We start from the raw sequence: 72,089 nt of genomic DNA on the forward strand, positions 1-72,089 counted from the left end.
GTTTGTCTGCTATGAGTCCCGTTCTAGAGGTCAGGCCCTATCAAAGCAACGTCTAGCGCACTGGGTGACAGATGTGATACGCTTGCCGTATGAACAGACGGACTCCCCATTACCGGGGGACATTATGGCCCATAATAGTATATATTGTAACTAAAGCACCAACTTCAATAAACGAGTCAGAAGAAATCTAGATAAAGTTGGTGGGAGGGCATGAAGACACCATCCGCATCATATCAGCATTAATAAACCCATAATCCATCTTTGTATAAACAATCCCCTTAAAATGATTGCGTATGTACAAGTTGCTTCAATTTTTTTTAATTTTAAAAATTATTTAACCACGTGAGGCCCATTTGACTTAAATATGGAGTCTTGCAAGTTGCTTCTTGATTCAATTATTACCAGCGGCAGAGCATGTGGAAGGAGTCAAGGTCCTGTGGATGTGCCGCTCACACATTTCTCCTCCTCCTCCATATTTTCATCAAAAACTACCACTAATAGTACGACATTACCTCCTTAACTTTGGAAGATACACGCAGATTTAACCTGTCGAGAGTAAACAAACCATGGTACAGAACGATGCAGTGACAACCCAGGATAAAGACGGAGGCGTTGTGGTAAAGTATTTGTATTTAATTAACCAAAACAATTATGCAAGCTTTCATGATGCCCTTATTTTATTTTAGCTATGGAAAAGCATCAGTGAGAAAGCAGACAGGGGTTATAGTTAAGAAACACAAAGCCTCTTTAAACACAATAATACTGCTGGACAACTCGTCTCGTTTTGGGGTAGCTTAAACATCAGATATCTTGCTCTGAGTTGAAAGAAAGTATAAATCTTGTAACAGAGCCCCGACTGTCTGCAACTAACTAGTTACACATGGTTTTATTGATACCAGCTGACTTCTAGAAATAAGACCACACTTCATTTCCAACTACTGGTGCTTGCAGATAAAATGATAGTAACATTTGGTTTTTACAAACTAAGTGTAAAGCCATGCCTTATCATATCTCAGGTTGTAAACACATGCTCTGATCGAGTTGTTTATAACCACGTGACCCACCCCCACAGTGGGACCCCCCCCCCCCCCATATTATAGAGCAGGGCTATTGTATTTACAATTAGAAACACACAAAATATGACTGCAGACTTATACCTTTTATGAACGCTACTCACCCTTTATCACTGAATTGAGTTTATTATGTTTTGTTTTGTTTGACAAAACAATTATAGGCAGCAGTGCTATATCCAGTTTAATACTGTTATATAGAAAATACATTTAAAGAAAATAACGATCCATTCTGCCTTGAAATATTCATTTAAGAAAGGTAGAACGAAGACAAATACAATATCTGTGCTCTGTAGCAATCGTGTGAGTTATGGAAGACCTTGTAAAACTGATACCTCAACTTTACAGGGAAATAAAAAATGAACAAGTTGCACAGGGCACCTTTAATGTTGTACTGAACTAACTGTTTCTGTTTAGAAATTGCATTAGCCATTAAATAAATAAATAAATAAATAATAATAATAATAATTGTACTCGATGTACTCGCACAGCACACATGATATTAGATTTGTTTCTTGATTAAAGACTCGTGGCTGGGCTACAGTTTGGATCTGTTCACATATTCAGCACATTATTATGAAGACTTGAAATCTGTATACATACACCATGGAGTCATCATGTTTAGGTAATGACTTTTATTTATTGAGTTGTTGTTTTATTTGTTGTTTTAAAATGATTTTCTTTTCCACAGAGTCATGCAACCGTTCTCAGCCTAAAATGCTTTTGAATTGTGTGGTTTTCAAGGGTTAATCACGAGGAAGCACATACAACAAGGCAGAACAGGGCCTCCATTCAGTCAAGGACCTCAGAGGATGTCGTGTTCCTGAGCCTGAAGGTTGAGTGGTTTGCGGGCTTGCTCTGCACCCTGACACTCAATAACTGCCGTGTTTAGCCATCCCAGTTATGTAATGCAACTTTTTAGTTTTCTTTTTACTGCAATTGGCTGCGATTGGAGAATACCAGTGATTGGATAATGTTTTGCTGGGTGGGTTTTTATTGTGCACAGTCTCCTAGGGACTCGTCGTTAATATCTCCAAGTCACGGAGCACGAATGTTCGAGTCGTGAAAAATGCGACTCGAGTCCGAGGAGTCTGCCAATTAGGTAATCACACAATGGCAGGGTTGCAAAGGAAAACATTTTTTTTTTCAAAGAAGAAACTGATACAATTATAGAAATGGTTGGCCAACAGAAATCAGTTCTATTCGGCAAGTTGTCTCGATGTTTAACTAACGAAGACATGAAGAAAAAAAAGTGGCACATAATCGTGGTCCAGTAAATGCTTTAAGGGTGGAGCAGAGCACGATACCTGAAATATGAAAAAAAATTGATAGATCAGTAAGTAAAACAAAATTAGAAGAAGGGAAAAGAAGTGAGATGAAAAAGGTCTGAAAGGAGGAGGAAATAATTGTCTAAATGTAATTGGTTAAGTATTGCATGTGTAAGTAAACACATCTTTTGTTATCCTCTCCTTTCACACAGACAGGTTATGAGGGCTCAGAACTGGCACTGATACGGCATTTTGGTCTGTGCGAATTGTTACAGAGCTGTCAGATTTTATGATCGTGAGGTGGTTCAGAGAGAGCACTGAAGCGTCTTAACTCCTGTGTGAACGGCTATGCCGGCACTGAAGCACTATAGTGGGCGTGGATTGAAAGTCAATATCCCACGTGACTGCATGTGTACTGGACGCGTTGGGTATTTTTGTCGTCGGTCTTACACCCTTTCATTTTATAAAAAATATAAAACCGGCTGTCGCAAGTTTCTGGTGAAAATCGTCGATGTTGCAGCCCTGCAAAACTTTTATGAAACTTTTATGAAACCCAATTTTTTTATTTGCGAGATGCTTACGATTGCGAATTGTCGCAGATTTCTTTTGTGGAACGGGCCCCAGTACAAGCACCCTGTAACGGGGAAATGTTAGGTGTGTGGGTCGTCACTGAATAAACACAGAACATTGGGTGCTGACACGCCGCACAGGCGGGCAGATTTAATTAACACACAAGTGCTGACTCTAGGGTACCAGCAATGGTAGCCCTAGTGCCACATTTAAAAAAAAAAAAATTGAATAGACAAGGCGGGCGTTAGCCTCATTAAAAGCTCCAGCAACCTACTACACTATGAAACCCTCTCTGTACTGTTTGGGATCAACAATCAACATCTCCAAAACTAACCTACTGCTGTTGTTCCTGAAGTCCCGGCCTCCCGGTCATTGTGACGCTCCTGGCTGTGCAGAGCCATCACAGGCACCATCTTGCAGTTGAAGGGTTCCGTAGTAGTTAATCTTGCAAGCGAATGCTCTCCTCGATGTCAACAAAGCACCCCTCTATGTAGCATAGTGGTGCAGTCCTAGGGACGCCCCCCCAGCCAATCCAGACCTTCTGATCAGCTCAGCGCCGGGCAAGCCTAAGTGCTCAATTGGTTGCCTAGCAATGCATCTCCTGTTCTGCATCCCAGCTGCACACATCCGCGCAAAAGTGAATCAGCAATGTATTGTATATATGTTGATTATGCATATCCCAGCCTCAAATCCACTTGACCAAAGGGACAGCCAGGCCATTGAGATATTTTGTTTTGGAAGGCTGCAGGTTGTGAACTTTGCTGGCTATTTGAGTGTTGGAGTCTGTGAGCGTTGGGGGCTGTCATCCCCCTGAACCTAAATTTCCAAGTTTGATTCATAACAATTGATAATAGATATAACATTTATTTAACTTATCAAAAATCATCCGTTTATCCATGTCATGGAAGCAGATTTTTTCCTAACATCCCTAATGCCAGCGACAGGCGTTTTTTAAAGCCTTCTCCACCACAGTGAAAGTATTCAGGTAATAAAGTCATATTTTCAGGGTGATGTAAAACCTTGTGTGCGTAATGTGTTTGTGACTCTGACCTTACATGGCTGTTGTATTGAGCTGCACAGAGACATTGCACTCTAGGCCATATAAAATATAAAGATGTAGTCATTTTTTTTTTTACTTAAGTTCAGTTACCAGTTGTCCATTAATAAATAACCATTTTACTGCTGTATTGCTGTGTTGCATTCTACGATTCTCTCAATACATTTCCATTATAAGTGGTGTTCATTAGAAATGAACCTTTTCACCTGCAACATTATTTTTAACTTACCAGTGACACACATCTTTTTCAATTTCAGTTTATTTTATTTGTATACCACAGACTCAAAGTGCTTTACATGTCGGTTCAAACAGAAAAAAGAATGCAATAGCAAGGAGTAGTAAAAATGATATACAGTACTACCCCATTATTGGGGTCCGTAATTAGGAGACTGCATTATTTGTGTTTCGCCTTATAAACAATATTGCCATTTTTGTTCCCGAAATGATTTACAATGGACAAATTAACATTGTAGCGTACCGTGGAAAATGAAGGAAGGAAACATTATTCCTGGCCCCTGTCGACCTGGGCTACACCAAAAACAACAAACAGTCTTGCACATTCACGCAGCAGCTTGTCGGACTCAGCTGTTAGCTCTGTCCGCGTTGATGTGAGCTTTCATTGTTCCCGTCCACCTGGACATCAATCAATCCCGGCTGTGCAAGGTTACCATTTCCCTACACACACACACACACACGCGCACACACACGCACACATTACATAAATAAAATAGATAAAAACATTTCTGTATTACTTCTCGATTGCAAACTGTTTGATCTGATATGACACACCCCTTAGATTATGCTACCAGGGATGCTTTGCTTTTGTGCAGAAACTCCCGTTTCTAGTTCAAAATATTTTCAGTTGAAACTGTTGGCTTTGGGTACAGTGAACTGTAGTGAAGTGTTATACTGTTCTGGTTTTCTTTTTCAAAGGAACATGAATGACATTGGGATCACCATATCGTGGTCCTGTGTGTGCTGAAGGGAGGGTACACGTTCTGCGTGGACCTCGTGGAATACATTAAAGTCCTCAGCCGGAACTCCAACAGATCCATTCCCATGAGAGTGGATTTCATAAGAATATAAGAACATAACACCCTTGAAGGATCCCAGGGTGTCAGCTTCAACCACATTACTGGGGAGTTGATTCCAGACCCTCACAATTCTCTGTATAAAAAAGTGCCTCCTATTTTCTGTTCTGAATGCCCCTTTGTCTAATCTCCATTTGTGACCCCTGGTCCTTGTTTCTTTTTTCAGGCTGAAAAAGTCCCTTGGGTCGACACTGACAATACCTTTTAGAATTCTGAATGCTTGAATTAGGTCGCCACATAGTCTTCTTTGTTCAAGACTGAACAGATTCAATTCTTTTAGCCTGTCTGCATATGACATGCCTTTTAAGCCCGGAATAATTCTGGTCGCTCTTCTTTGCACTCTTTCTAGAGCAGCAATATCTTTTTTATAGCGAGGTGACCAGAACTGAACACAATATTCAAGATGAGGTCTTACTAGTGCATTGTACAGTTTTAACATTACTTCCCTTGATTTAAATTCAACACTTTTCACAATGTATCCGAGCATCTTGTTAGCCTTTTTTATAGCTTCCCCACATTGTCTAGATGAAGACATTTCTGAGTCAACAAAAACTCCTAGGTCTTTTTCATAGATTCCTTCTCCAATTTCAATATCTCCCATATGATATTTATAATGTACATTTTTATTTCCTGCGTGCAGTACCTTACACTTTTCTCTATTAAATGTCATTTGCCATGTGTCTGCCCAGTTCTGAATCTTGTCTAGATCATTTTGAATGACCTTTGCTGCTGCAACAGTGTTTGCCACTCCTCCTACTTTTGTGTCGTCTGCAAATTTAACAAGTTTGCTTACTATACCATAAATACTATAATTATTATAATCTAAATCATTAATGTAGATTAGGAATAGCAGAGGACCTAATACTGATCCCTGTGGTACACCACTGGTTACCACACTCCATTCTGAGGTTTTTCCTCTAATCAGTACTTTCTGTTTTCTACATGTTAACCACTCCCTAATCCATGTACACGTGTTTCCTTGAATCCCAACTGCGTTCAGTTTGAGAATTAATCTTTTGTACGGGACTTTGTCAAAAGCTTTCTGGAAATCTAAATAAACCATGTCATATGCTTTGCAATTATCCATTATCGATGTTGCATCCTCAAAAAAATCAAGCAAGTTAGTTAGACACGATCTCCCTTTCCTAAAACCATGTTGACTGTCTCCCAGGATCCTGTTACCATATAGGTAATTTTTCTATTATAGTTTCCATAAGTTTGCATATAATAGAAGTCAGGCTTATTGGTCTGTAGTTTCCTGGTTCAGTTTTGTTTCCCTTTTTGTGGATCAATATTACGTTTGCAGTTTTCCAGTCTGTCGGTACCACCCCTGTGTCAAGAGACTGCTGCATGATCTTGGTTAGCGGTTTGTAAATTACTTCTTTCATTTCTTTGAGTACTACTGGGAGGATCTCATCTGGCCCAGGGGATTTGTTTATTTTAAGAGCTCCTATTCCCTTTAACACTTCTGCCTCAGTTATGCTAAAGTTATTTAAAACTGGATAGGAACTGGATGACATGTGGGGCACGTTGTCAGTATCTTCCTTTGTAAAAACTTGTGAAAAGTCATCAGACTAAAGAGCTATTGTGTTAGTACAAATATCGCATCCCCATGACCACCAATCGGCTCTCTCTATTCCAGCTTTCATTTGCTGTTTCTTGAAGAGTGCTGTTACAGAGGTTGTGGTTGCAGTTGTGTTTTTTATGTTTACTCATGCACTGTATCAGAGACTCTGGCTTGTGACATCTCTCGCCCCCGTGAGATGGAGTTTGACATTAGTGTATGGATCTGCTTGTGATGCAACTGATCACACATAGTGTGTGTGTTAGATACAGTTTGCATGCTATACACAGTACAAGGTGAGCAGTTTATGAAGGAAACATGTTTCAGTGTAGTATAATGGTATTTTCTTTTAGGTAGTCAACAGATGCATCTTATTCAAGACGTATGCATTGTACAAAAGATTGTACCCAAGGCAGTTCATACATTATACAGTACAAACGGTGTGTGTATACACAGTGTTATAATCTTTGTCCAATATATCTGACTTTGAGAAAATAGCCATTAGATAGTTATGGGGACACGCCCAAGGCAGTAAAGGGTTAAATCAGAAAATTATGGAAAACTTACTACAGTAGCCGAGTGGCAGATAAAAATAAAAGTTGCACACAATAAGCGATCATCTCTAAAATCACCCCACTTCAGAAACTCACACACAAAGTTAGTAAATAAATTTAATATTCCATATGTGCATGGGAAGATGTGCATGGGGAGATGTGCATGGTGTATATTATCCCTTGAAATAAACATTTTATCGCTGATTACACTACTGGTGCTTTCAACCTTTTATTACTTTTGCTTGCAGAACTACGATGCTGGCTATTAGAAATAGCAAACAAACTAGAAACTAAATATATGCTTTCACTGTGGTGTTACTGATTTTTAAACAGGAAAGATCACATGCATCATTTACTTTTTATTATTTCACAAATTTTTCCAACTGATGAGACTTCAGGAAATTCTCATGCTGTGATGAATCTGAGTGCTACAGCTTGCTTTATAGCCTTGGCTGACAGCTCTTGTCTTTGGTCATCCAGTCCAGCTGCAACACATTTTTATTCAGCCTGTTTTATACAGAGAAGGGCGGAGGTGTAGCTTTGGGATCGGAAGATAACTTTCCATCAGTGCTTTGACACATTTCACTGTGAATTGTGTTTAGAAAGTGACTTTTAAACAAAGTTTATGGCTTAATATCTTATAATGTAAGTTTTCTCCCCTTTGCAACCAGTTTCAGAAACTCACGTTTTAAGATTTTAAAAACGGATTTAGATTTTTACTTTAACCTTTCCATTGCCTTTGACAAATGGTCTCTCCGTTTTGATCTCATTGCAAGCGGTAGTTTTGTAAGAGGTCGCAACACGTCAGGTTAAACTGAGCAGGTTCAAGATACAAATGCGCAAGAGCAAGGGCTAATCTCATTTTTCCTGGGACTGACTTTAAAAAAAAAAAAACATTGACAGTAAGTATAACCTTTTATAAATGTAAAAAACATTGTAAAATTAAAGTTTTATTACACAAACTTCAAGTCTTTAAAATAGGAACATACTTCCTCCTGTACCAGTCATTGTTACTTTTTCATGTACGTCTTTCGATATATTCAGTATCTTGACTACAGACATCTTCCAGGGAATACAGCAATTGCCCCTATTGCTCACAAATGACACAAGTAAATAATTCTGACTTAAAAATATGTCTGTGTACATGTGTGTGTGTGTGTGTGTGTGTGTGTGTGTGTGTGTGTGTGTGTGTGTGTGTGTGTGTGTGTGTGTGTGTGTGTGTGTGTGTGTATGTATATAATGATAGATACAGTAGATAGATAGATACTTTGCCTTTGCAAAGCCCCACCTCTGTAGCTATGTCACTGGTGTTGATGATGTCAACTTGTTATTGCAGCTCACTCTCTGGACTCCTGGGATCCAATCTCATCTGGACATTCCGTCATTCTTCCTTAATTTATAAAGTCTTGTTAAGAAGTTATATATTTTAATTACAATATTATTACCATATTATTTTTTTGCAAAGCTACAGTTTAAAACAAATATACTTGCAGTTCCTGATTTTTCACGCTGCCTCCTTCAGAATACAGGACCGCTTTTCAAGCCAGTAGCAGGTTTCAACTGTTTGAATTGAAACTTTCTGCTTCAATTCAAACAGCTGAATACAATTCAAATATTGACCACACAAAAGCATTACAGTGTCACTGCTGCTATGAAATTGAAGTGTGCGTTTTGTCTAGTACAAGTTTCTAAAGCTGATTGACACTTTTGGAGTCAGCTGGTCAACTCAAAAAAGATTTCAAACGATTTGAAGTTGGTTACTGACTAACCCCTCCCTTCCCATTGCCTTTTTTTGTATTTCTAGGCATTTAGCTCAAGGGTTTTTTAAACATTAGGCAAATAATGTGTTTCCTATACACTGCAGTGTACTTGTCCTTTCAGGAAGGAAACAGTACAAGCTACACATTTTGCTTTTCATACAGACCCATGCAGCTGTCATTTCTGTTTATTTAATGTTTTATTAATGTAATTTTTTTATTTATTCTAAAACTTTTGCAGTTGTTTCTCATTTTCAGGTTTGAGGTTTCCTGTTAGAAAGCAGCATTAGTTGTGACAATATACAGTTTAATTCATTAGGAAACACAAAACAGGTTAAAACAAACTATAAATATACCGTACATGTCTGGCTAGTCACATTAAGAACATAAGAACATAAGAAAGTTTACAAACGAGAGGAGGCCATTCGGCCCATCTTGCTCGTTTGGTTGTTAGTAGCTTATTGATCCCAGAATCTCATCAAGCAACTTCTTGAAGGATCCCAGGGTGTCAGCTTCAACAACATTACTGGGGAGTTGATTCCAGACCCTCACAATTCTCTGTGTAAAAAAGTGCCTCCTATTTTCTGTTCTGAATGCCCCTTTGTCTAATCTCCATTTGTGACCCCTGGTCCTTGTTTCTTTTTTCAGGCTGAAAAAGTCCCTTGGGTCGACACTGTCAATACCTTTTAGAATTTTGAATGCTTGAATTAGGTTGCCACGTAGTCTTCTTTGTTCAAGACCGAACAGATTCAATTCTTTTAGCCTGTCTGCATATGACATGCCTTTTAAGCCCGGAATAATTCTGGTCGCTCTTCTTTGCACTCTTTCTAGAGCAGCAATATCTTTTTTATAGCGAGGCGACCAGAACTGCACACAATATTCAAGATGAGGTCTTACTAGTGCATTGTACAGTTTTAACATTACTTCCCTTGATTTAAATTCAACACTTTTCACAATGTATCCGAGCATCTTGTTAACCTTTTTTATAGCTTCCCCACATTGTCTAGATGAAGACATTTCTGAGTCAACATTGCACACTTTGGGCTGTTACACATGAAAGGGCTATTACACATGAAAGGGATTCTTGTCTCTGACATATTTATTCATAGAATTTAAAAGCAGAGCTTTAGCTAATACTTTCGTTTGATTTATATGCTTGAGAATAAAATTACATTTATTGAAACAAATATGTACAGTATATTAGAATGAAAACAGATTGTAGTGTGAGATTTTAGAGGATAGATTTCCATTACATGAGAGTAGATGTTAAAACGTCATGCTGATTTGAACTCAGCTCTCATCAAGATAAGCACCAACTAAGACGAAGCTTTACAGTAAACTAATGTGATCCATATGCATCTCCATCCATTTGCATTTCTTTCCATCTTTTGATGTAGATATCCTTCTGCCTGGTGTTGATGGCTGAAGTGTAATGCTGGCTCCAGGGATCAGCATATTTTGCCTCCCCAGCGCATCAGAACACACAACGTCTCTGATGCTGGCTCCAGGGACCAACCACAATGCAGTCTCCCCAGCGCATCAGAATAACAACCATCTGGATTGAGCTAAGTAGGGTACATCTCTGGGGTCGTCAAGTGGGCACCTTCCATCCTCGGTGTTTCGTTGACTAGCCCACGACACCTCAAGAGGGCTCAACAGTGATTCTGGCGTCCCAGCATCACCCCCCTCCGTCCCCCACTCAACTCAGCCCATACATCAGTGTTGCTTTCTTTCTATTGTGCTTGAGATCCCCAGGCAGAATCTTTCCGTCTCAACCACAGCCAGTTGCTGCTCCTTTCTGCTGCTTCAGATAAGTTATTCACTGTGCGACGCAACTCTTGGCCACTGAACCCGACATCTCTGAGAAACCGGGTTGTAGAGTGTGCCACAAATCCTCGACAACCCACCTCCACTGGATAAACCCAGACTCTCCATCCTCGCTGTTCCGCTTCAGCAGCTAGTTGAGCATACCGAAGTTTCTTCCTCTCATACGCCTCATCCACAGCATCCTCCCATGGCACTGTTAACTCAAACTGATCTAGACCACAAGACCGTCTGGTCGAAGGTAACTGGTGGCAATCTTCTCAGGAGGAAAAACGGAAGTAAACCGTCCTTGGCTAAGACCCACCTTACATCCTGTCAAAACATACCTTAATGTTGCACGTGATGAACACAAAGGACATGAGGGTTTAGGTTCTGTGGTGATGGGAGAACATTATGTATTGATCTGATGAGGAAACTGATGCTGTTCTGTTCCATTGACAGTAGGTTTTGCCAGTCAATCTTGCATTGTTCCACACTCTCCCATGTCATCCATTCTCCCTGCTTGGCCTGGGAAACTGCCTTTACACACCTGATCCTCTCCTCCTGCTTTTGCACCTCATTGACTACCAGCTTCCTCTGTTGAGCTGGGGTTGCGTTGTGTCGTATAGGAGCTGAACTGAGACCAAGACCCCCTCTTCCATGCCCCATAATATTACCAATTCGAAGGGCAGCCTTTACATCTTCCTTGGCTTTTTTTGCCGACCATTTTCTTCCAGTTAACAACACAGGTGCTGCCTCCTTTATGCATTTGTCACGTGAATCTACTAATGTAATTTCCAGTCAGACCTTGGTGCACTTAAACTCCTCGGTTAGAGCAGAGACTGGTAGCTGCAGTATTCCTTTACCATAAAGTCCCACTTTGTTGAGGCAGCGTGGAACTCCCAACTATTTCCTGACATATGAACTGATTAAAGACTCCAGCTTTTCAGCTATTGTCAAGGGAATCTCGTACACAGTCACAGCTGCCTTGGCAGTAGACCAAACTGAAAGTTTCAGTTTGCCTGGTAACGCGCTGCTGTCTATGCTCTTCAACCCATAATTTCAATAATTCCAATAAGTACGGACCATCTGTTCACAGTGAGGTGCTAGCCAGTTACTATTAAGATGAACTTGTGTGAATGGGGAAATATAGTAGCTTGTGCCACAGACAGTACACACCTGCTGCAGTTTTTATTGGATAAAGCCAGCCTTTGTTTTCAGTACCCATCGTCTATCTTGCATGTCAAATTCCAGTCTCTGTCACATTGGTCCTGTCTAATTTGAAAAGTCTCTATGAGGATGCATGTTTTGTGTCATGGAACATCGCAGCACTTCCTTGTTTTGAATATCACACTCTCATGTTATGTGCTTCACATTGTACAGAATGCTCAACTCATTTTCATCAGCTGGACTTCTAACAAAGGATTGCAGAACAACTTGAAAGAATATGTTTTCCCAAGCCAATGAAAAATCCCTCCCTTAGAAATGTGGAGACACATTGTTGCTAAGCACAGATGAAACTTGGCTTCCCCTCACAGCTCTGCTTGGGCACTGCAGTCCTGACCTGAACACCCCTTGCCATTCAGTGCTGTCTCTCTTTGAATTTGAGTGGTATTCCTGAACTCTGTAGAGGTTTTATGAAGTGGACTGAAGACTAAAGCTGGTGACTTGTTCTGGATTCAAACCCTGGCCATTGCCCATCTTTCAAATTTATCTCCATACATTTCTTACACAAGGGGCAGCTTTAGTCTGTACTTGAAAGGTAGACTTCTAGAAATCGAGGAGGACATTGCACTTTTGAAAGTCTTTTTACATAAGATGTTAAACTATGGAATGCTTTGCTCATCTCCACTATAGATCAGCATACTGGACTGCTGGACCTGTCAAATCTAATTTATAGGATTCTTTGCTTCCCTGGCCCAATGAATGAGGGTGGAGCATATTAGGTAAAAAGATTATGCATTCTAGCAGATCAATCCTGTGCAAACATCTTTAAATAAATACAGGGATTTGACAAGAAATGCCCAATAAAAAATAAAGCAATGCTGGAGTATTCTTTCCCAGCTCCTATGAAGAAGTAAGCTAACCCTGGAGTATTTCAATTCTGTTGTATAGCTATGTATATTATTTTTATAACTTTTGTTTTATGAACACTGAAGCATGTTTATTGTTAGTGGCTTCACATTGTTGAGTAGCCATGAAAAAATGATTGAGCACATACTGCATGCCACTGCTGTTGTATTGATTGGTCCCGCTTGATTGCTGTGCTGGGGGTTTTATATATATAGGAGCAGTTAGAAATTGACTGGCTATAAATAGATAAGTTATTCATTGTGATTGCTCCCTGTAAATGCCATGTTGAAATGCGCTGTGTTGCGTAAGAATGGACCCAGTCAGCCACTCTGTGTCAAAGCTCATCACTGTCTGCTTCAGTGTTCCTGGATTGTTATACTGTCGCTCTGGCCTATTTTGAGGACCCTGTTTACTTATTTCACTAATGCGTCATTTGTTTTTTAAGTTTGGCATGCATGCAAGTTTTCTTGATATTTGTTAAAGAAACTAGAACTAGATTTAATTTAGAGGGCCCAATTATTTTACCCCTTGGTTTTTTCCCCAGTTTAGAATGGCCTGTTATGTTCCCTCACTGGAGCAATTCCCCACACAGCTCAGAGGACCTGGAGGTCAGTTTGAATCCTCTGACCACTGCAAATCCAGGCGAATGTCTGAAGGCTACCGGCACCTGGAGGTCAAAGGACAGCCCTGCAATCCACTTGTGCTCACTGGGTGGCTGGTCAGTAAGGCCACTGTAGCGCAATGGAGTCACCTGGTTCCTCATGATGAAGCCTCTCTAACCCACAGGAACAGAGCAGAGCCAGTGTGATGCTCCCTGTGAAATCCCCAGCGGACAACAGCAAACTTAGACAGCCAAGATGTGAAACTGTGCTCCCCTGACTGTATGACTCGCGTCGCACACCATGCGGTCCTGCCTTTACCTGGTGAGCCACAAGGGAGCCCAATTTCCTGAATATTTTAAAAGAGCACCAGGAAAATAATATAGAACAGAATCGTTATATGCTTTGGTGGAGTTCATGTTTAGAGCTCTTTATTTTTTACTTTAATGATCTCAAGAGTGACAGATTTTTAAAATGGCCTCAACTTAGACCTCTTTATTTACCTGAGACTGCAGTAATACCCGATTATTATCAGCAGAGGGCTGCAGGGTGGCAGCTCAGTAGCTTTGTTAGGCTGAAGCCTCTTCTAAGAAGTTAAGGCTATTTCTTATTTATTGTTTGGTACAGATAAGAGTTGGTAATTGTTTTAGGCTTGTAGATGTTTACTTATAAACTTATGTTTGTTTGTTTTAAAATTGGTCAAGTGTATTTTTTGGGAAACACCAAACAGGTTAAAACAAATTATAAATATACCATACATATCCAGCTAGTCACATTGCACATCTGGGGCTGTTATACATAAAAGGGCCAAAGGAAAAATAAAATAATCTCTTCTGTCTGGTTTCACTACAATAATGTAAATTATAACCCGGCACTACCATTGGATGACTATATCCTCCATCCACCAAAGGTGCGTCTGGAATCTAGACGCCCAGTGTGGCTGTCACTTCCTGACCCTGATTGGTCATCAACAACCCAGTGGCAAGAGGAGTGGTTCCAGAGCGGACACTCGCAACCAATTCCTCATTGCTGACCCAACAGACCGCCCGCCCAGCTTTGACCTGCCACGCCAAGATTGGACTTTACTGAATCGCTATCGTACTGGTCACGGTCGGTGTGCAGCGTGTCTTTATGACTGGGGCCTCGTAGAAAGCCCACTCTGCTCATGTGGGCAGAAACAGACAATGCTTCACGTTGTGGAGGACTGCCCGCTGACATTTTTCCCGAGGTGGACTCCATGCTCTACACACAGCTGTTGATTCAGCAGTTGCTTGGCTGCGCAAGAACAGCACACACCAAGAAGAAGAATGTAAATTGTGCCAGACTATTAAAATAGCCCTTCTGCCAGTTTTCCTTGTTAATATAGGGGTAACGGTTAGCATTATTTACATCTGTATTTAACCGTGTAGATCATTAGAAAAAAACCCCTAATTTTCATTTATCAAATGCAAATAAATGCATATTAACTTGAAATTCAAATAGAAAGCTTAAATAAGAACAAGGCATTAAAGGGTTTTTTTTTTTTTTTTTTTATTGTTATTCACAGCGTAAATGGTAAATGCACCTGCAAGTAGATTTTATTATTATTATTATTATTATTATTATTATTATTATTATTATTATTATTATTATTATTATTTTTGCCTATAATTGAAAATGGACCAAGCATGTGGTCTAACACATGGCAGTATCACTTTATTCATTTAAAGTACTGAAATGTCCTTCCACTAGCTAAAATTTAAAAATAAAAAAAAAAATAGTTAGTGGAAGTTTAATTGCGTCACCAAGAAAATCCATGTTGAAATGTGTCCTGTTAGTTTTAGCCATTGATTCAAGATGTTGTGAAATTTAAGAATAGAAGGGCTCCCGAGGGGCGCATCCAGCAAAGGCGCTCAGTGTGGAGTGCCCAATGTGCCCTATAGCCTGGGGATCGCAGGTTCGAGTCCATGCTGTGTCACAGCCAACCGTGACCAGGGGTTCCTAGGGCGCTGCGCACAATTGGCCAAGCGCTGCCCGGGTAGGGAGGGCTTAGGTCGGCAGGGGAATCCACGGCTCACCGCGCATCAGCAACCCCCGTGGCTGACAGGGCGCCTGTGGTTCTGCAGTGGAGCCACCAGATCTGTGTTGGCCTCAGGCACTATAGGTCTGGTGGCATCGCTGTGGATCCGCAGTGTGAAAAATGACAGATTGGCAGGAGCATGTTTCAGAGAACGTCTGTTCCAGCCGCCATTTCCCGAGTGGGCAGGGGTGTGGCAAGCAGTGAGCCGAGGATACAGATAATTGTGCATACAAAAAACTGGGGTAAAAAATTGGCGATTACCTAAATTTATTTAAAAAAATTAAGAATTGCATTTTTGTTCTTTTGTCAAAGACTTGTTCAGGTTATTATAAGTCACGTTCCATTGAAAACTACGGCCGTTCAGAACGCTGCTTATTTCACAAAGAGATTCATCTTGCAAAGTCATTATGTTCTACAACATCCCAGATCAACGAAACATTTGTGTTTTAAAATGATAAGAAAACATGTAATGTTGAGAATTTGTTTTGTTTAGAAGTTTAATGTGGTTATGCATGTATTAGGATGACCCCTCTGTGATCAAACCCACTCGCCTGCGCTTTGCACTGCCTCTCACAGGTTGTGTTACAAGCAGAATGAGCGAGGTGACCCTGTATAACCACAAGAGGATATCCTACCGCATGTAAACATATGATAAAGCAACGAATAGTACATTCTATATTCCTAGTTGGAATAAAATAGAACATTTTAATAGATACAGTTTTTGTTTTTAATAGGTGTACTGTATCAGTTACCAAATGAAGCAATAGTGTATAGCTGGGTGTACAAAATGTAACTTTATGGTCTATCACAATCACAAACAGTAGCTGTATCATCTTTAATAGTGTATTTATTGCTTTAGAGGTGTAATAGCCCTGTACCCATTACCTTAATAAGATGGAATGTGCCCTAGAGCAGCGGTTTTGGCTTTTTTTTTTTTTTTTTTTTTTTGTTGACCCACTTTTGTATTTTTCTATTGAAGCTGTGACCCACCCAGTAAAAACAAAGCCATAAAGAAAAAAAAAAAAAGGAATACAGCGCGCAGTTCGGGACTTCATTTATTTTTTTGATGCTAAGGCCTCTTTGCGTAGAAAAAATTTGTGCTAAGTAGAATGTTTTACTGCTTGCAAAATCCACTGAACAACCCCTCACAGCGGCAGCACCATCGGGGGGGGGGGGGGGGGGGGGGGGGCGTAACGTTTGTTGATGCCTCTTGTTTGACAGTTTTCTGCTTTTTATTGGCTTTTATCTTGTGCTTCACAGCAAGTGACACACTACGGTTTGGGTTGAGTTTCGGAACCGATGAATCCCAACTGAAGATTTGTCGTATTTACGTTTAGGCCCACCACTTTTTATTTTTGTTTTCGCTATACCTTCGGTTTCTGCTGGCCCTGTCACTGAATTTGAGTCCTTTTTTGCTTAAACGCCGATGCTGAAGATAAGCTGACACGCAATAATGTTTTGATTTGATTTGGCCATTGCATCAAGTGAAAAGACTTATTTCAGGTGTGCTATTTTAAAATATGTCAGTGGTGTTTGGCAGCTAACATGAACTGTTTAAAACCATCACCATGGAGATGACCCTGTGGTAGAGTAATACTTTCCTACCTTATTGACTTGATTGAAGATACCTTGTGACTTATTAACACTGATCTGATTGACTGTAGGTTGGTGCACGTGACAGTTCTTTACACTGGAAGCGTGCTTGCTGTTATTTTAAGGTCCAGTTTTTCCCATTCTGGGTTTGTAGCAAATTTGAATTGGGAATCCTGGGAGACAGAGACTCACGTGCCATAGAATGTGAAGTCTGAAATTAATTCAATACAGGAATAGCTCTAGCAGGCCCTGACTGCAGAAATATAAACCCTTTAACCCTTACAAGGGTATATTAATAATTATAATACTCGCTTTAATCTCTTTTTTTTCAACACTAAGAGGTATCTGGGGTTTCTTTTAGACTCATTTCTAAGGCTCAAATGGTGACTGAAATCATAGCAGCCTAGTCCAGTTTCATTGATGCTAGCTCCTAAACCACATGGGTAATGAGTCCTATTTTCAGAAAACTTGCGGTCTGATCTCAAAAACAATTATGTATCTGAAGAAATCATTAGGATATTTCTCTGCCGGCATTTGATGTTTTAAAAATAATGTCTGTGTCGCAGACTGCTCCAAAAAGGCATATTCAAAGGACTCATTTCTCAGAAACAGATCTTCGCAGACTGACTGGATCAGTGGAGATGCACAACACACAGTGGAGGTGTGCTGTTCTGCTGAATATTTTCCATAGTGGTTTTGCCACATACGCAATTTCAAAATCTTGCTTTTCAAAACCATATAAAAGTCTTGCCGCTGCTTACCAGAGTCGTGAGTTGTCAATTCCCGACATCCTGCTTGAGCGCTCCTCTGACCTGCTTTCCATCCTAAGGGCTAAGCGTCTCCAAAGTCATGGAATCTGTTGCAATACAGCAGTGAGAGGTGCTATGGAAGAGCTACGGTAGCTTAGAAGAACAGGCACACATATTCCACAACCAGAGGAACTTTCATCTTCTCCTTTTTCTACAGGTCACTGCTGTTAGCAGCGCTCTGCTTTAGCCAGTTGCCCTTCAGAAGCAGACCCTTCTTTTTGTTCTAATGTGCCTGTTTCCTTTTTCGTCTTCATTATTGTTTTGGCTTCTGTTTGATCATTTGTTAATATCCAAAAAACATGTTGCCCTATAGAACCTAATTAAAGCCACCTTGAATACCTAAAATTATGTTCCTTCAGCACAGCAATTCCCCAGCTCAGGAGAACTGAAGATTCTGTGGGCGTCCCCTGATCCCACCAAGCCATTTTTTCTTACCCCCCGGAACTGGAAAGCAGATACTGGCAAACTCCTGGTCTCTGTAGGACAAAGGCAAGACATACAGGTGTACACTTGAGCTCTCCAGGCACCTGGCCAGTAGGGTCCACTGTAGGGCGATGAGGAGAAACAGCTCCTGATGGTTTTGCCTTCCTAACCTGCTGGAGCGCCAGAATCAATACAAGGCTCCATCCAGAATCCCTAGTGAAGACCGATGACTTCGCACAGCCAGGACACACACCTGCACGTTACTGGCTGTATGACAGTAAAGAATAGGTGAGCCAGTCAGGGACTTGAAATATTTTTTAAAAGTATTCCACATGTGATATATGACCCATGATGTGTGAATAACAATATAAAAATCTTGACTGCATATAAAAAATGCTACGATATGGTCAACACAGGAAGCAGCAAAGGAAAGTAATGCATTGCTTTAAAAACTGCAGGGTGTTCTGTAACCCTTTAATGAGGAATTTACAAAAAAGGCATTTAATAAAAGACTAGAATAAACTCTTTGAAAATGTGCTGCTATGTTTCCACTTACCCAGAATAGCTGCTCGGACTCTTAGCTTTTTGTTGTGCCAGATCTACTCTTGTTTTTACTCATATCAGCACGACCCTTTTCCCTGTCAAATTGTTTAAGCGAAAGGAAAAATCATGTGGATATCTGTTCAAGCAGTTCAGAGAACTCATAGTTTCATATAATTCAATTGAGAGGTTTCACAGCAGAGGCTGAATATGAGTGACCCTGAAGTACTGTAGCTACTCTGTATTTATCAGTTGACATAAATTGGCATGACAAGACTTTTGTGGTTGACATCACCAATGCAATGTTTTCCAGAATTTCCTGTATTGGTCCTGTAATTCATTACGTAAAACTAAAATTGCACTTAGACCTGTTATCTATCATAAAATTCTAGGCAGTAAATATTTCTAATGTTATTTATTTAAAAAATGTATTGTGGTATTATTGTTTATTCCTTTGTGGTATTTGTTCACATTGTCTGGTTAAACTGATTGAAATTGCTTTTCCACAGGCTCACTGGTGCAGCCTCTGCAGCATCTGGGCCTGCACCTGCCAGTTTACACCCCCTTCAGCTACTGCTCACTTACACTGCTGCACCTGCCAGTCTACACCCCCTCCAGATACTGCACACTTACAGTGCTGCACCTGCCAGTTTATACCCCCTCCAGATACTGCTCACTTACAGTGCTGCACCTGCCAGTTTACACCCCCTCCAGCTACTGCTCACTTAGTGAAGGGTCAAGCGGCCTAGTTTTAAAAACAATTCATGATGTTATCTCCCTTTTGTCAGAATCTACACGTTCTTCTTACAGGGTGTCCTCGGCTCGCCATGCACCAGCAACCCCTGTGGTCTGGCCGGGAGCCTGTGTTGTCCTCCGATGCTGCAGCTCTGAGGCAGCTGCATGATGGGTCTGCAGAATTAAAAGAAGCGGACAGCTGACGGCACACATTTCGGAATAAGTGTGTGTATGTCTTCGTCTCTCCCAAGTCAGCGCGGGATGGTAGCGGTGAGCTGAGCCTAAAATTTCCATAAAAAAGCCAAACTGGGGGGGGGGGGGTGGATGATAACAAAAAAATTGGTGACTACTAAATGTAAAATTCTATATATAATTTATAATGGTATTGGCAGGCAAAGAGACTCGGAGGCAAGGAAACTGTCATGTTAGCTGGGCTCCCATCTCTACATTCTCATTCCCATCATCAGTGGGCAAAAACACATTTTAACTGAATCTGGGTCCATCAAAGAACCGCACACCCTTGCAACTGAGGCCATTCTTGCAAAAGGATCTAATAACGTATAGCACAAAAGGGACATGCCAGAATCTATACCTGTCGGTTGTGCACTCCTGCAGCACAGCGCCCCTGAGTCGATCTTGGGCCATTGGCTGAGATCTGTCTCAGGGGAAGGAGTGACACCTACTGAGCCACAATCACTAATGTGGAACAAGACCCCCCCCCCCTCCCCAAGTGCCAACCAGACTACATAGCCCCACTTTGTGGGATCTTTCTTGAGTTTAAGGGTATAGTAGAAAGCAACTATAGCATGCTTAAGATAAGAGAAGTATTTTCAGTGAGTATTATACTTTATATTGAAGTGGTTGTATTCAATCTTTCCATGGAGCGGTGGTATAACAGCTGTGTGCCGTTGCACTTCAGTTTGTTTGATAGTGCTATGTGCCAAACAAAGAACGTTTGTTTTATTTATTTTCAGACATCATTCAACAGAATTACTGGAAATCAGAAGGCAGGATTTTGAGTCGTAAGCAGCTGAAAAAGGACAAAACAGAAAAAGAACATATGTATTGTACAGATTGACTTAAAACAAAATATATCTCTACATAATTTTAAACCATGAGCAAATTTAATGAAACTGCAAACATGAACTTACAGATTCAATAAGGTGACAATCATGAGGTAAGGAATTACTGTATAAATGGAGTCGTGTTGCTTTTAATGCATTATAAAACAAAGACAACTTGTGCTGTTATCTCCCTGTGACACAGACTATACTATAAGTCTGTTTTGGCTATTGTTGTCAGTGGGTCAGCTGTACACTCTTTTTGTGGTTGTAAATAGTTGAAGCCTCTGAAATGCTGAGTAACTCTGTTTCCAGTGAGTTGTGCTTTGTGTGAACAGATAAGGAGAGACGACTTTTGGCTCTGAAATGTAAAGTCATTCCCACAACAAGGCCGCTGCTTCAGTGAAACAACATTCTGCAGTCTTAACATTTTCAAAATGCACTGGAATGAGACCTTACTTGCAGTGTCGCCCCGCCCCCCCCCCCCCCCCCCCCCCCCCCCCCTTTTTGTGCAAAATTAGTTAAATATCAAGAGTTTCTTAATAGTGTTAAGAGTGACAATAAGCTTGGTGGTGAATGAGTTAATATGCAATGATCTGCAAATGTTTTTTAACTAAATGTTAAAATAGTTTTTGTGTGAACATCTGGCTTCTCAATAGAGCTGTCTCTTCCACTGTAAGACTGTTTAAAATATCAATAGATTGAGTTCTCTAGACTTTTTAGGCTTTGCTTTTGGTGGCAGTTGCTTTGCATTGCTGTTTTCTAAGCTTACTTTAGTCCAGAACATTTCTGTTATAATAGACCTTGAACTGCATGTCGGTTATGGGCTAATTGATCAATGTCCTCCAAAGGTTCTTAGATATATCATACAGGATGATTAAGAGATGTGTTATTTTCCATTGTTGTGACGTATCTGTGTTGCTACTGACAGGACTTATCTGTGGTGACGTTTGAGTAGACAGATTACTATGTAATGAATAAATAACTTTCAAGGAAAAGCATGCATTGGTTTTTACTTGTTTTGATAATAGACTCATATTTTTGTTAGCTTTCTAAAATACAGCTTTCCTGTGTAAATCTGTAAACAAAGTAAAGGTCTACAGAGAGTCAAGGTATTCTACTTTTTTATTTTTAATTAAAGCTGCATAAAGAAGACTCCCTCAACTGTTTATTTAGCCCGTGAAGACACCAGCATTGATTGCACGTGTTTTCTTTTGCTTCTGTTCTAGAATGATCGTTCAACAGAGGATATGTAGATAATAGGAGGTGGGAATCTTTCCATTCTGACAGGCAAGGTATGTACATTTGTGTTAGTGTTTAATACTGATCTTCACACAGCTGGTTTCACACACTAGCACTATCTACTACTCTTGGCTAACCTAAAATAAATTAAGGCACAGCAGTCCATGATTAGTGCTAATCAGGGTCTGTGAAACCAGCCCAAGACACCTGAAGCTCTATCCGAATGTCAATGTTACAGTGAACGGAAGCTAACAAACCATGTCATAAATCTTTACTGTTATGTACTTCCATTCGTCTAGAAAAGTCTCCAAAGGAAAGAAACGCATGTTATGTCTTCATAGCTGTTGTTAATGCAAACCGCAGCACTATTATGGTCAGATATTAAAAGAAACCTTGAGATGTACACGTAAAACAAATGTGAATGAAAATCTTTTGGCATCACCCATCAGATTGTTATATGCTTTCAGTGCAGGTCTTCCAAATATTGGTAAAGGCATTTCCAAAGGCTGTGATACTAGTTGAGGTTTTCACTTTTAAAGGTACAGGTGCAGATAACTGTGCAAAGTACTGAGCATAACTTCCCTTGTATCGAGGCAGAATACCTGTGTGTTAAAAAAAAAAAATAACAATGCTGTGATATAAAGAAACACACTCATGCCTGGCTGTTTATTATTGTTTTCAAGCATTGAAGACCCTTGAAACCCAACGCTATGAAGTGCTCCACAATGACGAATTAGAAACACTGCCAAACTGTAGCCGATTGTGAAAAGATATGCAGATCCAGACAAGTCAGTCTTCAGAGTGCAGTTTAGTTCAATAGCAGAAGCAGTCATGAGAATGTCAGGAGGTGAAGAACTCCAGAGATGAGCAGCCAAGCATATAACTGGCCGGGTGGCCAAGGGCTGGTGAAGGGTTCAGTGGTCTTTGATTAGCTGGTTTAATGGTATGAGAAGACAAAAATAAAGAAAAACAAGCAGTACTGTGGACTGCCTTAGTTGATTTTGAATCAAATAAAGCTATAAAAGTTAGGGTTGACTCCCCCCAGCACATTAATACAGAGCTTGCATTCAAACATCAGTTCTAACCCATCCTAAATCTCTGAAGTGATCGGTAGTGGATTTAGTGCTAGGTAGGATTGGGCATTGCTGTAGTCTTGGCTAGGCTTGGTGGGTCTGTCCAAATATACTCTGAGCCAAGAAAACTGCAGACACTGAAGGTTTTGGTAATGACATGAAAGACAAATACATTGTAACAAAAAATAACAATTTCAGTAATAAGAGACAAACAAAATATGGTTATTATCACATTTTAATGTTGTGAACTTTAACCTTTTTCCTGATTTGTATAAAACCTTTATATAAAAGCTTCAGGTCATAACTTGGGTTTGTACAGTATTAGATCAACTAATTTACATAGCAGTTAATGAGTTCCCAGTCTGGAGGTGAGGGCTCTTAATGAATAACAGGGTCAGTTATCAGACAGGAATGTTTAATGCAGAAGGTAAAAGTAAAACTTGTTGTGTGGGTGGTAGCTGATTTTGCTAATGGTTGTTGCTATACTAGAAAGTTCAGCTCCAGGTGTAGGTGGGATCACTAAGTGCTTTGCTAAAGCTTAAATTGACAACACATCTGAACAAGTTGAAAGTAGTCAGTATAGAACTTCCAGTAGCTTAAAATAAACAAGTTGTAATAACATGTTGCAAATATAATTGATCCCTTAAGGTATTTTGCTGTATGCTTCATAACTTAACCATGTTTCAGACCAACAATTCACTTTTAAATGAGTCATACAATTCCTACAATGTTAGCAAATCTTGGCCTCAGAAATAGCACAGCTTTTTGTAAATGTTTTGTATATTGTCAGCTGGGAAGGCCTCATATTTGTAGCTGTTAGTGTAAATACTGAATATGTGTCTGCTGTTTTGTAAGCAGAATATGAAATGCCCATGTTATAAATAGGCTGTGTGCAGACAGCTGCTAGCAGTCCATATTCATTGAGGCTGGAACTGGCACTGGAATGGTTTGGAACTTCTGTATACAAACATTAAAAAAAATTGAAGACCAAATTGACTTTTGTGAGTTAAATGAAATCTAAATGTTGCTCTGTTTTGTATATCTGCCAAACTAAAACTAAAATATATTCTCTTTTTGTTTTACCTATGTTATTGAAGAATGTGTTGATTCAGTTGACAGTTAAAAATTTTTTACAAAAAATCTTTTTTTTTTTATAGATATTATATATATATATATATAGTTGTATATTATCTATCTATATATATTATATAATATATATAGATATAACAGGTCTGGCAGTGGAAGGTGAAAAAAGCAATGTGATTGGTTGAGCTAAGGTTCCAAATGTCACTATATTAGATGGATACGGACAGTCGGAACATGTATAAGTGTTCACAACACTACGAAGTGTCTTAAATTTCATGGCGAACGGTCGGTAGTCATAGATATGTCACAGTAACTATAAAACCAATAACCAGCAAAAGAATTTCAAAAGTAGTAAGCAGACATGCCGATTTGGATGAAGAACAATTAAATTAACTGGAACACAGCAAAACAGAAAAAAATACCCAACTTTTTTTAGCTGTCTTTATATTCACTCATCCCACTTTGTCACCTCAAATAATGTATTTATAGCAGTTTGCAAATGCTACAGAAAAATACAAAAAGACACTTCTGTGCATTATCCACCGCTCTGCTACACAGACCTTGAAAAATGACTCAAATCTGAGACGTCATTATTATTATTATTATTTTTTTTTTTTTTTTACTTCCGTTCTACTGAAACAAGAGTCTTAAACTCACAGAAAAAAAGAATTCAGTGCGGTCTCAACTCCGAGTCCTGGTGGATCTTTCAGTGGCAAGGTACAATTCAATATTTACTTACTTTTACATGTTTCAATTAAATCAATTTATTCAGCTTAACTTAGTGTGTAGTTCAAAGTTATAAATGGACTACTTTTGTGGTCCCTTTATTGGCGTAAGGCTGTTTAATAAAAAAACTTTTTTTCCCCCTAAAAATTAGTTATGATTTATTTTTTTTAATCCACTGTTTGACCTAGATTATAAGTGCAATAAGGCCCTTCAGGGAGTCTATATATGTTGAATATACAGACTTTGCCTTGTGCCGCACAACGCTCTGAGGTGTCTGTATATCTGTATATTCCCAGTGTCTGCTTTGCTTGTGTCTCAGTAAATAAAATGGACCCATTCACCTTAAGTACCGATTTTAGCATACAGTGCTTTGAAATATGTTTTGTAGTAAATATGTAGGTCTTGTCCAGAGCTGCTAATCCATGAGACCCCACAGTACTGTCCGGCTACTATACCTGCTTACGCTTCCTGCCTGTTGTAGGCTTGCATATTAAATTACATTACATTTATGCATTTGGCACTCTGCCTTTTTGTTACAATATCATCTCAAATCCCCTATTATACACACAGCAGACTCAACTACTTAAAAGCAGCATATTGCTATTCAGCTCCTAAACTGTGAAGTGATTGACTCCCCAGCCGTGGGTTTCATTGTTTTAGTAGAATATGGATATTCCCAAATCTGAAATTGGTCTCCCAACAGGCTTTCTTTTCTTCTGTTTTGTGTATTTGCGGAGGCTGTACTGAAAGTTTAGTATTACTCCTCTCTTTTATTGTATGGGGTCTAGCTACGAGCCCTCCGTTTGTGTTGTATTAATGGGACAACAAATTACGACTCCCTAAAAAGCAAACCTAGAAGGTTAAAAGCAGACACATATTTGGGCAGAGGCCTTTATCATAACATAGGTGACGGCATGCACACTATGAAATGTTTGTTAACCTGACAGTCTGTTTAGCTGGACATTGCTTTGGGAGAGCCATTTGACTTTTTTCATGATCTGTGTCATGTCAGCAGTGTTTCGGTCTAAAATCACTGGTCATAAAAACAGCATTTCTAAATATTGAATAAAATAAACCCACATTTTATATAACATGAGGTGGTTTCAGGAGCATGCATTTTTTAAAACTTAAATAGGACAGTATTGTACCGTCTAAGCCTGTTCTGATTAAGGTTGAAAACACAAAGCAGCTTTCTGTCTGGCAAGACAATGAAAGTCCTTCTAAATCATGTTGAGAAATTCAAACCAAAAATGGTGAAGGTTGCAGGGTGAGTGTAAAGTTGATAGGTTCTGTAGATGTGCAATGTAGTTAAAGTGAAAACACAGTATACCAGAGAATCTTTTTTTTTTAAATCCACAAACAGTGTCATCCATCTTATTTTTTTCAGCTTGCTGGTGAAGAGAGTAACTAATAATGGAGGATACAAACCAGATTGTATGTATTGCTTAAAAAGAAATCTTAAACTATATTAGCTTTTTTTAAAAAAAAAAACTAGATTAAAGTATAAAGGATGATTTGTTCAGTGCACAGATGGGAAACCCCAGGGTGGTGGCCTTCTGTTCTGTATTGTTTTACCTGCGGCTCTTGGGTTATGAAGCTGAATAGGACACACAGAAAGGATTTGCGGTGTATGGAAAATAAGCCACACGTCCTCAAGGATTCTATTTATTCACCTCGTTTGCTAAGCATTTACACTCTTCCCAGCTCCAGGCTGAGGTCTGTGGTGCCGCTTTCATTTGCATGAGAACGGAGGCTTTTTCTTGGGTTACATGTATTTTATTTTTATTCATTACAGGATGTTAGGAATTCTGTGCCTTGGGAAATGACAGACACGCCACATTTTTGGTGGTATCCTGCTGTGTTTTTGTTTAGCTTTACTTAGTTAATCAGACCGCTACACAAGACTCAAGCATGTACGTTTCTTTATCATTCTTTAATTGTGTCCCTCAGATGTTGGATTTGAGATTCCAAACTGCTATGTAGTGCGATACGCTCTGGACTACAATGAGTATTTCAGAGATCTCAATGTAAGTCAACAAAACATTTTTAAAAAGCTTTATGGTCTTTTCCTTGATTCTTAGATTTTTGGTTATTACTGAAACATAATTGTAGGTAATGTGCAAGTAGTGGTAGTATTAACCTGTAACAAATGTCATACAGGAGTTATTATTTGAGAAAGTATTATGACTGTAACATCCCTTACTTTTTTTTCTGATTACTGGTATCACTTTATGTAAAGGTCAGGGCAAGGTAAATGCAATGAAATATTATACCGTGTGATAATGCTTTCATTTCTTAAATCAGCCTCTCAGTGTTTTCATATGGTTAATATTAGTAACACATCAGTGAGTTTTTGTCTAAATCGTATACAACATGGCTAGTTCCAAGCATTTTATGTTTGTTTTTCAGAACAAATGTCTTATCAAAAGTAAAGTACCAGGTTTGAAGAACACGTCTGTCAGCTTTTGAAGATCCTCACAGATACAGACACTTTTTACGAAGGCTGACTGCAGTGACAGAGAAGTCAATCAGCTTGTGACTGTTCTTAGCCACAGCAACACATACTGTGTCGTGGTTTTAAATGCTTTAAAAGCTGTTCAGATCTCCAAACAGATCTATCTTTCTGATGGGAGTTTCTAGCATGGAAACGACAAGCCTGTCCATTTGGATAACAAATTAGGAGCAAATGTTTTCTTGTGTCTTTGCATTGCGAGTGAGCTATACAGTACTACATTGCTCTGTTCAAAGTAGATTCTTAGTTGCTGTCATCAAATTTTAATACCCAGTAAAGCATAAACATTTAACTGTTAGATAAAAATACAATTGTACTAATAAAAATGTGTGTTTTCTAACACTGCTTAAGAATGAAAAAATTTTGCAAGTTTAATATTTACAGAAATACGTGTAATCATTAAATTGCCTCCATAAAGAGTTACTATTGTTTGAATAACTTTTTAATTTTAGTCAAATGAAAGTGTTTGCCGCTAACAAAATAACAAAATCATAAATCTTACCTGTCCTACAAGTTCATTCACTATCTTGGACTCAAGTGTGCAGTTTTAAAAGAAAAGCATCTTCTAGCAAACATATATTTTCATATTTACTTTTTTCTGGTACTACACTTGGTTAAAGAAATCTCTGTTTGCAAGCAATGGTTTCAGTTAGTGTTGCACTTGCTTGCTTTCCCCCATCTCTTTTAATAGCTTCTTTCCTTTGATTACCCAACCAGGTGCTTTCCCTATTGACTGACATGCTTTCAGACAGTAACATGCTTTGACCCAGAAGACACTTCTAAAGTAAAAGGACCCAAGAAGTGCAAGTATAACAAGTATCTTGTGAATAAGGCACAGAAAAGTGAGAACTTTCTGTAAGCTAGTGTACTATAAGATACTGAGTTTTCAAATGGTACTATGTTGGCTGTAACATGCTTTTCTTTCACAACTGCACATTTGAGACTTGTTTTGCTAATGGAAGTGCAAAACAGGTACGATGTATGGAAGGATTTAGTCGGCTACAATTTCTTTAAAGAAAGTTCTCTGCTTTACTTCTTAATCATTTGGGGTCAGAACATCTTACTGACTGCAAAGCGTATAGGTGATTACAGGCAGCAGCTGGTTGGTTATTGATAGGAAAGATGGTGATGAAGGCGAGGGGACAATTCCAGTGTCCAAACAAAAGTGCAACATGTCTTTAATCTGGCGTACTACTAGATATCATCATTTAAACAACTGTTTCTTTAAAAGCTGCAATCACTTTTAATAGACTGACACAGGTTGCTGTTTTTTTTTTTTTTTTAAATAGCAAGCCTTTTAAAAGCTTTGAGCACGAACACACAATAAGGAAGTCACATCTGATCCTGATTGTGAGGAATGCTAAGTACGACGATCCCCATAATTGATCTAGGACTGCTAACATCCCTGTCCAAACCTATGCATATTTTAGACATTTGTCACATAGTTTTAATGGCCCTGTGCGAGACCTGCTTTGAAGGCCACTGCACTGCCATAACGGACACACCCTTCACATAGTGTACTAAATCCAGGTTAGCTAAGCTAGGGTAATCCTCATTACTGAAAACCACTCATAATAGGAATTCCAAGTGCTATAAAAGGAAACGCATTGTTATAGCATAACTCGCATGCAGTTCTACTTGACCCAGTGAGCTATTACAGTTGTATGTCGGAATTAATAAAGAGCTATCATTATTATTCACAATTTTTACTAATTTTATTGTTTTGATTTTATGAAATGTAAAAATCTTATAGCACTGGGGAGATGTAAATTGAGAATGCACAAGGGGTGCTACATGTGAAAAACTATCAAGGAGAGTCTTCTATTAGTATTTAAAATGTGTCCTTCAAAGAGGACATCTGTTTCAAAGAACTTAATGAAAGAAAATTGAAGATTAGTGAGTCATTACACTTTGGGAGGGAATGACTCTGGATCAGGTTTAAGAAAAAAAAGACTATATAATGAACAGTTTGCAAAAGAAAGAAAGAAAAAATAGACTTTGATACATCATTGTTGGGCATAGGATTGAAGTTTTCTGTGTCAATGTATTCAGCTCCATACGAGCAGTGTTTGTAGTAACTGGGGATTGATTTGATCAACCTGTATTTAAAAGAGCATTTCACAGCACAGTACCTGGGCTTATCCTTACCCCTAAACATGCTGGAGGAGCAACACAGACAGACTTGTTGAGCAGGAGTGCTGGTTGAGTCATCGAGTCACTGGTTTAACAGTGCTCTTAGCGGTACTGTTATCACTCCCCTTTTCTATTATCATTCCCATAGAATTTCTTTCTACGTCAAAGTCTTTCTTTATATATTTTCTAAATATGTCTTTGTATTCATTTACTCACACTCAAGAGGGTTGAAAACCAAACACAACTTTGCACTATCTCTGACAGATAAGGGGCTTTTCAAGGAACTGTACAATCCCAGGTTCAGGTGCCCAATGCCATTGTTATACTGGAAGTATGGGATTTAATTGTGCGGTTAGTTAGATATTAAACAATTGTGTGTGGTGGTTTTAATCTTCAGTTTTTTTATATCAGCTTTCAGAACATTTTATTTTGCTGGTAATATGAAGCAGAGGTATGCTGTACACAACCTATAATATGCACCAGTCCTTTTAATCTAGATACGATGTGTCTAACGTAAGAGTAAAAGATGTACCTTGGAGAAACAAAAACACATTTCTCTAATGGCTTTTCTTGCTATTAACAAATGTTTCCAGGAACAATAGCACATCTCCTGCTTGTATCATCACAGTCTGATTCCTCGTTGCAGTTTGCGGCACCACACTGACAGGGTCATCCCAAATGAGTGACCTCACAGTGCCTCTTGGGATAAACGCTGGGTCTTAAGAATCTAAATGTTCTATGATTCATAGCAAAACTATCAACAGAAACCCCATCACCTGCACTGTCAATTCAAACACTGGTAAACATTACTCTGTCGAGCACATTTTCCCTGAATCTTTTTTCTGTTTAGCCTTCTATGATATATTGTTATTATTATTAGTTTATTTGGCAGATGCATTTATCCAAGAAATAGGTACTGTAGTGAAGTGGTAAGCCACCCCATATCGTGGTAGGTTTGCATGCATCATTCTATATTCCTGTGACAATTTGTATGGTTTAGCAGGTGTTTATTTCTCACAGACTTTGTAGTGGAATCCTTTAAATTCATTACCAGCATGGCTGTGAATTACATAAATGTTTGAAATTGTTAAAAGCAACAATAAAATCTCACATTTAGAAAAGGTATTTGAACAAAGTGTTTGTTATTATGTTATAGCTTCTTTTACAGCACTTTTTTTTTACTGTGGTTGACACAGAATAACGCTCTGGAATGTATCCTAGGTAACACCCAAAGATAACAATGTAAGACTTGTATTCAGTTTTTGGATCGAGCACACCGTGTCCTAGTGCTTCCTTTGTGTTTGCAGATAGTTTGATGGCATGCTCAGACGGTCCAAGTTGTTTTTTTCAGGAAATCCTTTGTTTGGTTTATAGATGTGTTACCGGAACACATAAAAAGTTGAAGACACAGGGTAGTGAGTTGATCTGTTTGGCCTTCACACAGATCAAATAGACCCTTTCCACACCTGTGAAGAACTGCACACACAGTGGAAGCCGCTGCTGCTGCTGCGTGACAATGGATTGTTTCCTAAGAGGAAAGTCCTCTGTGATGGAACGTCACATTGACAGGAAAGGAGATATTGTACGACAGAGAACAAGCCATACCAACCATGTGCCAGGAAGTACTCGTTCCATAGATCTTTCCTCAACAGAAAATCAAAAACCTCCAGAGAAAGTAAAACCTGTATTATCAATCTGTATAAATAACACCATTATTATTAATTAAAATGTGTGGGCACAGGGGTTTACCAGGATGTGATTACTGAAACAGAATCATATACAGTGATTCAAAACAACGACCAGAATATAGGAGTTAACATAACCTGAGATATTTCAGAGTTGTCCTTAAAGTTCAGCGTATCTGGTCCACTATCTCTTGAGTGCTCTGAATGCTTGCTGAAAACAAACTTTAGCTGGTACCTGCTAAACCACTACCTACAGGGGTCAATCATGGAAACACATGAGATGGACTGAAAAGGGTTTCTAGTTTGATACCAATCATCTGTGCTGGCACTTTTTTTCCTGAAAGACACTATGGAGAAGAAGTATTGAGGCACACAACTTTTTGTTTTCCAACAGGTGATCAAAGCATGTCATTGATTGAGAATAAAAGCATATGTGTTCCACCTGCACCAGCTGAGTGTAGGCTATTGCAACTCCTCTGGAAGTTAAGATAGTCCTAAGCAGATGTTGTTGTAGCCTTAGTCATCGAAATGGTGGTCTCGAATGGTACAATAGTGTCAACTAAAAGGCAGGTGTTCTTAGTCCTGTTACCATGGCAAAGTCTTGCTTAGGCTATAGAATATTGTCTCAATGGGCTAATCGCAATGTGTTCTGGTGTTTCAGTGCATTTTCCACTCATAACAATGGTACTCTTTTTTTTGTGATGACTTACTCAGTATTCGTTGTGTGTTACACACAGGCTACTATGTGGGGAACGGTATCTTGCCACTACACAGAATGGGCCGAAGGCAGCAGTATGTGATACAACTTCCCCTTGAAAGTTGTTTTGATCTCTTTGGTTATTTCATAAGGGCACTGTGTAATATCTACTGCAGGTCACATCTGTGTACGTTTTGCTCATTGTCTTCAATAATTTCTTAGTGTTTCTTGCAAGCTTGCATTGGTTCTGATCATTGTTTCAGAGATTCACAGAAAATGACACATACTGTACATTCAGTTTCTAGTTGTGGCATCCCCAAATCCATTGAACTCGGCCAATTTAGGAGATTTTGTGAATAGTTAAAATAAAATTTTGCATTAACTTCAAAAGTATATTCAGTAGTTATTTGTTTCGCAACTGTCCCTGTCCTTAAAGGAAAGACAACTATAAATTAGCAATGTTAAAAAATCTATATAAATAATGATGTTTAAGAAGGATATTGGTTGTAATAAAAAAAATATGCAGTTATTAACTTGGAACAAAATAGGCCTAGTAAAATACTTAAAGTGTTTAAGGATATGGAGCTTGTGTTACATGTTCCCATATGTTGGTACAACTGTTTACATAAGGTGTGTGTATTATTTAAATTTTTTTAATTTTTCTTTTAAATTGCATTCCCTGTCACAAGATGGCTTCCCATGTACCCGCATGGACTACATTTCCCATCATCCTCCTGCTCACTGGTAAATCCATCTCAATTTAAAAGTTTAAAAAAGTAGTATAATTGTAAAAAAAAATAAAAAAATCGAAACAATACACACACCATACGTAAACAGCTTTAGCAACACATGGGAACATGTAACAGAATGTAGTAAAAAGGTCCTTATGTAACCTTTAATATCCTTTCTGCACACTTCCAAAAGAACATAACTGATGCAAACTGGAGATGAAAGTATAATGCAGTATAAGACATTCTGTATATACTAGTTAGTACCTTAGTTTGAAGTTGAAAATATATTTTTGCGTGTAGCCACTAACAGAACAAGTAAGTTTGATAAAGAAAAATGACTATCGTATTTCAACCAACCTTTAAATTTTATACTTACTGATGAACAGAAATATATTCTAGTTATCCCAGTTATGGTTGTAGTGGAATTTTTAAACATGCTGAATGACTCTCATTCACTGGAACCATATTTGAAAACATGCAGCAGTTGCTGCAGTGTTAAATGATAAGAGCTGCAGCTGGCTCCATTAGATAAGCTTTCTGAACAGAAACATTCAGTGCTATTATGACTGATTAGAAAATGAGTTTCAGTACGTGAATACATACAATCCAAAGATTCATAGCATGCTTTTTTTTCATGCTGAGTGAATCTAATGTCCAGTGCCACAATACTGCAAGTTCTCTTTCTTTGTTTGAAACAATAAGACCCCACCTGAGCCTTCAATGTGCTGCTGTCAATAGGAAACTACAGCATTTGGGACAGGTGGGGTGCTATTGAATGTAACACAGGAAGTCAATGGGGAGAGCAAACCAAATAGTTCCAATAAACATTTAGTTCTGGTAGGATGAGTAGGCTTTAAAACAGCAGTGGTCAAATTTGGCCCTTCCACTTGTGGTCTTTGTTCCAACCTTTTTCTACATTGTTTAATTAAACCAATTAAACTGCCACCCAGACCCTGAAGTTATTAATTATTTAATTTTACCAGTTAAACCTGGTGTGGAATGGCCCTCCAGAAACATGATTGGACACCCCTGCTTTAAAACAGTGCACAGCAAAACAATGGATTTGTGAGAATGTTACTTTTCTAATGAGTAAGAACATATTAAATCAAAACATACTGTTTAAACTTTTTTGAGTTTAAAAGTGTGATTACTTATAAATGCTTCCTTTTATGTTTCTAATTTATCTACATTATTCTTCATCTTTAGATCATGTCTATGAGATTAAATACTCGTGACAAATACAAACCTTACTGTAAATTGATAGTTGTTATGTTTTGTATATGTTTTTACTCAAATGTATACCTTTCAAGACAGTTAGGTTGACCAAATACATTACCAACTCTTCATATCCATCTTTTGTTTCCGGACAAAGAATACACTTCAACTGAAGCAGCAGAAATGTAAGTGGAACTCAAAAAGAATGGCAGAAGGAGATTCCAAGAGCAGGGAGGCATTGTGAAGTCACTCATTTGGAATGACCTTCTAACAAAGGGCACAGAACCCAATCTGAGAAACAAGTGGTTCATCCGCAGCAAGAAGAGAGTGGCTTTACTAGGGGAAAGAAAGAGATGTCTGTACTGCCTGAGAACTGTAAAGATGCTGTCTGTCCTGCACAGGTTCTCATGCTTTTATTCAGAGCTCTGTTTATTTAATAAGGTTCTATCTAACTAACAGTCAGTTTATAAATAGAGGTTTACTGTATCCGTTTCTATGAAATGGAAGCATACCACCATGGGCCTGTTGAATTGATTTAAACGATGTCTTTCTGCTGACATTCAGATAGTCCAGGCCCTTTATTTGTAAAAAACATAAACTTTTCTAACAGTACATTGGCATCTTTTTGATGTATGCAAAATGTCACAAAACATTCCAATATTATTTTCAGTAACAATAAAATGATACATTTTACAAAACAGCTGCTCTTTTATTGTGTGGGCCATTTATAAATGAATTCCAAAAATAGATACATGAAAAACAGTACTGTTGGCTTACTATAGTGGCTTTTAAAAAATGCACCGTTAGTTATCGTACTATGCCTATTGTGAAGGTGTGGGTTGTGGGTTTAGATTTATACATGTATGTATGTTAGTTATATATTAGAGAATGTTTTGTATTGTACGATTGAAAATGTTTAAAAAATATATTTTAAAAGCTGCTACCCTTGTTTCACAGGGTTTGAAAGGGTATTCTATGCAAATACCTGGGTTATATTTCTGTCTGTGATGACACTCTCTGTTATCTTGTTCATACGGTACCAGCAAAAAGACAAGATGGAGGGGGGTTGCTTCCCAGGGCCGACTGTGTGGTGCCTGAACAATTTCATATTGTATAGATATAGAAGCCGAATCCGCAGTATCTCTATCCATGAATCTACAACAAGTTGATTATCACACATAGCAGGAATACAGATATTCCTCTTTTAGCCGAGTGGCATAATCTTCCTGTCATTCTCACGGTGACCTCACACTGAACCTAACGCCATGTGATTCCAATAATCCAACCGAACGCTAGTCTTGTTTATTCTCTGCAGAGCAATACTGTTCCAAAAACTTGAATCAATGTGACAGCAGTCAGGATAGCCTGTTCATTTCTGTACTGTTCAGAAACTAAAAGAAAAGATGGTTTCAGAGATGCTTGGGTCAGTCACACTGGCAAGCAATGGCAATGAAATTCAGAGGGCCAGACCTGGATTCTGGCCATATACTGTAACAAAAAAAAATAAAGACTATGAGCAATTCTACTTGGGGTTATCGACTGCCAAAAATATCATTCTTGTTGTGTTTTTTTTCTGTTTGTTTGTTTGTTTTTATTGTATTGAGTGTCTACTGACTGTAACGGTTTGAAAATAGATAACGGATTTATGATATTTATTATATGAGAGTAGCTCCTATTTACTTCATGCTAATATTAGACTTGGCTTATGCCAAGATAAAATGAGATAATAGTGGTGGGAACCAATCAAGATGTAGCTTTGCTGTAATATATCAGCCTATGTGCAGCCTCCTTGGTACATCAGCACACACAACAGCAGCAATGCTGGCTCCAGGGATCAACCTAAGTGCGGCCTCCCTAGCATCTCACCATGGCAACTGTACGGAACAGGCTGGGTGGGGCACTTTGCAGGGGTCATCAGGTGGGCACCTCCTGTCTTCTGTTTTGTCAACTAGCCTTCGTAATGATGCTGGCATCCCAGCACCTCACCCCACCCCAACCCAGTCCAGCTTAATTATCTTAGTCAGCCACTCCTTTTCATTGAAATATTATCTGCATAGTTTCATATGTTGATCAGTATAACACACCATTTTGAAAATGCATGAGTCGTGTCCCCCCCCCCTTTTTACAACATAACTTCCAGATGCCATTTTCCGCATGTCCTTGTGCTGCCAAAGGGGGTAGCTGGAGCATTCTTGTTTGGTTCATTTAGAGATGCAGTGGCAATAATATTTCCAGGACTTTCCATTCCACTTTCCAATATTTCCATTCTTTGAGGAAATGGACAACAGTCTGCATTTCAATTACACAGAGTGCACAGAAAGGCATGTAACCATTATTACTTATTTGTATGAAACTAAACAGTGTTATGGGATACTGCAGGTTGAACAGTTACAGTTTTAGTTAATAGAGTATAATGAATTGTTAATTGTATAAAAAAAATGTTTTCTCCACATTTCCAATTTTTTCTTATGAAATAAAAAGCGATGAGTGATACAATACACACAAGTTTTTTCTAGCCCCTTTCTCGCCTCCTGATTAGATTATTCGTACAGGATAACCAGTGTATTGTATTTAGAGACAGCAGAGCTCAGCATTGGACAATGCAGGATAAGACCACACTCTTGTGCAAGATGGCATTTTTTGGCATGAGTCAAAAGAACCCTCCCATTGTCCAGCTGCATTGTGTCACTGAGGGCCTCCCTTCAGAACAGAACACTGTTACCTATTGTCTTTCTCTGCATCTGTCATGGAATCTTTACAGAAGTGGTAGCATGTGACATCATTGCCCTATTTGTGACAATAACTCTGTATAGTGTAGGGGTTTGTTAATGTGTGGAAAATATAACTGCATTACTGAATAACATATTGAACTATAAAATATATACTGTTAATTAGATATGAAAAATCTTACACTACACTATAGTCTGTTCATGGGGTGAAGATGGAATGTTGTCTAGAGCATGTGTCAGATAGAGTCACAAGCAACAAAAGCAGCATTTTAATAAAATAAATGAAGGCTTTAATTAATATATCAGTATTGCTTCCTATTGCATTTATAGGGAGTATGGTTTTGTAAAAAAAGATTTTGTTTACTCATGTATGAAATATTCTTCAACAAATGTTCAGTGTCAATTTTCTAGGTGTATTTTGGTGTGTGTGTGTACATATATATATATATACATATACACAGCTCTGGAAAAAATTAAGAGACCACTGCAAATTTTTCTTAAATCAGCATCTCTACATGTATGGCAGCCATTCCATTCCAGTCTCTGTTGAATTCCAACACAGGCACACCTCATTCTACTGAATGAGGTACTGATTGGGGATCACCTGAACCAAATCTTATTTAACGAGGAAAAGTATAAAAACCACTCCTGTGGTCATCACTATCCTCTTGCAATAGGACCAGCTGGATGGTAAAACAGTGCTAGTAGTACCTCAAAAGTAATTGGAATCAAAAAATAACTATTGACCATGCCCAAAGAGTTGAAAAGGAAAGTTTTGAGTGAGGAAAAGAAGGGTTCAATTCTGGCTTTACTGGCAGAGGGATACAGTGAGCGTCGGGTTGCTTCCATCCTTAAAATTTCAAAGACAGCGGTTCATAAGAACAAGGTCAAGCAGCACACATTGGGGACAACAAAGCTACAGACCGGCAGAGGGCGAAAACGACTCTCCACTGACCAGGATGACCGCCAACTCATTCGAATGTCACTCAGCAAGCATAAGATGACATCAAGTGACCTACAAAAAGAATGGCAAACGGCAGCTGGGGTGAAGTGCACGGCGAGGACGGTTCGAAACAGGCTCCTAGGGGCAGGGCTGAAGTCTTCATCAATAAGAAGCAAAGAAGAGCCAGGCTGAGGTTTGCAAAAGACCATAAGGATTGGACCGTAGAGGACTGGAGTAAGGTCATCTTCTCTGATGAGTCCAATTTTCAGCTTTGCCTAACACCTGGTCGTCTAACGATTAGACGGAGACCTGGAGAGGCCTACAAGCCACAGTGTCTCGCACCCACTGTGAAATGTGGTGGAGGATCGGTGATGATCTGGGGGTGCTTCAGCAAGGCTGGAATTGGGCAGATTTGTCTTTGTGAAGGACGCATGAATCAAGCCAAGTACAAGGTTGTCCTGGAAGAAAACTTGTTTCCTTCTGCTTTGACAATGTTCCCCAACTCTGAGGATTGGTTTTTCCAGCAGGACAATGCTCCATGCCACACAGCCAGGTCAATCAAGGTGTGGATGGAGGACCATCAGATTAAGACCCTGTCATGGCCAGCCCAATCTCCAGACCTGAACCCCATTGAAAACCTCTGAAATGTGATCAAGAGGAAGATGGATGGTCACAACCCATCAAACAAAGCTAAGCTGCTTGAATTTATGCGCCAGGAGTAGCATAAAGTCACCCAACATCAATGTGAAAGACTGGTGGAGAGCATGCCAAGACTCATGAAAGCTGTGATTGAAAATCAGGGTTATTCCACCAAACATTGATTTCTGAACTCTTCCTAAGTTAAAACATTAGTATTGTGTTGTGTAAAAATGAATATGAACTTATTTTCTTTGCATTATTCAAGGTCTGACAACACTGCATCTTTTTTGTTATTTGACCAGTTGTCATTTTCTGCAAAGAAATGCTCTAAATAACAATATTTTTATTTGGAATTTGGGAGAAATGTTGTCAGTAGTTTATAGAATAAAACAAAAATGTTCATTTTACCCAAACACATACCTATAAATAGTAAAACCAGAGAAACTGATAATTTTGCAGTGGTCTCTTAATTTTTTCCAGAGCTGTGTATATATATATATATATATATATATATATATAGAGAGAGAGAGAGAGAGAGAGAGAGAGAGAGAGAGAGAGAGAGAGAGAGAGAGAGAGAGAGAGAGAGAGAGAGACAATGTAGCAAACTATAGTGCAAGCTGTATTCGTTATTTCACAATTCAATAAAATATACTGTACTGTATGCACTGGACTACAATGTAAGGGTAACTGGTGCTAAAAGGAATACAATGTAGTACAATATATGGATTTAAAATATGAGGGTGAAGGCAGAACCATTGCCAATGAATGTTGAACATTTTCAAATATTACTGAACTAGGAGACTGCCAAAGTTAGCTTGTAATACATTTGGCAAACTGCAAAATAGCCTGACTGCATTTATACAGAAGACTTTTATTCAGACACATTGGATTCCCAATTAATCATATCCTAAACGAAACAAACAAACATAAAATTAGAAATAATTTGAAGTCTGTAATGTTGTTTTCATTGCACATTCTTCACAACACGGTGTTCGTTAGAGAAAGCAAGGACCTGATTTTCAAAAGGGGCAAAATAAGAAGTAGGTCGCAAAATGATTTTTAAGACCTGATTTATGTAATTAAATTAAGTTATTTTAAGGGTTCAACAGGTGGATACATGGCACATTTTATATCAACCCTTTGAAAGCCATATGTTTAGTGACCTAAATCAAGTTTTAGAAATCACTTTGTGACCTAGCTCTTATTTTACCCCTTTTGAAAATCAGCACCTAAGTGTATATTGTGTAATTCTATCAGAATATATTTCTATTTGTTTGCCTCCCACAGATTATCAGGTCAGTCAGGATCACCCTTCGAAGCACACCATGTCCCCAGTATGGACTTTGACCTTCTAATGATGACTTTGAGCCTTGGAAAAGCATATCAGACTATTAGAAGCAAAATACCTACAGACTTCTCAGGAAGAGGTGGTACTGGTAACAATCACTGTACCCTAAACCAGAAGCTCGCGAGCCAAAAAAACACTGGTGAGGCAATTGCAGGAATAAGAATATAAGCTGTCCAAGTCATGACAACAGCAGTGAAATGGGCTAAATTGAAGCTGCATGGTTTATTAAGAGAGGGGCTGCAGGGGTCTACCAGGGGTTATTGGAAGCAACTCCCACCCTACAGATTTAACTACCAGACATTTATCCAAATGAATCTACTGGTTCTCTTAGATAACACACTAGCTCCACATGGTCTATTCTTAATAATGACAGGAAGCAGCAATACTAAATGTTTCTAAGGGTGTGGAATTATTTAAAAAAAAAAAAAAAAAAAAAAAAAGCTCTATTTATTGATCTGATTTCTGGAATATTATCTACATTCTGCTGGAATGCAGAGGCCAGTAGATGGGGCATGGTGGTGTACAGTAGATATAGCATGAATTATCCCAGGTCCGAGGGAAATTGTTGACAATGAGGATTTTTAAAGTACATTTTCTAAGTAAAGGTAATAAGGAAAAGTCCATAATATGAATGTTTCATGCAAAATCTTTTTTTCACTCCATTTTTCATCTAACTAGTGATTGACAATTACTATTGTGCCACAGTAATCCTATCTGTTTTTTTCTGTGTATATTAGAGGCATGGCACCTTCTGTATTTATGTGCAAGTGTGTGGCTGGGTAGGGCAAGAGCAAACTAAATTAATTCTCAGTCAGCAAAATACACCAAATCCTCAGTGGATTTCTGCACTGAATTGACAGAACAAAGGCTACTCATTATTAAGTATGTAAAACATCATTAATGAGGTTGTATGATATTTTACAGTAACTCTGCGTTAATAGCTAACCCAAAGAACCTTCACTATGCCTATTGTATCTATATTAACGTTGCTTGAAAATAATATATGAATATGAGCTGAAAACATTGCTGGTAAAATTTCTTGTACAGCCAGTGAGCTGAGGCAGAGCTGAACTGTTTCAATCATCAGGATGCTGCTAGGGGTACTTTACCCTCCCATAGGTTATCTGCTCTGTGGTTGGTCAACCTTAAACATTCATGAATAGCAGGGGTGTGATTTGTGGTATCCAAGCCAAGTCCCAAAACAGGGTAACGCAACTGTAAACTCCCCCCTTCCCTAGCTCATTCTCAAACACATCTTCCATTCCCCTACCCTTCCATACCTGAAAAAATGAGTTGTTAGAACTCATAAATGTGTTCAAATATGATCAACCTAATAAACAAGTAGACACAATTAAATAGTACAATACAGCAATATTTCACTTGGTGGTTTAAAAAAAAGGAATGGAGGTTAAAATAGCCAGCCAGGAAATAATATTTCATACTCCAAGAGGAAGGGCATTCCAAGCCTGTGATGCTGGAAAGGCCAAGGGCGTCCTGTCCCAACTCGATCAGGGCTTTGGTAAGCGCAGCATGCATAGGCACGCATTCCGGTCAATTATAAATAAAGCGCAGACACTGCAGGAATAATCCAGATAAATAGGGCTGTCACCTAGGGGTGCACCCCTACTGTCAACATGCTGCCAAGATTCAAAAGTAAGTACAAAACAATAGACCCTCTCCTGCCTAGAGTTCATCTCATACAAATCTAGCCAAAATAGTCACCATCGGGATATGCCATTAAAAAAAAAATAAAATAAAAAATTAAAATGTTATCCAAATGTTATTTAAGGACCACAAACAGCTGTGTATTAGTTAGGATCATAACGAAGCAGGATGGGAGGCCCGGTCAGAGTGTGAAAGTTGTGCTGGTGTCTTGTTTAGGGATATTCAAAGACCCAGCACCTACCTGATGCAATGTGAAAACAAGGTCTTGTCAAATTTGCAACCATTAAAGATTAAATATCAAATGGTCTTAGAAACATTGACTGCAAAGAACAAACCTCTCCTGCCTGGCTTTCTTCATTAACTCGTTACATCTAGATATCCCTGCAGATGATATTTCACATGGCAAATTCTGCCCTGGATATATATATCGCCAAACAATAATCACCGTTGATATTATTTTAATAGTATTTTTTTAATTTTTTTTTTTTTTATTTAGTACCTCTATAAACGCCCTTTACAGTGCTTTAATTATGCTGTTTCTGTGCTGTACCACACTTTGCTCTGTATTTACAGCCCAGAGATGATACTATAATGTGAAATCCATTTGAGTGTTTAACTTCAACTGAACTAACGGTGTGTTGTTAGTATTTTATAAAACATATTCAATATTATAGCACTCTGATTTGAGTTGCCATGAAATAGAAGAACTCTATTGTCAGCTTTGAAATAGTCTCAAAACCCTAGTATTGATAATTATCTTAGCGTTTGGAGACAGACATTCTTTACGTGTTGGCATTAGCAATATTGCGTCTCCAAAAACACTAACAATGACCTGTACAGGGTTAGTGGCTCATCCCCAGACTTTTTGAACAGACATTCACTGTGACGTCGTAGTGTTTCCTTCAAATCCTGCTGTAGATTCAAAACAGGTCTGCCAGATCACAGCGACATCCAGTCAAGTGACAACCGATCACAGCGACAACCAATCAAACGACAACCGATCACAGCAACAACCAATCAAGTTCACATTCCATAGATTCAAATGAAGTCATTGAAATTACAGTACTTTCATTGCTTTATATACAAAGATCATTACAAACAGGTGTCGAGGCATTCTTTTGAGATTTTATTTTAAAAATGTGTATGTACCCGTTTTGCTAAAAAAAAAAAAAAAAAAAAAAAAAAAAAAAAAAACAACACGCAAGATATCTAAATAAATAAATAAAATAACCAATTCAAGGATGGCAAGCTCTTTGGGACAGATAAAAATAATAAAAAAATAATAAAAATAAAAAAAACGCTCAAGTCTTTACATGGAGACTTATGGAAGACGAAAATGGATGATAGCCTCAATGAAGATGCAATGTATCCCCTTATAAATCAAAAAAAAGTTTTAATGAAAAATAAACCTTTTTTTCAGGTGTTTTCAATATTCCATGCATGAAAGAGTTGAGGACAGGATTCCATTTGGACTTTAAAAAAAAAAAAAAATTAGGCTAATTATTATGTAAAAATCTAACAAAAAAAATGAGTTCTTCAAGCTTTGTCGTGGATCAGCAACATATCAATATTTAACCTGATGAAGCAAGCTTGTAACTAGATTTCGTTTATTCCGTCCAAACGACCTGTTCTCTTTATCGCTCCCGCACACCTTGACTTTAGCCTAAACTAAATTCCACTTGACCTTTAACCACACTATCTCCACTGACTAAACTGAACAAACCTTGTTTTTTAACTCTAAATGGACTGTCGAGTTTAACCCTCTGTTAGGTATGTAAGAACACATCCAGTTGGCTGAGTTTAAATTACAAATTAAAAAGTTCAATATGATTGGTTGGGTGTGCCTCTGACAAAGCGGGAGGGGCTGGTTCTCGGGATTCGTCCTGCATTTCCAACAGTCAGCCGCGCCACCGCAGGGATAAGAAAGGAATACTGATGGAAATAAATGTTTTCCACGAACCTATAATCGAAACCCAATTCTACAATAGTGTAGTGGGTGGACCATGACTTTGTGAACGTTGTTATTTCAGGTTATGAGGGAAAACATGCGGTTGGAGAATATCAGAGGCGTTTTTTCCTGTTCAAGTAAGCAGAAGTAACAAAGCTCCAACTGTTCTGGACGCTTGATACTTAAAAAATGAAGGTTTGTTGTGGAACTACATACATTTTGTTCTGTATCGTTTGAAAAAGGAGTTTCGTTTTACACTTTTTATCATGGCATTTGAATTGACTGCAATTTGAATGTAGCTGCTGGATTAATTTTTCTACACAAAAAAAAAAAAACTGCTTGAATAAGATGTCACTTGTGGATACATATTTGTTGGGTATCTTTTCAATTTTTTGTATTTTTATTTATTTTTTTTTAATATGAGAGATGAATCTACACTGGAAATAAATAAATGGACTGAAGAACGACCCAGGGCAGAACGGGAAGTAACAAGCCTTGTGTTTGCGATCAGAGGGATCCCCTCTGCTCAGTCGACAAGAGGACAAATCCTGAGGGGCCGGCCTTTTGCTGTAACTTTAGAAGAAGCAGCAAAAGATAACGCTTTGATGTACATTGGCATTTATCCCTGAACTCTTAGTACATGGTTAATGAACTACAGCAGTGCTGACTTTCTTTAGATCAGGTAAATGAAATGGCTTTTTTGTTTTACTTGCTTGTTTTGATGATAGCCTACTATGACTGCTAATTTGCTTTTGCAAGAATCACCATGCTTGAAAATCAATAGACCTGGAGGATAGTAAAGTTACAGAGTCTAACATGAGTACATGTAGCTGGTTATGTAATCTCTCTGGTGCGAGCCTAAGGTAATTAATTATTAAATACGGAAACGCCTACAAGGAGTGCACCTGATCATATTAAAAAAAGAAGTGAACAAAGAGCAATAGTATTCCTTATGGAAAACACCACGTTTTGGTTTTCAATCTGATATGTATTATTTGTTAGACTGACATAACTAACGTTTTGGGATGGACTTTTCTAGCAATAGCAAAAATCAGTATAATGGTTTTTTTTGTTTTTGTTTTTATCAAAGCACATTCAGAAAATTACTTTTCTGAGGCTAATACATACCCCAAATACGTGTTATTAATAAATTATTATTATATCAAAAATAATTTCCTTTAAGTGGACCTCCTAGTAAGGCTTCTTGTCTTGTTAGTTTAATAACTCGACGCTGAGGACATCAACCGTCTCCGTATATGCGAAGCGAAATAAACAGATTAGTTCGCTATTTGCACGCTCAAATAGACTGCAGATTATTTATATACTTTATGGATATGATATGGCCCCCAGCATTTCTGTAGTGATAAAAATCAGTTGTGACTGTATAGTAATGAACCAAGGCAGACTGGGTGGTGCTCTTTCTCTGTCGAGAGCAGTGTTTCTGTTGTTTCTGATTTAATGACTGGCCACTGTAATTAACAAGGGACAGGCGCAAAACCTAACACCGAGAACCTCATTTTCTTTCCGCCCCCCACCCCCCGTTTTTTTTCTTTTCTTTTCTTTTCTTTAGGTTTTTTTTTTTTTTCCCGACGAAATGAGGGAAGACAACGAGGTGGATTGCCGGGGACCTATGGTTTTATAACGCCTGCACACTCACGCTTCCTTTCGGATTTGTGTTTTTCAATGCGGAGTCTTGGTCTGTGCCTTTTGTAATTTGAAATGAAATAATGGCGACACGATGGACAGGTTCACCCGGGGAAGATGGCGAGAGAAAACATTCATCGGGATCAGCAGCGAGCGAGGTAAGGAAACCACGCATGGGGAAACGTAGCTGTATAATTCATCTGATGGGAAACACCATTTTACCAAATTATGAAGGCTGCTGGAGCGGGATACGCGTTTGCTCTGTGGCATTTGAGTTAAGGCCACACAATCAGGCACTTTGCCCGCCAGGCTCAAACCGAATGCTTATTTTTGGCAACGTAGTTAGAAGTAGTTGAGGTGATGCAAAGTGTTAGTAATGCGAAAAAAACAAACAAAAACGAACTGGTTGTTTTTTGTGTATACAAAATCTTTTAAAACCACGGCGGGTTTTCTGTTGCCGGGAGTTTCACTCTGTGTTCTCTCAGCGATTTAAATAAGTCATGCAGGTAGATTGTAGGGAATGTGTGGCATGTTATCCAGAGTTACAGAAAGCGTGCTTTTGAACGTCACATCGCCTATAGAATATGACTGTTACAGCTGTTCCGGTTTTGTGTAATCTTTGTAGAATAGTTTCAGTGATTCCTTTTTAAAAGTACAGTTTAAAGTGCTTTGTCCTTTGAAAACCTGTTCAGTGTTAAGTTTCGGTATAATGTGTCAGATGTGTTTGGCGGTGCTTGCTTTGTCCTCCAGTTTATTTTAAAAGGTTATATTTCTAAAAAATATATTGTTGGATTTTTAGAAAAGTTGTGGCGCTCTACTGTCGATTTTAGTAGCTTTAGAGTGGCATCGACTGTGAAACAGTCCCTGGCAAGATTATTTTATCTGTTTTTAATTTTTTTAAAATCAATAAAATCGTTTGTGGATATTTTCAGAACCTTATCTTGAATCCGACAGTAAATGCATTATCAAAGGGCAGAGACTGCAAGTTTCAATGCAGTACTTTGTGAAGTAAATGAAACGCGAATGCCAGACATGCTATTTACACTGTAGTTTGCTTCTAAAGATTCAGAGCTGTTCAGCTTTATGTATTGAAAGTGAATCGCATATAGTTTATCAAAGACTATACTTTTTGCAGGTTGAAAATGTGTGTTTATGTACCTTTTGAACTTTGGAATAGTTCTTCAAGGCAGATGAAAAAGACAAATTAAACTCGTCAGTACAAGCTTGCACAGAATGTTGCAATGATGACTTTTTTTTTTTTTTTAAATCTTAATGTTTGGCTCCTCAGAAAAAAGGTTAATAGGTAATTCCTGTAAAGCTTCAGAAGTATTTCTCTTAGATTAAGGATAGTTGTTTGAGAAGGAAATGCTTTGCAGTACTTGGTGTGGCTTATAATACTGTTATGAAAGTTTGATCGGTACCTAGTTTTACTTTGACTTTAATAGGACACACATGAGCTTGTTACCCATACACCCTTGGCTAAACAAGCTCTTAGTAAAACCTAAAATGGGTGAAAATGCTATGCAATAGGGGTCTTATTTCCACCCCTGCCTTGCACAGTATTGCAATACTACTATTCCACTGGCAAAAATGCCTGTAATTGATGGTGGTTTGTTTTGGTTGTTTGTGCAAGGATGTGCTTTCTTGGGAGTAAAGGTAACCCTATTTGTCAAATTCAATAGTAACCTTTGTACTATTGCATAATGTTTGCTGGAGGTTGTTAAAAGCATTTTAAGCATTGTTTGTTCTGCCAGAATCTAACAGACATGTGAGTTTGAGTCCAGGTGTCTCCAGGTGTTGCTGTCAAGTTTAATGACTGTTGCAGGGCTGCAGCACAAAGTTTGTCAGCTTTGACTTTCTCACCTTTAAGGTGGATCAAGATAGCCTGAATCCACACACAATTTATTGTAAATTTTGCTCTGCAGCTACTCGTTTTTATTAAGATCTCTTCCATTTAAACAAGTCAGTCTTCAAATGAAGAAGTAATGATGAAAGCTTATAAAGCAGGTATTGTTTAAAGAAGGAAATGGTTAGTAACTCAGTAATAGTTAAAGTAATCTGTCTTTGAAAGCACTGGTACATTATCCTGCTGCAGTTTAACAAATATGTTACATAGCATGAAATACTCTTGCTGCTGTTAAATGCAGCTTTGATTACAGACTGCATTTAAGAGCAGCATGTACAGATTTCATTACATTTTCAGGCCAAGGGAGTATGTATATATTCTTAATGTCTCTCTGAACAAAATGACTGTCTGAAGTCCTACCAGGCTTGTGCTGTAAGTCGCCTGCAGACTGCCACAAAATAATTTAGTGTCCCGCTGATAGTCACCTAATCTCAGAAAATCAAAGACGACTTGGGGGCAGGGGTGGATCTCTCTTATTGTGTCTTGTAACCAGTCAGATTATTGCTGTACTTGTATGATGAAGTCATTGGTGTAGCAGGCTTTATCCTAGGGAGTGGTGCATTAGTAACACTGAAGTGATTGTTGAGGCTAGTCGCATGTTCTTCAGTTCTGCTGGCATTGTGTAAACATACTGCAAAAAGCAAAATCCTGGGAGCATGATTGCACACTGTTGGCACTTTGACTGTTAACACTGTATTTTAGGGAATGAAGTACTGTATAATACATGGGAAGAAACCTGCCATTGGGCTATCTTGTAAGAACATGGAGTTGAGATGTTTGTAAGTGGTATCACTTAAAACAGGGTGTTTCTTCTTTTCATTGGCAGTACAGCATTCAGGTCTGGTTTGGCTGTTTTTTTTCTGTCTGTTCCAGATTGTTTGGGAGCTTGATGTTTTGACAGATATCTGGCCATTGCACTAACACAATGCAAATTGGTTTCTGGCTTTATTTACTGTGCACCTAAATTTACACACTGCGCCATCAGCGTCTCATTTATTTTGCTCTTATTGTTCATGTTGCGAGATTCCAAGGCCTGTCTTCTTTTCCTGGTTAAGGTCTCATTTCCCGCCAGGGTAATTCATGCACAGCTGCTCCTGGTCATTATACATTCTCAGTGCTGCTGAGATCTCAATGTGAAGCCAGCTGAGGCCCCTGTGACACACTGACTGGGCGAGCAGTGTTCATGGCAAGAAACAGTGCTTCTTTTTAAAGGAAAAGGGATTGGGAAATGTGAGTGCTTGAAAATACTTACAAAACTACATTTCAGGTTGACTGCAGTAGTTGGGAGTCCTCAGTTGAATAGCAGTGGAGAATGGTAAGTGCTGCTCAGTCATACTGTAAGTGTACCACTTACTAAAGATGAACATATACAGTCCTGGAAAGGGGGGGGAAGGTAACCCACAATACTGTTCAGATGATTTCCACTGGGAACACCCCTTTTACACAGTACTGTACTGTAGGTCAGTTTTGAATGGTGTGACGTGCTGCGAAGTACCCAATATAAAGTAAACGTGTAAGCATTTCACCTAAATTGGCTGGGATAGCCATAGCTTTAAATCTTCATACTTGTGTGTTTGTATGTGTGTGTTTATGTACATAAAGAAACTTTATAGCAAATTCCGCAATAGTTTCAACAGTGTTCAGTGTTGTATGATATGTGTGTCAGCACTGTAGCTTGGTGACAGCAGATTTCTTTTGAATAGCGCTAAATCAGAAAGATGTTCAGAGCCCCAGCAGCGCATTAGTGCTGGCTGCTGTGCTATATATAATTTCCAAAGCACTAGCTGCTGAATCATCATTTACAAGTTTGAAGGAACTAGGCATTCCAGCGAGACATTTCAATCGCACTGCAATTCTTGTGTATTTTCTGGGCCAGCAGTTAAAATTCTCTTCTATTCGAATGCTGTTGTAAACTACCTTGTAGTAAAAACATTTTAAAATGTGATGTTTTATAACACACCATGTCAGTTCTACCTTTGACCAAACTTCTGAAAGCTTTAGTCTTTCATTGAGGCAGTGTTGCTGGCACAGTATAATGGCATGTGTGAAGTTGTTTTAAAACGGAAATCTGAATGATTATCGGTGGTCAAAGGACTTGAACAGTTCTGAATATTTCTGCTTCACTTCCTTCATTCGGCAGAATTATGTATGCCAGGAAAATAGAAGCTTGTTATATTGGGTCACTGATATGGGTTACAGAAACTGGCTCCATTGAAACATCCACGCAGAGTTGTCAGCACTGACTGTCTGGGAAGTGGGGTGAGTAAACACTGGATGAAGTAGCTGGGATCTCTGGAATGTTTGTTTTGTCCTCAATTGTAGTTAAAGTGAGGGTGGAGGGGTTGTGATATTGTGAAAACTAAAACATTTAGCCTACTTACTGCTCATCCTGGAGATCTGCCTTCTGTATTTACTTTTTGCTTGTGATGCAATTTCAAGTTTCCCTTCATTTTAGTTCTCCTAATAAAGCATCCCCCTACAGTAACTAAGTTCAGCATGCATCGCAAATCAGATCGTCAAGCTGCGTACAGCATAACTCCAACAATATTGAGAACATCTGTCTCTGTAGTTGGTTGAACTAATCAATGCCCTCTGAATAAGCTGTTTCGTCAATGTACAGTAACATAACATTTACTTCAGTATAAGGATCTGAAAGTAGTAGGAATTTAAGTTTGTGTTTTAAGGTGTTTATAGTATCTTAATGTTTTTAAGGTTAAATCAGTTTAAAAGGACACACTAAGAATAAGATTGATTATTTCGTTTGAAATGTTTTTTCCTATCCTGGTTTCCTATTTGAATCAGTAAATGAAGGTCACTTATTTATAGAAGTGGACTGCTTTGCTGTACATTGTTCACCTTCTCTAATGCACACTGTTCTCCTGTCTTTGTTGAATAATATCTCCAGGAGGATGTTATCTCCCTGTCAGGCGTATATTTGCCTCGATAAGTGGCGCAGAGTGTGATCAGGAAAAGGAAAGGTTCAGGAAGAAAGTGATTAACTGGTGGAAAATATGCAAAGCTTTTCCAGTGCGCCTCATATTGATATTGCACACATTCCCGTCTGTCTGGCAGCCTGACTCTCCGTCCTTCCCATTGTTGAATGGATGGGGGAGTTGTCGCGTGTCATACTGCCAAGAATTAATATGCTGTGATCTAGATGTATATCCCCTGTAGAAATTAAGTTGTCCTGCCAAAATTGAGGAAAACATGTATTATAAAATAGATCAGAAACTTAACCTGATACAATTCTGCGCATTGTGACTGAAGAGGATATACACAGAAGACATCCTGTTTTAGAAGGGTGCAATATGATGTTTAAAAATGCAAGCTATTTCTGTAAATGTGAATGGAGATTTTATTTATATATATATATATACACACACACACACACACACATTTTTATTATGTATTTATTTTTTTATACTGAAAACCCAATGGCTGCCCTATAAGTCTTGCTACATAGACCGTGCAATACAGCGTACTGCCTCTTGTAATCTAACCCTTTCAACTGTGTTTTAATTTATTAGCATGCAGTTAAGCAGGGGATTTGTTTGGTGTTGCTTCATGTTTTAATTGCGTTTTAGTCAAGAATCCAAAATTGAAAGGTTTCAGGGGCACTAGAACAGGCAGCAGCTACACATGCATTACATGTATTTGTCTCTTCTTGGTTTTGCAGAATGCTGGGTTCTTACCAGATGCTTCCCTTTATAGTAAGCTTCCATTCCAGTGTTAATATTGGGTTATGTGGTTTGCTACAGTCTATGCTGGAACTGACATGTTTCCTGTATGGGTAACCACTGGAAATGATGGCTGGTTTCAGGGTGCACCAGTTAGTGTTTTGAGGAAGCCAACATTTTCTTACTTGTTTATTTATTTATCGTATTGCTGATTCATTCACCATGTGAAGAAGTGACTACTGTATCTTTTTCAATAGTCATTTGACACCATGTACATTTCAAGAAATGTGTGTTCACATATGTCCCCACACTAATTTGACACGGTCATTCACGCAAACGTTTTTTTTTTTTTTTTTCAGTCTTCAGATACTGCTACTGTGTGGAAACTGTTTTGGGGGGGAGTAGCAGGAAGAACACTAATGGTAATCCTTTTCCTTGTGCATTCTTTCCATAAATACGCTTTCCAATCGATCTTAAGCATGACAATTAGTATTAAAGCCTGTTGAGCCTTGGCGAACACAGACCTTGGTTTGTAAAATGCATGCTGAAGTCTTGGTGTCCTAGTTTCCATTGATTTCTGCTATGATGTTGTCATGTGAGAAATTACAGCCCCCTGAATACCAGATTCTATAACCTGAATTGATGTTATTCCTGCAGGCTTGCAGGGCAATGCATGCCCAGGCTTCAATGCAATCAAAGCCTACAGGAGTACCAGGACACACAGTACAGCTTCACCACTGTAAATACACTGCGTATGATGTGCGTTTCTACAGGACCCACATGTTGCATGCCAGATCTCTCCTCCATTCTGTCAGTCCCATGCGCTGCATGTGTTACAGTAATACTGTGGGTGTGGCTTCCAATAGGGAAGCTACTTTTATTATTTTAATTGAATCAGTGAAAACCTACAGTAGTATACTTTTGATGAAATATTCTTGTTGGTGAAATATATAATTATACATAGACTAGAGACAAATTCATGTGTCCAAATTTAAGTTTTTGTTAAACCTGATAGTGTGCAGCAAAATTGCTAAAAAGGTACTTGGGACCAGAAGTCACTTACTGTATAGCACAATGAGCTTCGTTACCCTGAAATGGTTCAGAAGTTCAGTGTGTGATTTTTTTTTTTTTTAATTCATTTTTAAATATTTTTTTCCTCTTTGTTCTGTTATTATCCCAGGGCGCGCGCTGCAGTGGTTCCACATTTGATTTCTCTCCTTCAATACAATGGATAGCTACTAGAATGTGTTGCCCAACCTTATTTTTGTAAGTCTGGTTTAGCTGTATTGACTGTGCTGGCAATACAATTTCAACCAGCCAGTATTGGTTTCCTTGTTCTCTATACAGTGCATGAGGTCCATCGGCACCACCCAAGATTCATCTTCTACTCCAAAGTTTCTGCCAACCCCCACGAGCCATTCATTCGTTTCTGATAATTATTTTTTGGCACAAGTGTTTAAACCTGCTGTAATTTACAGTGGATTGTGCTGTTAGTGAGAATTTGTCAATTAAAAACCAAACAGCAGCATCCTTGTCACTAAAAGGAGGTCAGACAAACATCCTGTTAACCCCGTCATTATCATGGTTTTTCATACTCCATCTGTACTTTTTGGTGAATGGTGGGAAACTTCAGTAATTCTGTGCCTTTTGAGAAATGACCATTTGTCTGCTAACCGCCTCCTGGTTTGTGCTGAAAGCGGACACAGCATAAAGGTATTCCTGTTTTACAGATAAGCCTGTTTGTACATTCAGAGCCTCTGTGTTGCCATGCATAGTCCAGAAGAACCTGGTTTAAAATCTTTAATCCAAAGTGCATTCCCAGACCGTTGCTTTGGCAGAGACCTGTCCTCAAAGCACTCAATACAATGCTTTGTAGACAAGTGGGTGGCTTTGGTTTGTCACGTCCACGGGCTGCACAGATCAGTAGACCTATAGGATGTACTGTGAGCACAGTATCTGGGCAGGCACTGTGGAGTATACGATCAGTGCTAATTGGTGTTGTAAAGGTTGCTGATAGCCGTGTGTTTGCTGAGTCTTTCTACTGACAAGGGTGCTGAACCCCTGAGTTATACAGCAGCCAGGCAATAGCCAGATGGTGCTCCCATTGAGTAAGTCATAGAGGATGCAAAGTGTCTTTGGTTAGAACTGGATGAGAGAAGCTCTTGTACTGCATAGCGAGTGCCTGGACTCTACAGTGTGTGCACTATACAGTATCTGATCACAAGAAGCTGTTTTCCCTTCCTCCCTCTCTTGCACATTATAGAACAAACACATTCATTGAAACTATTACTGGAGGTCAAACTTTTTTTTTTTTTTTTTTTTTTTTTTTTTTAAACTATCAGTTTATTTCCTATTTTTATTTCCCTTTTGACAGAGTACTTGGAAATCAGCATTTTGCCAAGAATGTTCTTCCCCGCAAAGGCTACATTCTAATTACGTTCTGTTTTGTGTAGGAACAGCAGTTAATGTAGCAGCATTGAATTATGGGGCTTTCCCCCCCTTGAGTATCATTTGGGCACTGGTTTACAGCAGTAGTGTAGCTCCTGTTGACAGTTGTGTTCCTGTATCGGTTTAACCCACATGTTAAGGTAATTTCCCTGTGAATTGTATTGCCACACTGTCTTTAAACTGTACGGTATGATGGATGTGTAACCAAAAAGCACAAAACAAACAAGTTGCATTTGCAAAATATATGAAATAATTCCAGTAAATGGAAAGCAGTGACATCAAAGTAACAATGAATGATCTAAACATAATGCAAGACAAACAAGAGAAAGCAAAGCATCAAATACTGTATAAAGGGAGAGAGTAGAAGAGAAAGAGACAGAAGGGTTCCATTTGGCCATACAAAATAAAGCAAAATGATTCAGTGGCAGGCACCTGAGCTGGTACAGTAGTACTGTATGTCCTACCGTCCATACAGTAGTTATAGTTGGTAATGCTTTCCTGGCAGAGTCGTCTGCTGCTGCCTGACGCACATGCACTTGGATTTGCTGGGCAGGATTTCAGACGCATCGTGATTTGTTTGCTCAACAGCTCAAAGCTGCTCATTCATTCAGTTTGTTGCAGTACTGTACTTGAGATGGCCCTCTGGATCCTGGATTGTAATTGTCTTTGTGCTCACCCATCGTTGGAGAAATGATTGCCTTTGTGGATTTTTTTCTGATAAATTCATCCATTTGAATGTATTAATTCAGTGTTAATTAGTTTTCTGAGGATGTTTCTCGCAGTGTGGCTGCCTGCTAGAGTGACAGATGGGGAGCGAGGAAGGTCTCGCGTCTGATTTTCATCAGTGCACAGTTCTTAGCAGTGTTGTGTACCATAGGGATCAGGGACTGCCGGGGATAGTGGAGCTGTCGCAGACTCGCACACTGCGCTATAGCCAGGCATGATCAACCACATGATCAGCCATATCTGCAACCTGTACTGCGCCTGGGACACTCAGGTTTGTCCAAGCTTTTCACTTTCTTTTTTTCTGCAGCTTTGCACTTTAAAAGAAGTGGAGTTATTAAAGTGATGGAAGGATGTCATGCTGGGCACTGCATGCTGTATGTATTTAATCTGTATAACCAGTCCACACAGTCCCCAGGGAAAAAAAAAAAAAAAAAATGTTGGATACCTGCAGTACAGTATCGCACCTTCAGCTGAAATGGCTCTGGACAGTGCAGTATTTAAAAAAATAAATAAATAATGGCCTTTGTAGTAAGTTTGGAAACACATTTTAGGCTAAACAGTACAGTGGATTCTTACAAAATAACCCATACTGTGAGTGTTTGTATGTATTTATTTTCTTGCGCTTAAGGTTTTGTGTAGACTGCAGACATTTTAGAATGTATACTGTTCCCATTACTGTACCTGCTTTTATGTAGGCTATTCCTGCTGGGTTTGCATGCTGTTACACTGTCAACCATGCATGCAGCTTCACCTCTAGGTAAAATTGAACTTGGTTGCTGTAATCTGGTGAAGGAATGACTTCTTAACTGTTAGATTAAAGGGTCACCTCTAGGTTGGAAAAGACGGCTCAATTGTGTGCGTGCCAATTCCAAACGCCACCCTCCCCCTTTCTGCAAGAAAACCCTCCATCTCCAAGCTGCTTAAAGTGATCCAGCCTACTGCTAAAGGGCTTTTACAGAAGTCAAGTAGGCGACTGACCTACACATACTGTGAGTTTTTTCAGCTGGGATTTCAATGAGCAACACAGTTCAGATATTAAAATCTGAGAATGTCATCTGTGTTCCAGGGTGGTTTGTATTAAATCCAATCGCAGACCATCAATTATTCATAGTTGCAAACGGCTAGAAGCTGCATAGCTGGGGGACTTCATTTGAATGTGTCCACCTGCTCTCTGTCAGGGCACCCAGAATTTGCCTTTGTTAGCCCCTGTGGGCAAGTGCCTTGAGAGTGCAACATTTGCTGGGGATTAAGTACACGCTGTGGCTGTGCAGTTCCAAGGGAAAGATGCAGATTTTTCAATCTGTGTTTAAATTGCCCTAGTCACTGGATAAGTTTACTCGTTTTCACCTCCCCTATAAGTTTCATTGCACGAGGTTGTAAAAACAGGGTCTTGGTGGGGATTAAGTAGACGATGGACAGGGAATTTTTACAGAATTCATCAGAGTACTTTCACGTCAGTACACACTTGTCTGATGCAGAAAGTGTTTATGAGAAGACAACTCTCACGGTAAATCTTCTCTTTGCACACAAATAAAATCATGGCATTTGTCTTGTCTTGGTCTAAGTAAATGTGTGATTTTAAAAAAAAAAAAAAAAAAAAAAAAGGTATACAAATGTACACGTAGTTTGTTGAGCAGAAGTGTTTATGAAAGTCATACTTGGTGTGTGGATTGACAATAAAGGCAGTCCTTTTTATTTGAAAGCCTTAAATAGGGGTTTGTATTGGACAGCAGTAAACATGCTGATTCACTTGTGCTGTAATGTGACCTATCTGCATCCTGCAGCAGGCACAAATCAAAAATTATAACGCAGCGTTTCAGATCCTCAGCTGCTATCTTTAAAAGTAGAGGAACATGATTGTAATTTCTGTAGGACAGAATAATTTACATCTCCTGGTCTTGCATCTTAAGGTACTCAAAGAATTGAGTGGTTTGTTCAAATGGTTTCTATTAAAATATGTTTGAAAGTGACTCCAGTATCACACACCTAGTGATGAAATGATTTCTCGATAGTACGATATATCAGGATTACGAATTGTTGGAAAACATGGATCGAGAATTGATTGGCAGTTTGCTACGCATGTGGACTGGCAGAGCTATACTGGTGTTCTTTTCTGAAAAGAGACTAATATTGCAGATAGCAGACTGTTTGGTTCAAATTGCATGTACTGCTAACAATTGATAGAGACCTTGTGTCTACAAGCTCTTGCCCAACATTAACAGCAAGCTAACAAGATAACAATGCTGTGGACAAGAAGGGGCCAGGCTGTAAGACTTTTGGAATGCAAAGCATAAAGGAGCTAAAAGGCTCCCAGGGACTGCCGTTGGACCCTAAGGTTCTCGGGGGGGGGGGGGGGGGGAATAAGCGATAACGCCACTGGACTCAAAGGGTCTCGAGCAAAACAGAGAGAGATGAACAAGGAAGATGACAAACTAGATGTATGGACCTTTTGGGGTGCCAGGGGTTTGAAGAATGCACTCAGTTCAGAGGTTGTCACACTAGACTACAGACACACACACACACACACACACACACACAACACACAAACACTAAATTAAATATATGGCAACAGTATAATGTGTTGTACCTTTCCTATTGGTTAAGTGTCAGAGAAAGAGGAGGTGGACCATCTATACAGAAGGGTATTTAATGTCATGCAAACATTGTAAGAACGAGTATTCTGTTTGTCCTGTACCTGGGACCAGTCTCCCTGCATATTTCAATAAACCTAACAACTGATTGAAGAAAAGGACTCGGTGCATTTTCTTGAATCTACTTACGCCATCCTTTTTTTTTTTTTTAAAGTTACATCACGAATATTCGTGATAATCGTATCGTTAACTTTTTGAAATTATTCGATAATTGTAGAAAAAGTGGCACACATGCAACAGATACAGGGCTGAAACGACCACAGCTGTATGTTTTTTAAATAATAAACCAACTAAATACAAAAATGAACAAACGAGTACCTTTGTAATACTGTATGTAGCATTTCAAGAAGTAATGACATCCAACATTAATACCGTATTGAAGCATTTCTTTACCTTGTTTTTAATTAGAATTTCATGTGGTCCAGACTTAAGCTGAGGGAATGAAGCCACTTTGTGGCTTGGAACTAGGGGTGTTGCGATATGATGATAAAAAGATAATCGTGATAAAAATTCTGACAATTGTATCATCAATATTTTTCAATATCGTGGTAATTTATAGTTATGATTTGTAATGCTAAATTAATACAAATAAGTTCAAATTGCAGTGATGGAATTTTTAAAGTGATCTGGCAGTACCATGTTGTATACTTCGTCCTGCATATACTCTTTTCTGGTGTAGAAACTTTGATCTACTTTTCTAATGCTTTGATTAGTTGTGCTACTTGGCCCAGCACTGTGTACTGCACTACAAGATGACAGTGGAGACAAACCTGCTGTACCCTCCCAAAAAATTATTGAAATCAATAATATGGGATTATTTTGGTTTTAAAAAAAAAATGACAACGATCAAATTGTTGAGGGTGGTCCAATTTGTAAAGTATGCAGAGTTAGTGTTCTCTACAAGAGCAGCAACACAACAAATGTGTTCATGCATTTTAGAGATCGCCACCGAATGCTTTGTAAAGAAGCAACATCGGTAAGGAGCAAAGCTTGAACAGTTTAAAGTTAAAGGAAGTATAAATAAGTTGAAATGTTTAATTATTTTATGTTTTAGCTGCTGTAATTCTTTTCAATGTGATCTTTGTGTGCAGTGTACTTGAACATAACTTTGACTATCGGATATTTAAATTAATATGTTACTTGCTGTATATCCGTGTTTTTTTTGTTTCAACTGAATATTGTTTTCAAACATCTTATTTTAAGACACATTTGATCATATACAGTTACAAATTAGTAGTGTCATGAACAATTTGCATATTGGACTTCCTGTTTAAAAATAAACAAACAACTCAAACACGAGCACTGATAAACCTTGGCCATATTAACTATTTTTAATTCGTTCTGTACTGTTGAGCAAAACGGGTCTCCTGCTTTTTATTTTGCTGCCAAGTTGTGTTTAGCTGCTCTGCATAGTAACTTTTAAAATGAGTCAACTGACAATCCAGGAAAGCGATGTTCTCCTGAGCAGAATTTGCTGATTATAATTAATACTGGTGTGTTACTATACAAGCTGTACACTATACAAATAGTTCAGTAGCTTTTACATAATGAGGAGCTTTACGACCATTCATAATTTTAAAACATCATCTTTTGAGTTATTTTTAATTTACATTTCAAATTTAAAAGTAAAAACAAGTACATTTGAAAATGGAAATTTAGAGAATGTGATTTGACACATTTCAGAGCTATGCAGATTGTATTATCATATAATAATAACAAAACATGGTATAATACATGCACTCATACATTAACAAGTAGCTGTTTTTTTGAGTAAGAAGTAATCAGACAAATATGAAAACATTTGGAAATATTGAACACGTGGAAATATTGTAACACCTTTTCGATCATGTATTTCACCAGAACATATGTTAGTGTTTTTACACAAAAACGTGAAATGAGTGCCATTAAATTAAGTATTGTATAAATATCTATTGCATTAAGTAAGCACCATATTTTTTTAGTTAAAGTTTAGGCTATACTGATTTCATACCTATTATAGCTTAATAAATAGTAAACCTAGTAAAATTTGTACAGGTGTTTTTTTTTTTTTTTTTTTTGTAGTTCTTTGCAAATTATTGTGTATCGCAATTATCGTGATAATAAAACACACAATAATCATATGAGAAAATGTTCATATCGTGACACCCCTACTTGGAACTAGATTTCAGGAGGCTAGGTTTCAGGCCACTGCATGGCACACCAGGGCAGACTTGGGGCTTGATACAGCAAGGTTTCATCAAACTAGGTCTCCTGGAACCAGGTTTCAAGCCGCTCTTTCTGAAAAAGTGGCTTTGTGCTTCACTGTATCCTGTGTTCTTGCAGTGACCCTGATCTATCCCTACACTCAAGAATTTAGAAATTAGAACTTACAGTAACAGAAATAGGCAGGGGTAAAAAACATATACATAATCTAGTAAGTATGTATTTAAATGATATGGAGACATCTGTGCTAATCAATGCTGTGCCTTGTTGTTTCTTAGATGGGAGATCTCCATAGAGAGCCAGGGACACAGTACTGTAGCTGATTGGCCCTGACTTGCAGCACTAGAACTCTAAATGAACCAGACAAATCCAGATAGTGCACAGGTGCCTTCCTTTGGATTTATACTGGTCTGAACTCAGAAGTGCAGGAAGACATCTCGCTGAGAAGCAGTCTGCAGTATACAACCCGTTTGGATCTTTAAGAAAAGAAAAACTGTTAAAACAGGGAGTGCATTTAAAAAAAAAAAAAGTCAGTATTAGTTAAGTCTGGTGACTCAAAATGCTTTGCATATAGTACCTTGTAGTATGTAACCTCACTGGTTAAACAATTATAATGAAGGACTGTTTCGATGGAGAAAAAAAAAAGCTGATTCACCACGTCATCCCTCCTGCGTGTTTTTTTTTGGTTCTTGCTAGAGGCAGTGATCAGGGAGGGGGGGGGGGGGGGGGTAGTAGAGGGAGGCTTTTTAGAAGCATTACTGCAATCCCAAAAAAGCAAGCAGATTCCAGGTACTCATTTCTGAGCAAAGCTTATGCCTTTACCTCACAGCCAGAGCAGGGTACTGTAGAGTAGATAGATGGCTCTGAAAGATTGTTTTTAGCCACGTAAAGCAGGTGTAATAGGTTAATAGGTTTTGATAAATTGTAGAGGTGGAAAAGCTGTAATTGTGTACTTTTCCATCCCCGCAAAGAACCTTTCCCCTGTGAATGATAACACATTTAACAAAGTAAACCTAAAGTTATATCCGGGGTCGAGAAGAGTCTGGAATGCGGCAGTTGGTTTCCTTCATTTACACAAGAGTGTGTTGTGGAAACATATTAAAGGAATCCACTGTCGAAATGGTGCAGATATTTCTGCACTGCAGCCAAGGGCACCCACTGATTTTACTGTGGTCGCTAGGGAGGTAAACAGGAAACATGAAGCCCCCACTGGGGACACAGATTACCGTGACAACTGCTGCTAAACAACACCGAGTGCGCTATTTATTTTAAAAAGCTTGTGGTTCTTGTCCTTTGGAAAGAAATGCTATTGATTTAAAGTTACAGCTCCAGTAGGAAAGTTACACAAGCCAACAAGCAGCAGCTGTGCAGTACAATACAGCTTTTGTAATGAAAAAGGGTTGAATTAGACCTTCGCTTGGTTGCAGTTACTTACTCCTTTCTCCCTTTGTTGCAGTAACTTACCTGCACTTCAAACACCTCAGATGTCAGAAACCATACAGTACTGTGGGTTGTATTGTAGCATGGTTTTAAATGGATTTACAGTGCTACAGTTAATAAGAGGTTCACAAAAAATGCATTCATGTTTTTCACTGGCAGTGATGTGGTCAAATCTTCTGGTGCAGTTTTTTGCTACTTTTAGAGCAAATCCTAGGCAATAAAACATCATGTGTAAAGCAACTTTTAATTTACAGTATAATCTGACCTTATGATAAAGGATGGTTCATAATATTTTGGCAGTGGCTTTTTTAAGTAGTCTTTGTGAAATTTTGGTGCTCGTACTGTAGCTCGGAGCAAATTACTTCATTGCTCAGTAAAAGAAAGAGGCGTTGCTATTTATGGTATATTTAAATTACATTTGTATTGCTTTAATAAAATAGACCTTGCAGTGCTTGCTAAGCAAGCCGACATTACATCAATTCCATAACCTGAGACGCTGTGTATTCCATGTCGCCGAGCAACCACTTCATTATGCCTTGCACACTAGAGGAGGCAGGCAGAGACTGTAAACTGTACAGATTTTTAAATTGTATTTAACCTCCATCAGGAAAAAGGTTACATGTTCTACCCCACCCCTTTGTGAAATGCTACTCCACTATTTCAAGAATTAGAAATTATATTCCTTGCCTGCTATGTTGCAAAACAAATTTCCAGTAAGCACATTATATATTTGAACAGATTAAAACAATACTTTTGGAGTAAATGCAGTATATGCTGTACATAAGTTAGTAATGGCCTACATTTTATTTAAAAGTGTAAGGTTGGGTTATTTACAGCACAGGCCAGCAAAACCATCCTTTTTAAAATTCAGGATGGCGTATGGGCTTGTTTACTGCTATCCAACCCTACATGTACTTCTGCAGTTTATTGATTGTCTCATAAAATGAATCTCTCGAGGACCAACATTTCTGGTCCTCTAGAAGTTCCCAGTAATATTTTTTGCAAACCCCTCCACATAATGCATAATAATAAAAACCTTAACGTCCTTCCCAAATCGCATCCATCTGTGTTCTTTAAAATCCCTACACTTTATGGGCCAAAGAGGAGGACTTGCCAGTGGAGTATTTCCTATCGGAGTGCATCCAGTCATTCCACCCGGTCAGACATGCAAGATACAATACAGTTTTATTTTCTACAGCTGCTGAGATCAGGGTGGGTGGGGCTGTTCAGTTTCGTACAGTATTACAGCACATTGCTACTGTAGCATTGAACTGTGATCAAGGCTTCAAAATAAATAGCCCACCTTACAGTACAAAACAACCTTAAGGTAACTGGTTGTTCTATCTCACTTTTGAAAAAGAAAACGCTTGCAAAGAAATCTTATTGTTTGAAACAGTGTTTTTTGTGCTGCGGTACATTCCAAGACAAATATACATGTTACAGTAGTTTACTAGAGTAATGCAGTAGAGCAAATCTAAGTCACTCTTCGCATAATAGTAATACAGAAATTGCTGAAATGAGAATACTGTACCAAGAAATGTGGGCCTTGAGAGCGTAATTCTGGAGAAGATCCTGAACCACAACCCCAGTTATTCATACAGTTTGATAGTCGATGTATTGAATGGAGTATACAGTTTAAAATATTTCGGGTATTTGAGTGCACATGCCCCAGTCTGTATGCTACACTTGCTCATTTTGGTGTACAGTACTGCAAGTATTTCAGTATTTGCTTGCACTTGTCCAACCCTCATCTACAGTAGTCATTTTGAGCAAACGATCCACTCCTGGTAAACGTATCCCAGAGTACACATCAGCTAGGCATTGGATGTGTGCGGGGCCCATTCTAAAATTCCAGTGAGTGGTGAATAATGTTGGGCCCATGACGGAGGGCAAACGAGCCATCAAACGAACTCGCTCGTTTCCTCAGGCTGTCCTGTCTGAATGCTACTCGACCTGAGCAAACAATCCAACCCTGGGTTGTTTGCAATGCTCCTGTGTGAATGGGGCATTAGTCACTGTACTTTATCTGCATGTTTCCACCAAGTGTAAAATAAAAGGTGATGAATGTTCTCAAGTTTAACCTGTTTAGTCATTAAAACACAGTTACTTACCTGGTAAACACATGTAGTAAGAATTTTAGCATTACTGTACTGGGAAAGTTCACCATGCTATTTATAAGTGGGTTACACAGTAAACGGTAAAGTATGTGGTTGTTGGAATGTGGGCCCCCTGTTTAAAGTTCAGTGATGCAGTAAATCAGTTAGTGGGACAAAGTGCACCCCCTATTGTGAAAGAACCCAAGAGGCTTTGACTGGAGCCTATTATTACAGTTGTCAGTTATGCAATCAAGGGGTAAAACTGTCAACCGAAACCTCAAGACTGCTGCATTTTAGCAGCTATAACTTGATTATTGGTTTACGTTTTTATTGTAGAATTACAGAAGTGGGGTGCTATACAAGTGAAAACAAGAGTTGCCAGATGTCACAAACTGACCGTTTTTCATTTGATTTGCTTAATAGAAATCAGATTCTCGAAGGATATGTGCCTCAGCATATGGGGTGTATTCAGGTACTGTGTCTGTCCATAGCTGGCGACCACAATCATCTCGGTCTCTTTTTAAACTTGCATTGAATTTGCTTATAAAAGATACAGCCCAGAAACGTGCCGATAAACAGCAAGCGATGGAAGTAATGTTTTGGAATATTCAGTGCTTAGACAGATCTTAAACATTATATTATTTCTACAGCTACAGTACATTAATGACAGCACTTTTAAATGCAATGTTCTGTAAATGGATGTTTGCTAACATTTCAGACAGCATTGTTAGCAAGTGCTCTATTTGTCTGTCTTTCCCCCTAGACATGTGACCTCGCTGAAAGCATCTGCTTTTTGTCTGCCAGGTCACGAAGATCGCCAGATGTTTGAGATGGGTGTAACAAAGAAGATTCGTAATACTGAATATATTTACATACGCCCCACTCCCATATGACTTCATCCTCTCGAGGGATCTTGCTGGAAATTAAACCAAATCACAATCCAGAAACTGTTAGGGCGACTGAACTTGGAGAATAGATGGACAAATAAGAAAATGCTTGGCTGCAACAATATCTACATGTAGAGCGTCTTTGATCTCAGTGATCTAGTGTGCTGCATCCAAAGTATCGCATAATGCCAAGTGGTGTGTACTAGTCATAGTACTAAACACTGTTTTGGATAACTTGTTTAAAATGGGTCCCTCCTTGGCTTATTGATCTGGGAGCGTTCTACGCTGTAATCTAGTATCCAATGTAAAGAAAATAAATCTCTTTAAAAAAAATAAGATTTGATTGTTTTTTGCCAAGCTGCACGATTTATTTGTACTGTAGGCCATTCCTTTCTTAATTTAAAAAGGCGTGATTTAAGAACATCTGGGAGGTTGTAATTAAGCTTTCAGTTATTCTCTGGAGCAGGACTTGTCCTACAGTAATGAATGTTATCTATTGAAATATTTTACTAAACAAAAGCCAGGGGAACAAGTTTGTTCTGAATGTGTAATCTTAGTAATTAGTAATATTGCCTTTTGAGAGGTTTCAAAGACACAGATACAGTACTATTTAACACTGAAATTACTAGTTATTTATCTAGGGAGCACCAATATTTTAGACATTAGCCCATATAAAATAGCCTATTTTTTTGAGCAGGAGATAAAGAAAAGGGAAATAAAGGACTAATAATCAATAAGCCTAAATGTATTGTACAACTGGAATATTCAAATTCCCTCTTAGTGTTACAGTATTACCTGATTGTTTCTAAAGCTGGTTAGATTATATACACACACACAGACACACAGAATAGCAGAGAATTTGTTTTGCACATATAACTTGAAGAATTCGAAGCGGCTTTGCTTAAATAAAACGGAACAAGCGCATGGAAACAAAATGTCAATGCTGTGGATGTGCTTTTAACAGAAAGGCACTGTGGCAAAGTGCCCGCCCCTGTGTGTATTTTGTGTTGTATGTTGTGTGTTAATGTTGGTGTATAGTCATTGGTACACGGGATATAAATGGGTCTGTGTAACACGAGTGTTTAAAATGTACATTTTATTTAGGCACGAGGATTGCACAGCACTTCACGTGCAAGTAAAAAGTAATAATATGCGAGCACGGGGAACTGCACTTTATGAATTCACGTGCAGTTGTACCGTGACTCCAATTGAATGATTGATTAGCAATTGAGTCACGGTACAGCTGCATAAAAGTTGCATGTTTTCACCCAGTCAGGGTTGGCTGTTCGGTGAGTGGAGAACGGGATTGGAGACGGAGGTAATAAATAATAACGTTAAAATTAATGTTTAATAAAGTTAAAATATCTGCCCACCGTGTTTTATGTAGTGTTAGTCTGTTTTGTTTGTCTCTTTTGGCGAATGTGCCGTGTCCAGTGTTTTTGTGTTTGTTACAACCATTTTATTTTCTGTCTGTCTGTTCATTTATTAAATGCTGAGCTCCACCAAACTCCACCTCTCTGTCGTTTTATGTTCTGTTTCTGGTTTGACGTCACCCACTGCAGCCGTCTTTGTGACAAGCACCTTGAATTTTCAAGCAGTGTACACCTTGCAGTACATGCGCTATAGTGCTTCAGCTGGTTTTAAAATGCATTAATTTGGTATTGTACTGGAATGTTCTTTACAGCCTATAGACTTCTCAATATTTTGCTTGTTAGATTCAGTGGGTAACTAGAAGCCTACTGTCTTATGAAAAGCATTCATTCTCTTACGCACCTTACAGTATACAGTACTGGAAGTACCCAATAATTAAGAATATGTACAGTACAGGTGTTTCAAATACAGACCATTTGAGTGATTGTGAAGTAATACATGATGTGATTCAAGTACAGTGCCTGTATTATAAGCAGCAGTACAGTAACTTAATCTACAGTATCTTTGGAATAGATGCCTGTTCCAATTTCAACAATAATAAAAAATAAAAAAATTACAGAATAAATTGAAACCTGTAATGCTTTCATACTGCTACTGTAGGTAATGGATTCTAAAACATTGGTTAGCACTCATTTTAAACATTGAAATCAATTTGCAGATCTATATTTATTTGGGGGGGACAGGGTTGCGCGCTGATGCAGTCAGATCACCTGAGAGAATCGTGCTACAGATTGCAGCATTCATTAAACACGCCTGCAGTGTGGTGTGTGACAGGCTGCTGTGAAGTCCAAGCTCATTTCCTTTAGCTTGCGGTCTGGAAGCAGCTTTAACTTTGTCACCTGGCACGTTGAGTCTGCTTTGATACTTGTTTGGCAAAGAGCTCATAACTGCACTTGTATATGGTCAAATGCAATCTACAGTATCTGAGCTCTGACAGAGAATGAAAAACACAGTATGACGAGAGTTTCTACATTTTATTAATGTATACAGTACATTTCTTATAGATGGACACTGGGTTTTGTAAAATGATTAATAAAACTAAACTGCACTGTATGTCATAGTATACACAAACCGTACTTTAGAATTACGAGTTATTATTGCTTGGTAAACTCAACTATCCTCACATATATAAAGTACTTTTTGGTTTCATGTTTTTGTCTTCAGATCTTCAATGGGAAGGCAGCAATCTTTGGCTGCTGGACAGGATACTGGAATTTCCCTCTTTTGATTAATTTTGCATGGCACAATTCAAAAGGGAAATTCCTTGAGACTGGATTCCTGCAAAGAACTGTGCAGTTTCAGTACCACCCAAAACGTCATGGGTAAAAAAACAACGATGCTGGGAAGACGAGAACAAACTTGTCTCGCTCTTAGGGACAAGGAAAAAACAAAACAGAAGGTCACGTCTGTCCCCCTACAGCATGAGGCTCCTTCCATCTGTTGCAGTGTTTTGCTTTTCTTTATCCACTCATTTGCTGCCCTGCTCTCAATCTCTCGCAGCCAGTTAGTATGAGATTTCACAATTCAGTTGCACTGTTCTCCTTGCAACAATTTTAGTGGCAAATTAATTCACCTGGTACTCGAGCAGCTGGCCCAAATGTGGCCAGCAACCTTGTGAGTACACCCACTGCACATTGAATAATTTAGTAAAACACTGTGTACAATATTTTCAGACAGATAACTCAACATACAAATCCATAGTAATGTGTTTGCTTGTAGTTGGGGCATTACAGAAAGATTGGTACATTATCCTGTTTTTCCTCTGTTTTTGCTCTTTATACAGTAGGTCGTTGATAATGTAGTCAGGGTGGTATTAAATATCATTGTAAATCACAGCACCAGTCAAGGTGCTTGTTTTAAGTATTTCTAATGCTGCTCTGCTGTGACTTTATCTTTTTGATTCCCATTTAAGCATCCGTCCCCCCCACCCCACCCCCTCCCTTTCCCGGATGCTTCCTGTACAATAAGCTGATCTTAAAGCACGGTAGTAAGGAGATCTAAGGTACTTTGTTAATCCAGTATTCACAAGATAAATGTCAGATTTTTTGTTAATCGTGGCTCCCATCCCAAGTGCCATTTACAGTAGTGGAGTCAGTTTGCTAAGCCACCTGCCCTTCAGTCTGTGTTTTAGGGGGATGCTGAGCTACTGTACTGCTGATGCTTCAGCACTGTTATTTGGAAATATTTGAGGTCAAAACCTAATTCTGTAATCTGCATTATATAGCCTGCTTAATAGATGACCAGTTGAATGGTTATCGTTGAGCTGAAATGTAGCCTCGTTTCCACTGCCTGGCTCTGCAGGCTTCAGCTGCCCTCGGCTAGCCGCCGAAATCAAGAGAGCATTTCAGTGCTTTATTACAAACCTGGCCAACCTTGGAAATTCTTGCCGTGTGTCAAAGGTCACTAGGGGATTGTGGGATGGCATTGTGTTTGTTTTAAAGAAACTGGCGGTAACACTGCCTTTAGAACAAAGCAGTCCGGGCAATGGAAGCTGAACCTGAAGGAACGTTCATTGCTGTTTTCATAATGGCACTACGTATGATTTTAGACAGCATTCTCAAGAGCAAATTGAATGAACCCTCTAAAGACGACAGATGGAATGTGAAATATGAAACAATAGCACATCATAAAGAAATGCCGTAATAACCTATGCAGTTCCTAGCATGTAAGAAAGGGGGGGGGGGGGGGGGGGGCGCTAACATTGCTTTAATTTTTGTATATTGAGTATATACAAAAATATATATATTACATTGTGGCCGTAAACAGTGTTAAACACCCTGGCTACATAATGACATGCTGCTTTTTGGTCAATTTGGCTACATAGAGTAAGATACAAAACCTGACCAGATAGCTGCGCTCAGCCGCTTGGGTGGGCAGTGGAAACATCCTGTTGTGTTGCTGTGGGCAGCTGTAGCTGGGAGCAGCAGGCAGTGGAAACGAAGCATAAGTTTGAAGTACTGTAGCCTTTCACATTACTCTACAAAATTGGAAACATTTCCTTCCTTTCATTGAAACACATTAACCCCCCCCCCCCCCCCCACACACACACACAGTCACTGTGCAACTCATTCATTACCTTAGAACAAATCTACAATAGGCTACCATCATTTTAGTGGGAAGTAACTTGGACTTTGAGAAACAACGTCTGTGTAGATACTGTAGCAGTTTCTTTGGTTGACCTTAATATGACACCAGATTACAAAAAGGTAAGGTTACATCACACTACTGTTTGAACTGTCGGTATGCAAGAGTTCAAGGAGAATATGGTTTCAGGTAACAGTCAGTGAGACATGCTTCTGTGAGAGGCTGAAGAGCACAGCTAGAATGTGTGTGCATTCCATGCCACCTTTTCTGCAGTACCTCTGTGGAGAGGCTTGTTTTTCACAGGGGTCCAGTTACTGGATCCAGCGTGCTGCAGTTGCCGTGTTTGGGTTTTAGCGGTACTGTATGCATGCAGCCTTAGTGCATGCTTGTTGGCACACATATTTTTATTGTTTTATAAACGAGTCTGCTGTGGTCTGTTGCCAGGTAACTTACTCTACGTCATTACTGTAGTTCATGAAATGCTAGGGGTGAGACGATACTCCAAGGGCATGGTACGACTAAACTTATGAAAAACTCTTCTCTGCTTGCCTGACTTGAATGTCAGATCTGTACACAGATTTAGTTGAAAGACAAAGCAGTATGTCAGCTAGAGTTTCTGGGATATCGGATTTAAATTAATCGGGGGTAGAAAAAAAAATACCTGTACATTTATTTGAGAGCAGCGTTTAATAAAAAGCTGATATCTGAGCGAGGCATTAACTTGAGGACGGTGTTAATTTGAAGTTGTAAGGTATTTGCAGTTTTGCTGTTTTAAAAGTTGTTTAATTTTTCTTTTAGCATCCAAGTCATACAATTACTTGTTCTATTTCCAAATCTCAGAAGCTTCCATTGAAATGGTCGTGTTTTAGATGATCCTCATGTAAACGAGAGTATTTGCTGGTCTGCCCTCTGTTCTGACTGGGGTGGGGGTGGGGAGGGGGATACAGTCCAGTAGGTACTTACTAAATATGTAATTTCATTGGAAGCCCTGTATACATTTTAAATGTTCTTTGAAATCTGAGACTTCTTGCCACACCCTTCTTTTCAGTGGGGATTAGTGCATAAAAAAGCCTTAAGTTTAGTAGCAGCTTGCTGTAGATTTAACACAGTCTTTGTTTTAGCTTGGGGGGACGGGACGGGACAGGGATGGACTGGATTAGCATTTTATTTAGTTATTTTAGTTTAAACTAAGTTTCAAAGTACCAGTTAGACTGGTTTAATTCCACATGAAAAGCGTACAAACAAGTCGTTAATTAAATCTGTGTACTGGAAGCTCAGGTATACAGTAATAAGGAACAGTACAGCTGAGTGATTTTCTTCTTGCCACAATATACTGTTAAGTGTCAGGGAAGCTGTGCTGCCAGTTCTTCTGCTTTTGTATGTTGCTGTACAACGTCTTTCTCCTTGACTGAAGTTATGTCCATATTTTTTGAATGGTCCTATTTTTGCCTATAGACTTAACTTGGTGAATCATTACAATTACAGTACCTTTTTTAATGTGGGTTTCAGGTTCAGGGCATTGAATTAATGGAAGTTTTTTTGAACTGGTAACAAGGGATCATTATTTATCTCAATGTCTTTGCTAAACCTGCCATTCATGAAGATTAGGAAAGACATGTACTAAAGGTGTAGATCTGTGCATTGAACAACTGATATGTAAAAAGTACTGTACTAAGTGCAGAAATACCATGTTGGTTCTTCTTTGACTACCACCGTTTGGCAAATTTAGCTTGTGCTACAGTAAACATGGCAACAGTTGCAAATCCCACACATTGCTGTTCTTAACATTTACTGCAAAGGTTGAACACTAGGGCTGTTTCAAATTTTCTTATGATACGCTACAGTGTATATTACTGGTTTCTCGCACATGAGTACTGTACATTCAAATAAGCCAAACAAACCAGGGATTCTGTGCAGTTGTGGTGTGAAATGTCGTTACTGTATCGCCCTGTATGAAGACATGATGTGACTTGAGAAACAGTATTATGGTTTATAAGGGATGTTAACTCTGTTGCTACTGAAACACACAGGATTTAGCAAAATACAGTAGAATGTAGTGTTAAATCTGATATGGCATCTGGTACAGTAGCAGGTACAATATTATACTACAGCAACCCTTTGTGAGGGATTTTGATAACCTGCCATGCCAGCCTGCGTCCCTGCCTGCTACAGTTGGGAACTTCAAAGCAGTGAATTTGATGAACAGTTGCCTTCATGTAGCTAGCTGACTTACAGATTGTAATACAGTTCAGAAGAAGTGATGTACATTACTTAACCTCAGTTCTGTGTTATACACCTGATGGTATATAAGAGTTTCAGCACCTCCCAGATCCGATCTGTGATTGGCTTAACTGTACCTACATACGTACAAGCATCATGTTCTCCAGGCTGAATTAAGAAAAACCTCCCTGGTAAAGAACCTCAGGACAATTTTATTTATTTTCCCCTTTAAAATGCATGTGGTGATTTGCTGTGCTATTGATGTTACAGCTGGACTCAGTAAAGCCATTCATCTTTGTGACTGCCTTTTGTGGCACATCCAGGCCTGTGAAAGTCTCTCTGTCAAGGGTGGAGCGGAGAAGCCCATACAGATTACACACGAGAGACAAAGCACCCACTGTCATGTTTATAAAGCAGGACAAGCCCCTTGTGCAGCACTTCACTCCAGAGCTGTTGGTTTGCACTCGTTGCTCTCTGACTGTTGATCTCGTTGTTTTTATGTCCTGGAAAGATAAAGATAATTAATAGTTTGATTTGCTGCCTGTGATTGTTAGTTTGAAAACTATTAGTCTGGAGCAGTAGGATTTGTATACTTGGTGGTTCTGATTTTACTTAACCACAAGAAAAAAAAAGCAAGACATTTGAGGACCAGGAGTTTTTTCTAGCTTTTATTTTGAAAGCTTATTACTTAAAGCATGTACTGTACAGTAATTGCATCATTCATTCTTCAGGTACCAGTAGTGGTGTTCATCTGCAATAGTAGCTTTTTATCAATTCATACTCCATGCTACAGTTCAGTATATTTACATAGTTTCTATGTGTACATGTGTCTGCCCATGTTCACCAAGTGTTGGTGTTAGTGGTAAGCAAGTTCTTTCAGTATTATGTTTGCAGCAATGCATACTGGGCACATTCCTTGGTGTTTCTATTGGAATGGTATGGAAAGAATGAAGTTCTCTCATGAACTACTGAATGTTCCAGTAAATGATTTCATCAAGCATGCACAACACAAACTAGCTCGTAATACAGTACTGTAGCAAAACCGCCAATTACTGTAATGTATCTATTACTGGGGGGGAAAAAACAAATAAAATTGTGAATCCTCAACAGCATATCAAAATGTGCTATGCGTAGCACTGAATCATCTCCCTCTAGATCGACAACAACAAACTTTGCAGGGTTTTCAGTATTCCAGATAGGAATACAAGACTATAGCTGACTCTAAGTGTTTAATGTGCAATCTGTGAATGTGAATTGGACACTAAATGCATTAAAATTGTAACTTTTTTTTTTTTTTCTAATGATTACAAAATGTGCAAGCTTAAAGTATGTCGGACTCTTTAAGCACACATGCAGGAAATGAGAAGCTTTGTGCAGTGGATTGGATTGCTGAGAAGTAAGCAACAAATCAAATAAAACATGCAGAGTGGTGAACCTGAGTAGCATTACAGTTAGTGTTGACTGAGTATTTGCCAGTCTGGGTGCTTGAGGCTCTGTATTCATGATCACTGTGCTTTTAAAGAGACAGTACACAGTATCACCCTGTCACTTCCAACAGCATCTCATTAGACCTGTCACCAATCGGATGCAAAGCAACAGTTTGCTATTCAGCCTGCCTCTGGACCAATCGGAGACCAAACCAAGCTGAATTTACAAGTTCTGTGTACTCTGATGGATAGCAGTTTCACCCATTGCAGGCTTTTACAAATTGTTTATCACTGATTAGTGCTAGGTTTGTTTTAATTTCAGGAGCTCTAATTTGTTTGTTAAGACTGTCACCACACCACAAAGTGCTGGCAATAATGACAGCTTATCAGTCAGGCATGTGTCTGGAACGGCCTGTCCCCACCCCTAGCACAGATACACATTAGGGATTCAAGATCAACTTACTTTACAGCTATATTGGCTCCTATGAACCATATGCATGTTGTATTGTTGCCTAATGGAGGTGTTTCATAACCTTATTAGGAGGAGACTGCTAAGATTCCAGCATGGGGTTGATATTGGGGTGGGGAGGGGGCAGTTTTGCAGTATCTGATTTATAGTGATTTCAACAGACTGAAATGTCCCAGCACAAAAACCCACAATGACATGAATATATATATATATATATATAATATATTATATATATATATATATATATATATATATATATATATATATATATAATAACAAAATAAAATAAAATTACGTTACGGCACGGTCTGAAGACAAAAAAAACTCCTCCCGTGTAGAAATTACGTTTTGTGTCCGAAAACATGTCTCTACCAGTAGCTGACGACTGCTGTCTATGAAAATGTGATACATGTTCAGTGTCAAGAGTTCCTGGCACTAGCTGCTGTTGCCATGGGCAGTTTCAGTAATATCTTAAGTGCTGGCTGTTCTGTGTCATGTGTGAAATGTGATACAGTAACAGTGTGCTTCCTCTGAATGAAAAGTCTTGTTTCAGTTGCTATAAAATAGGTGTGTTTTAATACAATATTTTAAGTCCTACCTCTATCTGCCTTGTCTAGTGGCATCTGTTGCAGTATTTCTATGTACAGGGGCACTCTGGATGTTTAAACAGTGAAGTTACTGTAAGGGAACTGAATATTTACTATACTTGTTTTGCCTTAGTTTGTCAAGTTTATGTAGGCCTACATACTGCTATGGACTCTCTTTAGCTCTCTTTCTGTTGCC

The 72,089-nt window shown here is 38.8% G+C and overlaps 1 protein-coding gene and 1 pseudogene across 2 annotated transcripts in view; both read left to right on the forward strand.

Annotated features, from left to right (window-relative positions):
- The first annotated feature begins 4,922 nt into the window (after positions 1–4,922).
- Positions 4,923–30,062, forward strand: LOC121313751 (annotated as a pseudogene).
- Positions 30,063–42,939: 12,877 nt separating this feature from the next.
- LOC121314131 (rho GTPase-activating protein 21-like) overlaps positions 42,940–72,089 on the forward strand; it is an 80,990-nt gene continuing 51,840 nt past the window's right edge. The window contains exons 1-2 of one of the 2 annotated variants that reach the window (XM_041247074.1): positions 42,940–43,680; positions 44,569–44,800. In XM_041247074.1, coding sequence (XP_041103008.1) covers positions 44,726–44,800 — 75 coding nt within the window. In that variant the 5' untranslated portion in view covers positions 42,940–43,680; positions 44,569–44,725. Of the gene's footprint in view, positions 43,681–44,568; positions 44,801–53,235; positions 53,671–72,089 lie in introns of those variants that run through there. The other variant, XM_041247075.1, reaches the window with a different exon arrangement.

This window comes from Polyodon spathula, chromosome 4 (genome assembly GCF_017654505.1).
Source record: "Polyodon spathula isolate WHYD16114869_AA chromosome 4, ASM1765450v1, whole genome shotgun sequence".
Classification (NCBI taxonomy): Eukaryota; Metazoa; Chordata; class Actinopteri; order Acipenseriformes; family Polyodontidae; genus Polyodon; species Polyodon spathula.